The sequence below is a fragment of the Eretmochelys imbricata genome, chromosome 5 (assembly GCF_965152235.1).
Source record: "Eretmochelys imbricata isolate rEreImb1 chromosome 5, rEreImb1.hap1, whole genome shotgun sequence".
Taxonomy (NCBI): Eukaryota; Metazoa; Chordata; order Testudines; family Cheloniidae; genus Eretmochelys; species Eretmochelys imbricata.
In genome coordinates, this window is record NC_135576.1 from 20,672,431 (window position 1) to 20,733,378 (window position 60,948).

The following is a 60,948-nucleotide window of genomic DNA, read 5'->3' on the forward strand; positions in this document are numbered from 1 at the left end:
CAGCATGCTTCTTCCATCTCACGTCGGACATGGAGTAGAATGAGACAGCCCAACTGTTCCAGTTCCGATGGGATGGGATCAAACAGGATGAGATTAAGGATGAGTTGGCTAGAGTCGAGACCTGGATGGACCTGAGTGCCTTTATCTATCTCAGATAGCTAAGGCGGGTGAGGTAATATCTTTTATTGGCCCAGCTTCTGTTGGTGAGAGAGACAAGCTTTCGAGCTACACAGAGCTCTTCCTCAGGTCTGGGAAAGGTACTCAGAGTATTACAGCCAAATGCAAGGTCAAACAGATAGTTTAGCATAAGTAATTAACATGTTCTAAAGGGCCATTCAAGGTGAAGTGGCCCATTAACACTCCCATAGACATAGGACAAAAAGGCGGGTTAGCGGGTTACAGATTGTTGTAATAAGCCATAAATCCAGTGTCTTTATTAAGACCATGATATTTAGTGTCTAGCAAAATTATGAATTTAATTTATCTATCTTGTCATCCAGATCAACAATCAGCTGCTTTCATGGCAGGAACAAAGAAGATGGGGGTGTTGCAGCCATAAACTCCTTTACCAGGTCTCAGTCTACCAGTCGAGCCAATGCAGGTCAACGAGGCCCCCCAGCCACTCACCCCCAAGGAAAGAAAGCACTGGCGACACTGTGCTTCTACTGCAGCAAACTGGATCATGCTGTCTCTGGTTGCCCCACACGGAACCCAGCCCAAAGAGACATGAGACAATAAGCCGAATCGGGGCCAGTGAAGAGGACTGGCCTGAGCACCATCACAAGATGTTCCCCTGAGTCTCGAGCCATTGTCCTATCTGGAATGCATGCTGAAAGCCATTGACCAACACTGCATTTGCAAGCACTGGTTGAGCTATGTGGGAGCACTCTCTTCCAATCTGTCCACAGCAGGCTCGCACTGACTCGGGTGCAGTGATAACTTGATCAGCCTGGATGTGGTCTGGACCCTGCAGATTCCCCTAAGGTCTGAGCTCATTCTGGATCTAGTAGGAACCTCTTGGATGGTGGCCATGGAGACCGTGCCCTGGAGGTTACTACCCAAGGACACCAAGGTCTTGTCTGCACCACAGGGTAAATTCAATCTAAGCTACACAATTTGAGTTACGTGAATAGCATAGCTCAAATTGACGTAGCTTAGGTCTGTCCACACTACACGATGTTGATGGGAGACGCTCTCCCATTGACTCCCCCTACTCTTCTCGATCCGGTGGAGTACAGGAGTCGATGGGAGAGCAATCTGCAGTCAATTTAGCGTGTTTTCACTAGACCCGCTAAATCGCGTGTCGATGCATCACTCACCACTCATCGATCCCCCAGTAAGTATACACAAGCCCCAAGAGACACTACAATTCAGTGCCATTCACTCCCCACATTTTCTTCTGATCCTGTTTTTTCTTGGCTGACTGAAGTATCTCTAATGACTGGTGGTGGGACACTAGATAGGGAGGCCTCTGAGTTACTACAGAGAATTCTTTCCCCAGTGTCTGGCTGGAGGGCCTTACCCACATGCTCAGGATCTAACCGATCACCATATTTGGGGTTGGGAAAGAGTTTTGGCAGCGACCCTGGCTTTTTCTGCCTTCCTCTGCAGCATGGGGCAAGGGTCACTTGCTGGCTTGAACTAGAGTAAATGGTGGATTCTCTGTAACTTGCAATCTTTAAATCAAGATTTAAGGACTTCAGTAACTCAGCCAGGAGTGGGTGGGTGAGGTTCTATGGGCTGCAATGTGCAGGAGGTCAGACTAGATGATCATGATGGTTCCTTCTGACCTTAAATTCTGTTAGTCTAATCTGGAATCTGTATCCTGAGCTGCCGCCAGTATATGGTCATGTGAGCCATTTTTATCTGGATGGGTAGAATTGCTAGTATTGGGATTAAGGCACTGGAACAGGATTTAGGAGACTTAGTTTCAATTCTTAGCTTTGCCACTGACTTTCTGTTTGTCCTTGGGCAAACCGTGTTAATCTCTCTGTGCCTCGGTTCCTCAGCAGCAAAAGGGAGCTTATAATACTTCTCTACCTCACAGGGGTGTTGTGAGAATACATTCAGCAATGTAAAGGGTGCTCTATAATATAGCAATGGGGCCATCTGATTGCCTAGGAAGATACCTACTCCCCACTAATTACCAGGTAACCCTTTTCTGAAAAAAAACCCACAAACATTTGTCTTTTGGACCCAAAAATTGATCAAGCCTTCCTGTTATCTAAAAACAAAAGAAAGAGAAAGAGACAAAGAGAGAGAGAGAATTCTCCTGCTGACTTGTTGCTAAGCAACCATAGTCTTTGCTGTAGCCATCTTTCACTGGCTCCACGCACAGACGCATGCTTTCTGTTGCTGCTGATTGTCACTCCATCTATAATATGTACCAGGATATTTAGCCTCTTGTAAGTATCCACTGTTTAAAAGTGATAACATACTCTGGCTAACATTATCCAGATGCTAAATGCTTCCTTCATCACCCATGGCATGATTGACAATCCCAGTCTCTAAGACTCTTCTTATTACATCTTGTTCTGACATAGTGCTTTTGTGTTAAAAGAATCACAGAAGGAGCTTTTAAATACAGTATCCAGCTATTAGACCATAATTACAGTTGAGGCCTCTTCTGTTTACATTCACTTAGTTAATTTCTGGAGAAAGCTATATTGGGCTAGTATTTCTCATACTGTTGCTTTTGAAAGTTAATGCCTGGATATTTTATAGTTATCTGATATGAAGGTGGAAAGCATTTTATAGCTGTGAAGAAGGTACTGACAATCTGCCCAACAGGAATAATTCAACACCTTCCTGTTATATTTTCCTTGCCGTGAAGGGCAAGGGTCTTACTGGCAGGCTGCAGATCAAAGCTCCCCAGCACAATTAGAACCTCAGTGAATTAAATTGACTGAAACTCAACCTGAGAAGGCACTGCATTTTCCCCTACCAACATAGATCCACTGTCACCGACTAAGTAGTAAATTCTTCACAGTGAGCAGTAGTCAGTTCTTCTTCCAGGCAAAGGCAGTGCAGATTCATTAGGCTTTGTACCACCTGGAACAGTTCCACTGACTGGTACTTCACAGGCAATGCCCCCTCCAAAGCACACCATTCTAAGCGGGGCAAATTGCAGCTTCCCCCTGAATGCTCAGGTGAGGGGGGATGTCAGCAGGAATTTTCCTCCCGCTTTGTATCCTTCTGACAGGAGCTGGTCACATTTGCACTCTCTGTGCTCTTCTGAGAGCAAGTCCTGCTCACTGCAGTCTCCATGCCAAAGGGGACAGGGAGAGCTGAGGAGGCGATAGCCCCATTTCATCCGTTCTACACCAGCCAGCGGAGTTGGCCAGCCACACAGAGGCTACAAGATCTTTAAGGCATACAGCTGCAGACATGCTCCCCGTGCCACCGAGGAGGTCCAAGAAGAGGCACAAGGCCTCCCAAGTGCTGCTACTCAGGCTGTGCCATTCCCATCCACCCCTACTCGGGACTCTGGTCATAAGCCATAATAGAGCCCATTCTAATCAACCTTTTACATTTGTTTACAATATTGTCACTCCCATTTGATTCTCCACTCTTATAGTTTAAAGTCAAGAGTGAGCACAGCAATATTTCAGCCTCTTCTGTCCTTCATCAGTGATTCCTTAAAGAGCAGTAAGACTTTGGCTGTGTCATGCTGTTCAGACATGCTGTATGTGATTAATATTGCGAAACAGCCTTCTGAATCTTGAACTATGTATTTCTTCTTTTCAGCATCATATATTTTTACACACAGTTCATTATTTTCCATTTTTTTCTGCCTTTGGCAATAGTCCTCTTAATTAATTGGGCTAAGATCTGCTCTTATTTACACTCAGGCAGCTAAAATGAAGTTGATAGGGTTGCATGGTGTAAACAAAACAAGAATTTTATCCGCTCTGTGTAAAAATAAAATGTTCCACTGCCTTAATGATTAATGAATAAATTAAAACAAGATACAATATTAAACTATAAACTAAATGTCTCATTAACTGATTGGGAGATATTCATTTTAAGTAGCTTTTAGATGCACAGTTAAAATATGACTTGCTGGTATCAGTTTAATATCTGGTACAATACTACCTGGTAATGAATGTAATTCTGGAGGAAATAAGACCTTGGGTGAAATCCTGGTTCTATGGAATTCAATGGGAGTTTTGCCATTGACTTCAGTGAGTTCAGGATGTCACCTCTTGCTTTTTTTTGGTTACAGAAAGAAGAGGTGTAAATTACCTGCTTAAATCAAGTGCATCCTTTCCCCATGTTCTCACTCCCTTTTCAAAACTAATTTTCTCTTTTACTCCCCCCTGCCCCCCCAGCACAAATCAAGGTACTGTTGAGAATTAGGCCCAAATTCAGCAAGCAGATTAAGCACATACACTGCCAATGGGACTACTCAGATGTTTAATGTTTGTGCTTAAGTACCTTGTTGAATCAGGGCCCTAACGATGAGAGAATAGTTTTGCTTGCATGCTGGTGGGATGGGGCACCGACAACTGTACTGGCATGCTGAATCTGTGGCTACACGTAGGATTTCAATCTCACCTGAAACCTTTCCCCAGGCCTAATTTATTAAATGTTTCCAAAAACAGAAATGGGGATCTTTGAGAGGGGAGGCAGCAGTGCCAGAATGCATTACAGCTGGCATATCTCTATCTGTCCGTGTATCTATATTATGCCCATCACAGTGGAGTCTGAGTGCCCAACTATTCAAGATGCTTTGGATTCTCACCAAGTGCAGTGCTTCTTTCTCTCTCAAAAGTATCCTTGACAATAGGCTATGAGAAAAGAGCCATTTAGTTCAGTATTCTGCAATATCATATAGAAATGAAAAGGAGTACTTGTGGCACCTTAGAGACTAACAAATTGTTAGAGACTAACAAATTTATTTGAGCATTTCCACTGAATGCATCTGATGAAGTGAGCTGTAGCTCATGAAAGCTTATGCTCAAATAAATTTGTTAGTCTTTAAGGTGCCACAAGTCCTCCTTTTCTTTTTGTGGATACAGACTAACACGGCTGCTACTCTGAAACCTGTCATATAGAAATGAGTTTCCTTTACTTCTTTTTGGCAAGGCGATGTGTGGTTGCCTGGAGAATTTCTTTCTCTGCATTTTGATAACTGCTTAGCATATTTGTTTTCTTCGGCATCCCTGTTTTCCCTACTGCCACATTCTTGCTTTGGGATCATATTCTGAAAAGACCAGGGATGCAGCATTCTCAAACTTGTTTTTCTTTTCCCCTTCCAGAAGCTTCTCTGTCACACACAGCTGAAGCAATCAAATAAACTACATCAGCAGCACAAAGGAGTGAGGAGAGACAGAGATGAGCCTACTTCCTTAGTTTTGGAAGAGCTTGTTTACTAGCTATTTGAACCTCTCTGGCCAACAGCTTACTGCAGCTCTGCTTCCAAACTGATCTCATCCCCAGAGATTAATTTTTACACAATCATCATAGAGTCTGTGATAATCACTCCATAAAAAAATGAGATTTGTTTCTTGAATGCAAAGGATTAGGCTTAAATACAAGTAATCTGTGGGAAGTCCTGCTGCATACATGCTACTAATCTCTCCTTTACTGTTTCCTTCTTTAGCCCTTTCATCAATATTTGCCACAACAGAAATGTCTGTCCCCAGCAATGGGACAGTCTGAAACACGGAGATACATTTTCCAAGTGCTCAATTGGTGTGTTTGGATAAATGTGGCCTATTGAAAGATTTGCACTTGGAGGTCTAGGGAAGGTTGTCTGCTGTAGTGGCCTAGGTGAGTGGGAGCTTCTTCAATTAGTGCCCTAGGAGTTGGTATGTTAGGGCTCAACTGTGGCTTTTAGGCACAGGCCCATATCGAGGGTAGTGCTGCTCCACATGGCCCTGGGGGGATTCCCAGTATGCAGGGGAAATGTACATGCTGCACCATCCTAAAGGAGTGGGTAGAGTACACCCATCTCTGTACCTAGCGAGCTCTGCTGACCAGTGTACGGTGTGAGCACTCTTCCCCCTACTCTCACCCTTTGGGATGGTTTATATTCCCAGCCTCACTAGATGGGAGCAGTTCTGCTCTTGGACTTCTTGAATGCTCACTGTAAGTAGCCCCTGGGGTAAGGAACACACTCATTCTGGATATTCAGCTCATCCCATCATAAGTGGTCCTTTTACTTCCTTTTCAGATGTCTCTTCTTTATTAATCACTGGCAGTCCCACTGTTCCACACTTCTCCCTCCTTCTTTTAATGGGGTCACTTTGGCTTTATGGTATTAGAATCCATTTTTATCACATGATACAAGATGCTGTTTACCTTAGGGTTTTATACTGCTGCCGATCACCATAATATCTGAGAACCTTCCACATCAAATCCATAACAATAGGAAAGTCTCTAGTGGACTTTGTAGGGCCTCTGGCTCTTCTCCCTTTTCAGAGTCAAAACTCTGCTTGGAGTAAGGTTTATGTTTTGGATTTTTAGACATTATTAATTTACTGGGGGGTTGGCTGGAGTTTTTTGGCTTGTAGGGAAATGGTAATGGTATCTTCCAGTATTGAGCACTGAAAGTTTCTCATATAATGCCCCACGTGCTTTGGTGGGATCTTTATTTAAAAATAAATAAGTAACTCAATAAAATAATTGACTTAAATCCTGAAATCTTTACTTAGATTTTTTTTTAACTCGTCTTTACCCAGACTGAATAAAAATGTAGGACACAACTAGTTCTCCAGACTAATGAGCAGATGTTCTTGTGCCTCTAGTGGATCACATGAGGTCCTCAGAGCTCTCGGTGGATCCATGGAGTTGGATTCCTGAGTCCGCTGTGAGGACAAACTAACCCCCTGGCAGAAGAATTCAGAGGAAACTTTATGAGAGGAACCTCATGGAACTAACCCACCCAGAAGTTGTCCTATGAGTTTTTCCATTGTAGGCAGCAATCCCCTGCCCCAAACTGAGGGCTTCAGGATTTGTGTGATGAGAAGCAGTGGAAGTAAACTACGACATATCCAACCCTTTGACACAGTTAGTTAACTTAGATAACAATGGGGGGAAATAATGTGACCTGATACTTATATGCATGATCATTATTTTATTACAGTAATGTCTGCAAGTTCCATCTAAGATTAGGACCCCATTATGCTAGTCACTGTAAAAACAGAATAACACAGAGCTCTGCTGCTAGACTGTCCAAATACATGACCAAGACCTCCCACTTCGGTGGATTTAGCTCAGCATTCATTTTACCATGAATTATAGAGCAGTACTTGAGGAAACCCCTGTTTTTTTGTTGCTCAGGTTTCCCATTGCTACCTAGTATGGTGATTCAGTCCATACAAGGTAAGCAGGAAGGTTGGGCTCACTCAGAAATGAGTAGAAAGAGAGTGTTAAAAAAAATGGGGAAAAGAAATTGCAAATAAAGAGGGATGCCAAGGCTCAGTCCAGTGTCTGGCAGAGAAGTGTCCATGTCACAGAAAACAACACAGGTAAGTCTCAGCAGATGGGCTCAGGATTGAAAGGTCATGAAGGCCGAGCTCCTCTCTCATCCCTTGAAAGCAGGCTGTCCAGAAAGGGACTGCGGTGAATTGCTGAGGCAGGGTGGGCTGCCTACAATGCACCTAAATAATGAGGAGTCCGGTGGCACCTTAAAGACTAACAGGTTTATTTGGGCATAAGCTTTTGTGGGTAAAAAATTTGAAGCTTCTGCCCAAATAAATCTGTTAGTCTTTAAGGTGCCACCAGACTCCTTGTTGTTTTTGCAGATACAGACTAACATGGCTACCCCTCTGATACTTGGTACAATGCACCTGTCCATCAAGTGGGAAATGGATCTTCTTCTGATACCTCTTTAATAGCTGCAATAGAGAGAGCCCCAATGTTTCCTTTAACTAATGTCAGGCCTATATCAAAACCATAGATCCAAATATTCACGCACTGGTGAAGTTCCCATCTGGATTTAGATGTGGATGCAAACTGCCTGGCTGGATTCTATCTCTAGAATGGGTTAAACCAAAATGCCATATGCAAACACTCCTAACTGTTGAAAGTGCTGGGCTTTACTACCTGTCCAGGGCCTAGGAGAGGCTTGCGCAGCTTGTCCCAAGGCCCACAGTTCAGTTTCCCTGTCTGCGATTAAATGACTAGAAAACCAGTACCACTGGGGTTCATTAATCTACCGAACCCAGAGGCTGTGGCTAAAAAGAGGAAGAGGAAAGGAGTGGTAAGAGGGGAAAAAAGAATGGGAAAGCTGGTCCCAGTCTCCGGGGACAGTGGTCACACTGCCTGAGCTGTAGAAGGGGAAGAGTTTTGATTTGGAAAAGTTTGTGGTTTGTGTGTGTTTGTCTGTCTTTCTATCTGGCTGGCTGTCTCCACTCTCACTGCTGGGTCTATTCTGCCACGGACACACTAGGGTGTTAAAATATGTCCAGTGTGGACCCAGAGTAAATTACACAGGAAACTATCCTTAGTGCATTTGTTTGTGGGTTCTGAAATAGGCAGTGTACAAGGTAACAGCAGAACAGGATACACACACCTCGAATACAAGGCTGGAGCTATAAAATCTCTGCTGTCCTGTAGGAAAAGAAAGATCTTTTACGAGGAGCTCAGTTTTCAGAGTAGCAGCCGTGTTAGTCTGTATCCGCAAAAAGAAAAGGAGGACTTGTGGCACCTTAGAGACTAACAAATTTATTTGAGCATAAGCTTTCGTGAGCTACAGCTCACTTCATCAGATGCATTCAGTGGAAAATACAGTGGGGAGATTTATATACATAGAGAACATGAAACAATCGGTGTTACCATACACACTGTAACCAGAGTGATCTCAGTACAATTCACCCTGCAGGAGAGATGGAATATTAAGGAACCAGGTCCATATGCAGAGCAAGGTAAAAGCCATAATATGGGCTAGGAACACAACTGTCCTGGATATTCATCTACCATCTATGGCTGTGATTTTCATTTACTTGGAACAAAAGAGTCAGAGAAGCCTTCCTCTGCAGTAAGCTTCCCCATCCCAAGAGGACTCTGTCTGACAGCACTGCAGCTCCAGGGTTTTTGCTGCCCCAGGCAAACTAGGAAATGTCTGTCCTTCACACTATTCAGTCACTCACACAATAAACACCCACTAAACATTTTGCTTCCTTAGGCAGTTGTCTACAGAGTAAAGCCATCCTTGCTGCCTGGTACCTAGCTGATCAATCCCACAGTAGTTCAAAATAAACATGAGAAGTTGGGTGTTAAGATACTGAGGTGGAGAGCACCAGCTTGGTGTTAATTTGTCTAAAAGTGCTACTAGCAATTTGGTAATATCCCCTTGAGCATTTTTTTCTCTCCCTGTTACAATGATTTTACTTGTTTGTTTCAGAGTAGCAGCCGTGTTAGTCTGTATTTGCAAAAAGAAAAGGAGTACTTGTGGCATCTGATGAAGTGAGCTGTAGCTCACGAAAGCTTATGCTCAGATAAATTTGTTAGTCTCTAAGGTGCCACAAGTACTCCTTTTCTTTTTACTTCTCTGTATAATTCTCACCTACCAAATCTTCAAATCCTTTGTAAAGTCCTATTTAACTAACCTTTATCTTGCATTCATATAAAATGTGAATTGAACAGATAATTGCATACACAGTGCTCTTTGTTACTGGCACATCAGAATTGTTCTTTTTTTTTTTTCACGTCCTGCTAAGACGATAGGTTGCACCCACTCTGTCTGTGGTATGGCAACCATTAACAATTGGTGGGACTGCCCTTAACTGGGATGCTTGTGTGGAGCTTAATGATTATTGGACTATTATGAACTGTTAGAAGAGTAAAAATAAGAAGAGCAGTAGAAATTATTATACGTAATAAAGTCACAAAAAGGTAAGTGTCCTTCATTTCACTGAAATACATTTTGAAATTTACCTTTCCTAATAAATGTATTATTCTGTAGGATGTTCTGAGCCTGGTGCTAGGGATACAGGAGACAGCAAGGACGCACTTAAGAATAAATTCTGTATTCTGTTCTCTAGTCCCAAGCAACACCTGAAGTAAAGCACTTCCATTGTGCTGGGGCAGGCAGGTTGCCAGGATCCCACAAAGAAGGTGACCAGCTCAGTAGAGCCTCTTTCCACATTGCTGTAGAGATGGGGTTGAGGGAGGGACCAGGCTGGGCTAGGGAAAGAGAGAAAGTGGATCTGACGAGTCTGGGACAATGTGGATCATTCAATTATCCTCCCCCATGGAGAGTGGAGTGGAGATTTCTGCTGCCTTGAGGCGCCAGAGTGCTCCCACTTCTGCTTCATGATTTCCACCCAGGCCTTACGGAGTTTTTCAGTATCAAGACCCTTTGCTTGGGCTTCACAAGGCTGTCAGAGGTGTCCGTGCTATAGATAGGCTGGGCAGAATTTGATTTTTATTTGTTTGTAAGTCTGACAAATAACATAGATGTTTATTTTTAAGCTTTTTATTTTTATCTGTGTAAATTTTCACAGTTGCAGGAAAATAAGGAGGGTCAGACAATAGGGAGGGTCCGCAGACCATAGAGGGAAAGAGACAATAATTATTTAATTACAGTAGATGTTGAAATTCAAAAAATTAAAGCTTTATACAATATTTTACTATGGCCCAATTTTCCAGGGGAGACAAAAGCCCTATAGAGAACTTAACTTTTTCTCTACATGATATGGGGTAGAATTTTCCAAAGCATCTAAGAGAGTGAGGCACTGTAAATGCATACACCTGCTTTGCAATGCCTCCTACTGGTCCTGGGAAGCTCAGCAGCATCTGTTCTCTGTTTCCCTTCCCTTTAAAACGTGAATTGTCAGCATCACATATCGAAATATGCAAAGTAAATATCCTTACATCAAACTCTAAGTTCTCAAGCAGCATTCTTTTTACTTTGCCTATCTGCAAATTTCCATTATTATTGATGGAATTATTTTTATCAGTGTGTGTGTATGGTGAAATTTATCAGTAAATTTATCAGTAAAAATCTAATCCTTCCAAGCCTATTGACAGGCCTTCTTTTAGAAGCATTTCAGTGTCTAGACAGCAAAATGAGTGTCGCTTTTCTAGTCAAGTTATCTAGCTTCTCTCACAGCAGCTGGCTCATTTGGAGCACTGCACACCCAAGTTCCTTGAGATACCAGCCAAATTCCACATGGCAGAATAGTCACGTAGGGCCATAAGCTGGGTCTCTTTGAAATCTCTCAGTGATTTCAGTGGAGACAGGGTTTGGCCTTTCAGATAACATTTCATTATTCTTATTTTTTCATTTATATCAGGCTAGATCCAGGTTCTAACTCAGTTTTTACTCAGCTCTTATCCATGTAAGGCTCACATTGGCTTTCACAAGGCTGAAGGACTTCAAGATTTGGTCCATTATTAATAGAAGACAATTATTAGAGCAGCAGGTGCTTCTTTATTTACCTCTTCTCCAAGGGATGTGCTTTCAGTGAACATGGAGAAGTTGCAAACTGGTGGTCAAAGCAAAATAAGGCAGGAGAATGAATGCTTTTGATAATAAATTCATAGAGCTTCACATCCCAGTAGACACACAAGTGTTGGCTTTTAAAGAGATTTAAAAACTATTTTCAGTGCAGTCAATCAGATCAAGACCCGCCCCTTACAGTTTGGGGGTGCTAAGCATAAGCTTCAAAGGAGGGGGGGAAACAGGGAATCTAGCACTGAAAAGGTTCATTTTAGTAGGGCAGATCTTCAAAGCACAACTTTCCTGTAGGGTTAAAAAGACTATGTCCCATTTTTATGAATAGGTCAAAAAGTGGGGACCTTTCTTAAGTGCACACTCAACCCAGTGAGTGTTTCTTCTGTGTAACTTCAAAGTAAATCAATGATCCTGCTTTCTTTTATGTAGCACACCTTCATTTTCTTCTCTGTTGATACATTGTTGCTTCTCCTTCTATTGGATGGTTTGAAACCTTGCCCCGTCTCCAGTTATATTTGAAGCCCTTTTATTCAACTAGCTTTTCTAGCATCAGTAAAAGGGAACGTAAATAGTCTCTATCTATCTATCTAATTTTTCCTTCCGAAGTATACCTTGTATTTGTCTCTACTGAATTTCATCTTGTTGAATTCAGACCCATTCTCTAACTTGTCTAAATCATCCTGAATTCTAATCCTGCCTTCCAAAGTGCTTGCAGCCCTCCCCAGCTTGGTGTCAACCACAGATTTTATAAGCATACTATCCACTCCATTATCCAAGTCATTAATGAAAATATTGAATAGTGCCGGATCAGGACCAACCCCTGCAGGACCTCCCTAGATACACCCTCCCATTTTTACAGCAAACTATTGATAATTACTCTATGAGCAGTCTTTCAACCAGTTGTGCACGCACCTTATAGTAATTTCCTCTAGATAACATTTCCCTAGTTTGCTTATGAGAATGTCATGTGGGACTGTGTCAAAAGCCTTACTAAAATCAAGAATAATCACATCTACTGCTTTCTCCCTATCCATTAGGCCAGCAAGCCTGTCAAAGAAGGAAATTAAGTTGGTTTGGCATGATTTGTTCTTGACAAATCCATGCTGGCTATTCCTTATAACCCTATTATCCTCTAGGTGCTTACAAATTGATTGTTTAATCATTTGTTTCAGTATCTTTCCAGGTTTGAAATTAGGCTGACTGGTCTATAATTCTCTGGGTCCTCTTTTTTCCTCTTTTTAAGGACAGGTACTATGTTTGCCCTTCTCCAGTCCTCTGGGACCTCAACTGTCCTTCATGTGTTCTCACCTCTCGTCTTACAGGACCCCAGAGCCTACCCTGCAATTTTATAGCCCCACAGCCCAAGCCCTCTGAGCCCAAGTCAGCTGACATGGGCCAGCACTGGGTGTTTTATTGCAGTATAGACATATTTCTAGTTTCAGATACAAGAATGATACGTTTATACAAATAGAATGAACACACTCAGTAGATTATAAACTTTGTACTGATACCTTACAAGAGACCTTTTGCATGAAGCATTTTCCAGTTACATTATACATGTTTGTAGCAGGCTAGTATGTCTGGCTCAGCAAGTCAGGGTTCTGAAGTCCCAAGCTGCTGGGGAAAACAGGCTCCGAGGTAGTCTCAGCACATCAAATGGCAGTCCCAAGTGGGTTTCTGTGACCCAACCCATCACACCTAGATTCTGAGTCTATGGAGCATCTCCTCAGCTGGTGTATGCCAGCCTTATTCCAGTGACCTCCAAGGAATAAAGCTGGTTTACGTCAGATGAAAATCTGGCCTTTGTTTTAGACTCATAGACTTTAAGGTCAGAAGGGACCATCATGATCATCTAGTCTGACTGCCAGTACATTGCAGGCCACAGAACTCACCCACCCACTCCTGTAATAGACCCCTAACCTCTGGCTCAGTTACTGAAGTCCTCAAATCATGGTTTAAAGACTTCAAGTTACAGAGAATTCACCATTTACATTAGTTTAAACCTGCAAGTGACCTGTGTACCATCCTGCAGATAAAAGCAAAAAATCCCGAGGGTCTCTGCCAATCTGACCCCTGGGGGAAATTCCTTCCCGACCCTACATATGGCGATCAGTTAGACCCTGAGCACATAGGCAAGACCCACCAGGCAGATACCTGGGAAAGAATTCTCTGTAGTAACTCAGAACCCTCCCCATCTAGTGTCCCATCTCCAGCCATTGGGGATTTTTGCTAACGATGGGACACATCATTGTAGGCAGTCCCATCATATGATCCCCTCCATGAACTTATCAAGTTCAGTCTTGAAGCCAGTTAAGTTTTTTGCCCCCACTTTCCTCTTGGAAGGCTGTTCCAGAACTTCACTCCTCTGCTGGTTAGAAACCTTCACCTAATTTTGAGCCTAAACTTGTTGATAGCCAGTTTATATCCATTTGTTCTTGTGTCCACACTGGCACTTAAATAACTCCTCTTCCTCCCTGGTATTTATCCCTCTGATGTATTTAAAGAAAGCAATCATATCTCCCCTCCGCCTTCTTTTGGTTAGGCTGAACAAGACAAGCACTTTGAGTCTCCTCTCAGAAGGTAGGTTTTTCATTTCACGGATCATGCTAGTAGCCCTTCCCTGCACCTGTTCCAGTTTGAATTCATATTTCTTGAACATGGGAGACAGGAATTGCACACAGTATTCCAGATGAGGTCTCACCAATGCCTTTTATAATGGTATTAATACTTCCCTAGCTTGACTGGAAATACCCCACCTGATGCATTAGCTTTTCTCGTGGCTACATCATATTGACGGCCCACAGTTATCCTGTGATTAATCAATCCACCCAGGTCTTTCTCCTCCTCTGTCACTTCCAACTGATAAGTCCCTAGATTATAGCAGAAATTCTTATTATTAGTCCCTAAATGCATGACCTTGCACTTTGCACTATTAAATTTCATCCCATTTCTATTACTCCAGTTTACAAGGTCACCCAGATCTTCTTGTATGATATTCCAGTCCTCCCAACTTTGTGTCATCCAAAAATTTTATTAGCACACTCTGACTTTTTGTGCCAAAGTCAGTAATAAAAATGTTAAATAAGTTTGGTCCCAAGACCGATATCTGAGGAACTCCTCTAGTAACCTTCTTCCAGCCTGACAATTAACCTTTCAGCATGACCCGTTGTAGTAGCCCCTTTAACCAGTTCCTTATCCACCTTTCAATTCTCATATTAATCCCCATTTTCTCCAATTTAACTAACAATTTCTCATGTGGAACTGTATCAAATGCCTTATTGAAATTCATGTAGATTAGATTTACTGCATTTCCTTTGTCTAAAAACTCAGTTATCTTCACGAAGAAGGAAATCAGGTTGGTCTGGCATGACTTACCTTTTGTAAGCCCATGTTGAATTTAGCCCAATTATCATTCACCTCTATGTCCTTAACTACATTCTCTTTCAAAATTTGTTCCAGGACTTTGCATACAATTGAGGTCAAACTAACCGGCCTATAATTTCCTGGATCACTTTTTTCCCTTTCTTAAAAATAGGAACTATTTTAGCAATTCTCCAGTCATAGGTTACAATCCCCGAGTTTACAGATTCATTAAAAGTGTTTGCTGTTGGGCTTGCAGTTTCATATGCCAGTTCCTTTAATATTCTTGGATGGAGATTATCCAGGCCCCCTGATTTGGTCCCATTAAGCTGTTTGAGTTTGACTTCCACCTTGGATGTGGTCATTTCTACTTCCATATCCTCATTGCCATTAGCTACCCTGACACTATCCCTAAGATGTTCATTAGCCTCATTAAAAATTGAGGTAAAGTATTTGTTTAGGTGTTGGTCCATGCCTCGATAATCTTTAATCTTCACCCCATCTTCAGTGCTTAGCGGTCCCACTTCTTCTTTCCTTCTTTAGATAGCTTTACAAAATCAAAGTACAAAGAGTTGCAACGGGGTCATTTCTGACAGCTGGATTTGGAAGTTGGTGTTATTTTCAGGATGACTTCTTTGCTCCGGCCGTTCTACCCACTTTCCAATAACTCTGTGGAATTTACATCTAAAATTTGTCTCATTTTAAAAAACTGCCCTGTATGTAGTGTGACAAAGTTCCTGCTCTACCTTGGTGGGTCTTGTGCTTATTGGCAGATTTGCTTGCCTTGGAGCTTCACGGCAGCCCTCAGCTTGGCCGTTTTTCTGAATTCACAGTCCAGGTCGACTCCTCCTGCATCTGACCAGGAGCTGGGAGTATTTGGGGGGAACCTGGGCCCACCCTCTACTCCGGGTTCCCGCCCAGGGCCCTGTGGAATGCAGCTGTCTAGAGTGCTTCCTGGAACAGCTGTGTGACAGCTACAACTCCCTGGTCTACTTCCCCATGGCATCCTCCCAACACCTTCTTTATCCTCACCATAGGTCCTTCCTCCTGGTGTCTGATAATGCTTGTACTCCTCAGTCCTCCAACAGTCCACATTCTCACTCTCAGCTCCTAGTGCCTCTTGCTCCAAGCTCCTCACATGCGCACCACAAACTGAAGTGAGCTTCTTTTTAAAACCGGTGTCCTGATTAGCCTGCCTTCATTGATTCTAGCAGCTTCTCGATTGGCTAAAGGTGTTCTAATCAGCCTGTCTTAATTGTCTCCAGAAGGTTCCTGATTGTTCTGGAACCTTCCCTGTTGGGAAACGGAACGTCCTTTGCTTGCTCCTCAGCTATCTGCTTTCTATTCTTTTCTAAAGCCCCCTGGCCTGGATTTTTATTACTTTTTGAACCTGCCTTAGTCCCCACCCCACCCCACCCCCGACCGGGCCAGACGCTTTTTTTGCTTTGTTTTGATTTTTTGTTATTTTTTTCTTTTTGCTGTTTACGTGCTGGTCGGCCTTCAGCTTGCCGCCAGCACCCGCCCCCTGCCCACGCCTGCTTTCGAGCGCAGCTATTTGCCTCAGCTGAGCTCCCCGGAGGAGGGGGAGGAAGATTGCCGATTTTGCTGTCCGGAGGGGGGAGTGGAAACCCCCAGACCCAGCCGTTTTGCTGGCAGCTCGAATTTTACTTCTTATCTTTACAACATTCTCAGCATGCCGGAAGCCTTGGAACACAGCCAACACAGCTGGAGAAGAAGATTTCAGAAGACAGGAGAAATAACCCAGGGAAGCTACAAATCATCGTGAAGGGGGCCGAAAGACTGAGTAATTTTCTGAATTATACTCTCGTGGGGGGGAGTTTGACTGTGGTTTACTTGCGTTTGTGGTGGCACAGGGGGTGTGTCAAGGGGCTGCCCCCCAATCCATCGGTGCCCCTAACCCCGCCCACCATTACTACAACTGTCACAGCCCCCCCGCCGTCCGTCCCTGCTGGCAACCTGCCATCTACCTTCGGATCCAGCTGTTCACTTTGAACTTTGCCTTTTGGACCGGACATAACAGCCGACCAACCGAGACTCTTTGGACGAACGTGCGTGGGTCTGCACCCCCCCCCCGATTGCTTATCCCACAGCTTGCCCCTATTACTGGACCCTGATTTTGTTTTCCCCCCCCCAGTCCAACCCCTTCGGCATTCCCCCCTCCGCTGCAGCCCAGCAGGGAGGAGCAGTTACTTTGCTTCCCCCTCCCTCCTCCTCCTTCCGGTGTCTCCCCGTCTCTCCCTGCTCACAATGGCGGGGAATGAGAGGGGCGAGGCCCCTCTAACAAAATCAGCTGTCCCTCCCCCACCTTCCCCCCTGCCCGACCCCCAAGACCCCCACCCCACCACTATTGTCAAAATACTTGCCATCCCCCCCGCTGGGGCACCGGCAGCAGGAGGCACCGGGGTGATTACTGCTGCTGCTGCGCCCACCGCCCCCCCAGATTCTAGGACCCCCCCCCAGCTGGCCGGAAAGGCCAGGGCGGGAAGAAAGGAAAGGGCCCCACTAAAACCACTAGGCCCTCCATGGCAGGGGCTGCCCCCACCGCTGTGGCCTCGTCATCGACCGTGGCGCCCCTCCCTGCATTTCCCTCCACCAGCTCTGCGATTGTCCCTCCCCCGGCCCCCAGGACATATGCCCGGGCGGTGACGGGCTCCCCCCTGCCTGCCACCTCGTCATCTCGCCCCCCCCCCCCCGCCTCCGCTAACATCACCAGTGGCCGGGGCCCTTTCCCCGCCTTGACCAGGAGGCACGGTGTCCGTTGCCTCCTGGTGCCCACCTTGCCCCACGTGGAGACATACGTGCAGGCGTTGGCGAAGGTGGTAGGACCCACGGCTATTGTGGCGGCCTCCAAGATGTATGGGAAGGTTGTTTTTTTCTTAGCTTCGGAGGCTGCCGCCCAGGAGGCGGTGGAGAGGGGCCTGGCAGTGGGGGGGGGTGTTTGTCCCTCTAGAGTCGCTAGAAGACCTGGGCGTTCGCCTCGTCCTCACCTCCGTTCCTCCCTTCTTACCCAATGCTCCCCTGTTACCCGCTCTCTCCACCCTGGGGAAACTTGTTTCTGTCATCAGCCCTCTCCCGTTGGGCTGCAAGGACCCCACCCTCTGTCACGTCCTTTCGTTCCGCCGGCAAGTTCAGCTTCTACCGCCGGCAGGGGCGTGTGACGGAGAGGCGCTCGAGGGGTCTTTCCTAGTCCCCTACCAGGGAGCCCGCTATCGGGTCTTTTACTCCACCGGAGAGGCCCGGTGCTACCTCTGCCGCTCAGCGGGGCATGTCCGCAGAGACTGCCCTTTGGCCCAGGGGGGAGGGGCACCCGAGACCCCCAAGACCCGGCAGGACATCGGCCCCGTCGCTGCCAACGCCCCTGGCTGCCCAGCACCTGAAACCAACCCTCCTCCTACTCGACCCATCGCTGCTCCCGTCCGGGCCCAAGAGATACCTTCCCTACAACGCCCAGGCGAGCAAGGGAGTCCCACCCTTGCTATTACCAATCCAGCAGAGCCTATGGAGGAGGGTGTGGCAAGGATATTACCGGGTACAGGAGAACCCCCCGCCCCTCATGCTGCCTCACCGCTACCCCCCCGAACCCCTGAACCATCGCCTCCGCCCCCCGACACGACCCCTGCTAACCAACCCCCAGACGACACTATGGAGGGCTGGACCCTAGTCCAGGGGAAGCGAGGCAAGCGGAAGGCTCGAGCTCCGCTGCATCCATCCAACGCGGAAGCCCCCCGGAAGACCAGGAAAGGAGGCACTGATATTGAGCCTCCCGCTATGGCCATGAGTGAGATCCATCCGCTGGTGTCGGGAGGGGAAGGCGGACTGGCATTGGAGGGCAGAATCCCCCCTCCATGGGAGACCCTCCCCTCCGAGACTCCTGAGGACGCCCCTTCTGCCTGGATACCACCCGAACCCCCCACGGACCCCGAGGCGACCGTTGAGGCGGGCCCTAGAGGAGAGGCCCCCGGGGTAGCAGGAGCTGGCCTCTCCTCCGTGTATGCGGAGATTGAGGCCCTAGATTTGACCCCGGTCACCCAGGAAGAGGATGATCTACTGCCAGCTGGCCTCGAGCTGGGCAACCTTACCCCAGCCCCCCTTTCCCCGTGCTCCCTCCCCCTAATTGTCTTCCCAGGCGAGCACCCTGCAGAAGGTGGTCCACCACCTGATGCCATGGCCACCAAGACCACCACGGAGCCAGCGCCTAGCATTATTGGGAGCCCCCTCCCTTACCCCTTAACCCTTGACTCTGCTCAGGAGGCACTTTCCTTTAGCTGATTGCCTCCTGAACCCCAGAGCCTTACCCCTGCCCCTGCCCCCACCCCTGTCCCTACCCAAGTCCCCTCCTCCTGCAATGCTAATGCCGCCCCTGGGGTTATTTCCTTTCCGCCTTTCACAGATTCCCCCCAGGGAGCAGTCTTTGCACTTTCTAGTCGCGACCCATTAGGAGTTGCAATTTTTTCCCTGCCATCCCCCTCCACCCCACAGCGTGAAATGAATTTAATAACCCCAGCCTGTCAGACGCCCCGTCGGTGGTCCGCACCCTGTCTACCCGCCTTAGCAGACCACGAGGCTGTATTAAGAGTCCCACCAGGGAACACCCTGGAAATTGTAACCCCACCCCCCCATGAGCTGCGGCATGTACTACGGAAGTTCCTAGAACCCACCCGTGGCACCTGCAATAGGGTATAGCTGGCTCTTCAGCTATGGGGGGACTTTAACCAAATCCTCCAGGCCACAAGGGCCCTTATACAGGAGGGCAGGGGGCAAGAAAGGCGCGGTGCTGCGGCCTACGAGCGAGCCCGCGGCTTCCGACACGATCTACTCATCCACGGGATGAGTCATGGGTTGCTGCACAACCCTCCGGGGCCCATGAACACCCCCACCAACAAGAAACCCCCACCCCCCAAGCCCTCCTCATGACGCCTCTTATTATTGCAACCCTGAATACCAGGGGCTGTAGGATGGCTCTCCGCAGGTCCCAGGTGCTCTCTTACTTCGGGAAGGGGGGTACTCTGTAGTTTTCCTGCAGGAGACCCATACGGACCCGACCGCCGAGGACAGGTGGCGGCTGGAGTGGGGGGACGGGGTATACTTTAGCCACTTCACGACTTGGCAAGCTGGAGTGGTGATCCTGTTCTCCCCCAACCTACGGCCCGAGGTGCTAGGGGTCACTGAGGCCGTGCTGGGCCACCTGCTGCACCTTCGAGTCCGTATGGAGGGGCTCGTGGTCAATCTTGTTAACATCTATGCCCCACAAATGAGCTCAAGGCGGCCACAATTCTATCAGCGGGTGTCCGACTTTCTCGGCACCCTAGATTCGCACGAGTGCCTGGTCCTGGGAGGGGACTTTAACACCACCCTCGAGGAATGGGACAGCTCAGGGGCCGAGCCGAGCCCGGCCGCCGCGAACTTTCTCCGAGGAATAGTTGAATATCACTCCCTAGTGGACGTCTGGCGTGACCATCACCCAGATGACACTTCCATGTTCACTTTTGTTCGGGTGGAGGCCCATCGGTCACACCACTCTCGTTTGGACCATATTTACTTGTCCCGTTTCCATCTTTCACAGGCCCACTCCTCCACCATTCAGCCGGCCCCATTCTCCGACCATCATTTAGTCACCATAACGGTCTCCCTCCGTGCAGAGAGACCGGGGCCAGCCTATTGGCACTTTAACAACAGCCTGCTGGAGGACGAGAGCTTCGTGATGTCCTTCCAGGAGTTTGGGCGGTTCTGGCGAGAACAGTGGCGTGCCTTTCCCTCGGTGCGGCGATGGTGGGATCTCAGGAAGGTGTGCACCAAGCTCTTCTGCCGTGATTACACTCGGGGCACCAGCCAACAGAGAAATGCAGCGATAGAGCAGTTGGAACGAGAGGTCTTAGAGATGGAGAGGCGCCTGGCCACCAACCCCGAGGACCCGTCCCTCTGCGGAGCGTGCCGGGAGAAGTGGGAGGAGTTCCGAGCCCTCGAGGACCACCGGGCCCGAGGTGCCTTCGTTCGGTCCCGCATCTGTCTCCTTCGGGAGATGGACTTCGGCTCCCGCTTCTTCTATGCCCTGGAGAAAACGAGGGGGGCCAAGAAATACATTACCTGCCTTCTTGCGGAAGATGGCACCCCCGTCACGGATCCGGAGGAGATGTGTGGGAGGGCCCGTGACTTCTACACAAGCCTTTTCTCCCCGGATCCGACCGATCCTGGAGCTTGTGGGGTGCTCTGGGAGGAACTCCGCACGGTCAGCGTGGGCGACCGAGACCGACTAGAGCTGCCTCTCACCCTGGCCGAGTTCTCGGAAGCCCTCCGTCACATGCCCACCAATAAATCTCCGGGCATGGACGGGCTGACCGTGGAGTTTTACCGCGCTTTCTGGGACATCCTCAGCCCAGACCTAGTCACCGTCTGGGCTGAGTCCTTTCAGAACGGGGTCCTCCCTCTGTCGTGCAGGCGAGCGGTGCTCGCCTTGCTGCCGAAGAAGGGGGACCTCCGCGATTTACGAAACTGGTGTCCCGTCTCACTCCTTAGCACGGATTACAAAATCGTAGCGAAAGCAATCTTGCTGCGGCTAGGGTCCGTGATGGCGGACGTGATCCACCCAGACCAGACCTATACAGTCCCGGGTTGCAGCATTTTTGACAACCTATTTCTAGTCCAAGACCTTTTGGAACTCGGGCAGAGAGATGGTCTGTCGTTCGCCCTCCTGTCTCTTGATCAGGAGAAGGCGTTTGTTAGATTAGACCATGGGTACCTCCTGAGCACTCTGCAGGCGTTTGGATTCGGACCTCAGTTTGTGAGTTTTCTCCAGGTGCTGTATGCCTCCGCGGAGTGTTTGGTTAGGCTCAACTGGACCCTGACTGAACCGGTCAGCTTCGGGCGAGGAGTGCGGCAGGGGTGCCCCCTCTTGGGCTAGTTGTACGCTCTGGCGATCGAGCCTTTCCTCTGTCTCCTCCGCAGGAGGATGACAGGATTGGTGCTGCGGGAGCCGGAGCTGCGGCTGGTCCTGTCGGCGTCCAGGACCCGGGAGACTTGGCGCGAGTGGAGGCATGCCAGGCCATCTATTTGGCAGCCTCCTCTGCCCGAGTCAGCTGCGTCAAGAGCTCTGGCTTGGCGGTGGGGGACTGGTGGCAGGTAAGCTCCCTCCCACCCGCCCCTATTACCGGACCCCAACTCCTGTTTTCCTCCCCCATACAGTCCGACCCATTTGGCACCCCCCGCCCCCCGCCTGCAGCCCAGCAGGGAGAAGCGGTTAATCTGCTTCCCCCTCCCCCCTCCCCCTTCTGGTGTCTCCCCGTCTCTCCCTGCTCACAATGGCGGGGAATGAGAGGGGTGAGGCCCCTCTAACAACCTCAGTTGCCTCTCCCCCACCTACCCCCCTGCTCAACCCCCCAGCCCTTTCCCCCACCACTGCTGTCAAAACATCTGCCACCGCCCCCGCTGGGGCATCGGCAACAGGAGGCACCTAGGCGATTACTGCCGCTGCAACGTCCACCGCCCCCCCCAGATTCTAGGAACCCCCCCCCAGTTGGCCGGAAAGGCCAGGGTGTGAAGAAAGGAAAGGGCCCCACTAAAACCACCAGGCCCTCCATGGCAGGGGCTGCCCCCACCGCTGTGGCCTCGTCATCGACCATGGCGTCCCTCCCCGCTGTTCCCTCCACCAGCTCTGCGAGCATCCCTTCCCCAGCCCCCAGGGCGTATGCCCAGGTGGTGGCACCCCCCCCCCCCCCGCCTGCCGCCTCGTCATCTCGCCCACCCACTGCCTCCGTTACCATCAATAGCGGCCGGGGCCCCTTCCCCACCTTGACCAGGAAGCACAGCGTCCGTTGCCTCCTGGTCCCCGCCTCGCCCCACATGGAGACATACGTGCAGGCGTTGGCGAGGGTGGTAGGACCCACGGCTATCGTGGCGGCCTCCAAAATGTACAGGAAGGTCGTCTATTTCTTAGCATCGGAGGCTGCCGCCCAGGAGGCGGTGGAGAAGGGTCTGGCGGTGCGGGGGGCGGTGTTTGTCCCCCTGGAGCCGCTAGAGGACCTGGGCGTTCTCCTAGTCCTCACCTCTGCCCTCCCTTTCTACCCAATGCTGCCCTGTTACCCGCTCTCTCCACCTGGGGAAACTTGTTTCTGTCATCAGCCCTCTCCCGTTGGGCTGCAAGGACCCCACCCTCCGTCACGTCCTCTCGTTCCGCCAGCAAGTGCAGCTTCTACCGCCGGCAGGGGCGTGTGACGGAGAGGCGCTCGAGGGGTCCTTCCTAGTCCCCTATCAGGGAGCCCGCTATCGGGTCTTTTACTCCACGGGAGAAGCCCGGTGCTACCTCTGCCGCTCAGCGGGGCATGTCCGCAGAGACTGCCCTTTGACCCAGCGGGGAGGGGCACCCGAGACCCCCGAGACCTGGCAGGACGTCGGCTCCGTCGTTGCCGACGCCCCTGGCCGCCCAGCACCTGAAACCACCTCTCCTCCTGCCCGATCCACTGCTGCTTCCGTCCGGGCCCAAGAGACACCTCCCCTACAACGCCCAGACGAGCAAGGGAGTCCCACCCTTGCTATCAACAATCCAGCAGAGCCTATGGAGGAGGGTGCAGCAAAGATATTAACGAGTATAGGAGAGGGCCCGCCCCAAGGAGAACCCCCCGCCCCCCATGCTGCCTCACCGTTACCCCCCCGAACCCCTGAACCATCTCCTCTGCCCCCCGACACGACCCCTGCTAACCAACCCCCAGACGACGCTATGGAGGGCTGGACCCTAGTCCAGGGGAAGCGAGGCAAGCGGAAGGCTCGAGCTTCGCTGCACCCATCCGATGCGGAGGCCCCCCGGAAGACCAGGAAGGGAGGCACTGATACTGAGCCTTCCGCTATGCCCACGAGTCAGATCCATCCGCCGGTGTCGGGAGGGGAAGATAGAATGGCATTGGAAGGTAGAATCTCCCCTCCACAGGAGACCCTCCCCCTCCGATACCCCTGAGGAAGCCCCTTCTACCCAGATACCACCCGAAACCTCCCCGCGAACCCCAAAGCGACCGTCGAGGCGGGCCCCAGAGGAGAGGCCCCCGGGGTAGCAGAAGACGACCTCTCCTCCATGTATGAGGAGATTGAGGCCCTAGGTTTGACCCCGGTCACCCAGGGAGAGGATGATCTACTGCCGGCTGGCCTCGATCTGGGCAACCTCACCCCAGTCCCCCTTTCCCCATGCTCCCTCCCCCTAACTGCCTTCCTGGGTGGGCACCCTACAGAAGGTGGTCCACCACCTGATGCCATGGCCGCCAAATCCACCACAGAGCCTGCGCCTAGCATCACTGGGAGCCCCCTCCCCCACACCTCAACCCTCGAATCTGCTCAGGAGGCGCCGCCTTTCAGCTGCTTACCTCCCGAAGCACAGAGCCTTGCCTCTGCCCCAGCCCCCACCCTTGGTCCTGCCCAATCCACCTCTTCCTGCAATGCAATAGCCCTGGGGTTATTTCTTTTCCGTTTTTTGCGGATTCCTCCCAGGGAGCAGCCTTTGCATTTTCCTGCCACGACCCATTAGGAGCTGTAATTTTCCCTCCACCATCCCCTTCTACCCCAAGGCGTGAGATGGACCTAATAACTTTAGCCTGTCAGACGCCCTGTCGGTGATCTGCACCCTGTCTGCCCGCCTTAGTGGACCACGAGGCTGCATCAAGAGCCCCACCAGAGAACAACCCCGGAAATCGCAACCCCACCCCCCCATGAGCTGCGAAATGCATTGCGGAAGTTTTTAGAAAACATCCGAGGCGCCCGCAACAGGGTACAGCTGGCTCTCCAGCTATGGGGGGACTTTGATCAAATCCTCCAGGCCACAAGGGCCCTTATAAAGGAGGGTAGAGGGCAAGGAAGGCGCGGTGCTGCGGCCTATGGGTGGGCCCGTGGTATATTTAGAGTGTGCCAGATTGCAGCCCCTTTTCCAGCTCCTCACAAATATTTTACTATGCTTTTGGCTACACTTTTCCCCTCACCTTTTTATCTACACACTACCCATCCGTGGCCGCACAAAATCGCGAGATCTCCTGGTTAACCTCCTCCTAGCCCTAGCTAAAACAGCCATTTATAAAACCAGAGAGGGGAGGTTGGCTAATGAAGCATCCTGCGATTTTAGGGCCGTTTTCCGATCCTCAGTACATTCACGTATCCGGGCAGAGTTCCTCTGGGCGGCGTCCACCGACTCCCTTGACACCTTCGAGGAGCGGTGGGCGCTGTCCAAGGTTCTCTGCTCGGTGACCCCTTCCGGTTTCCTCCGTCTGACCCTTTGATTGAGGGGAAGAGCGAGAGACGCCAGCCCCAGCCGTTGCCGCTGTAGATACCATCATCATTGTCACCTAGGAGGGGTCCTATAACACATGGGTGTAACCCCCCCATCCCAAACTGCCCACCCCCCAGCAGTGCCCATCTTGTCGGGCACTCTCAGGAGAGGAATAATCGGTGACACTGGGCTTGGCGCTAGGCACTCGAGGGGGTGGAAGACCACGAGTGTCGAGGAAGCCCCCCCGCTCTAGGCCACCAGGTAACTCAGGAGGGTGGAAGACCACGAGTGTCGAGGAAGCCCCCCAGCTCTGGGCCCAGGCTAGCCTGAACACTTCTCCCTCCTGAAGGCTGTTGTGTTATACCTTCTGTTTGCTCTTGTTTTGTTGCATAGTTTTGCTTTATCCTCTTTGGTGATTCTTTGTAAGTGTTACACAAATAAAAATTTTTTCTGCTTCAAAAAAAAAAAAAATTACTCTCCTGTAGCCATCCGGCCCGACCCTGTCACACATCTGCATTTCGCATACACGGGTGAAAAGAACCAGCATGGAACTTCCTCCATCAGACTCCATGTCTCCATACTCTCAGCTGGAATAAACTTTATCTAGGGGTCATTCTCAGGAAATTGCATTTCACAGGGTGACAATGGGGCAAAAACACTTCATGTTCTCTCTCCCTTTTCTCTCTCCCTCTTTCACCTAAGAGGACCAAAACCAAAAAAACACAATGAAACAAAACAAAAAACCTCAACAGCTGTTGGACCTTGGGAGCAGATCCTGGCCTGAGAATCTGATCAACATTATTACTGGAATATGTGGTAGGGGACTTCACCTTGAATCAAGTCTAGTTTGTTAGGTTTAGGAAGCATTTTATCTTTGTTTTTCTTGTAACCATTTCTGACTTTGATGCCTCATTACTTGTACTCACTTAAAACCTCTCTCTTTGCAATTAAATAAATGTCTTTTATTCTTTAAAAAAAAAAATGCTCTCCTAAAGCCCCCTGGCCTGGGATTTTCTTACTTTTTGACCCTGCTTCAGTTCCCCCCACCCCCGACTGGGCCAGACGCTTTTTCTTCATTTTGTTTTTTTTTGCTGTTTTTCTTTGCTGCCGTTCGAGTGCTGGTCGGCTGCCAGCTTGCTGCCAAGCCCCCCACGCCTGCTTTCGGACACAGCTATTGCTCCAGCTGAAACCCCCGGAGGAGGGGGGGACTGCTGACCTGCTCCCCGGAGGAAGGGAGTGGAAGCCCCCAGACCCAGCTGTTTGCTGTTCGTTTGTGGACCTGTAATTAACTGACAAGTTCTTTTTTTTCTTCTTATCTACTTGGCATTTTTGGAATGCTCCACAAACCCCGGGAGAGAAGACAGCCGACAAAGACATCGCCCAGGGAAGCTACAAATCATCGTGGAGGGGGCCGTCAGACTGAGTAACTTTTGAACTGTACTCTCGTGTGGGGGGAGTTTGACTGTGTCTTAACTGCGTTTGTAGGGGCACCGGGGGTGTGGCACGGAGCTGCCCCCCGATCCATCGGTGCCCCCCCACACTACTACAACCATCACGGCCCCCCGCCATCCGTCCCTGCTGGCAACTTGCCATCTGCCTCTGGATTCAGCTGCTTGCTCTGAATTTTGTCATCTGGACCAGACACAACAGCCAACCAAACGAGACCCTTTGGACAAACGTGCATGGATCCACGTTTCCTCCCCACCCCCCGTCCCCGGACTGCCAACCCCACAGTTTGACCCTACTACCTAACCCCAACTCCTGTTTCCTCCCCTGTCCAGTCCGACCCACTTGGCCCCCCACCCCCCGCCTGCAGCCAAACAGGGAGAAGCGGTTAATCTGCTTCCCCCTCCCCCCCTCTTCTGGTGCCTCCCTGTCTCTCCCTGCTCACAATGGCGGGGAATGAGAGGGGTGAGGCCCCTCTAATAACCTCAGCTGTCTCTCCCCCACCTACCCCCCTGCCCAACCCCCCAGCCCTTTCCCCCACCACTGCTGCCAAAACACCGGCCACCGCCCCCGCTGGGGCATCAGCAGCAGGAGGCACTGGGGCAACTACTGCCGCTGCTACGCCCACCGACCCCCCAGATTCTAGGAGAGCCCCCCAGTTGGCCGGAAAGACCAGGGTGTGAAGAAGGGAAAGGGCCCCGCTACAACCACCAGGCCCTCCATGGCAGGGGCTGCCCCCACTGCTGTGGCCTCGTCATCTACCATGGCGCCTCTCCCCGCTCTTGCCTCCACCAGCTCTGCGAGCATCCCTCCCCCAGCCCCCAGGGCGTATGCCCGGGCGGTAGCAGCCCCCCGGGAGGTTGGCTAATAAAGCATCCTGCGATTGTAGGGCCGTTTTTTGATCCTCAGTACATTCACGTATCCGGGCGGAGTTCCTCTGGGCGGCGTTCACCGACTCACTTGACGCCTTCAAGGAGCGGTGGGCGCTGTCTGAGGTTCTCTGCTCTGTGACCCCGTCCGGTTCTCTCCATGTGACCCTTTGATTGAGGGGAGGAGCGAGAGACCCCAGCCCCAGCCATTGCCGCTGTGGATACCATCATCACTGTCACTTAGAAGGGGTCCTATCACACGTTGTGTATTTCCCTCCCACCCCCAAACCACCCACCCTGCAGCCGTGCCCATCTTGTTGGGCACTCTCAGGAGAGGAATAATCGGTGACACTGGGTGTGGCACTAGGTCACTCGAGGGGGTGGAAGACCATGAGTGTCGAGGAAGCCCCCCCGCTCTAGGCCACCAGGTAACTCAGGAGGGTGGAAGACCATGAGTGTCAAGGAAGCCCCCCTGCTCTGGGCCCAGGCTAGCCTGAACACTTCTCCCTCCTGAAGGCTGCTGTGTTACACCTTGTGTTTGCTTTTGTTTTGTTGCATAGTTTTGCTTTATCCTTTTTGGTGATTCTTTGTAAGTGTTACACAAATAAAATTCTTTTCTGCTTCAAAAAATTACTCTCCTATAGCCATCTGGCCCGATCCTGTCACAGTAGGTTCCAATGTCCTGTTATGAAACCTTGGGTTTCTTCCAAGACGTCAGAGCATCATTGAGAGTTTGTAGTTTATTAAAGCTTGTTCATATCCTTCCCACCCAAACTCTGATAAATGTTAGGGCTATCAATTAATCGCAGTTAACTCAAGCGATTATCTCAAAGCAAATTAACTTGATTAAAATAATCATAGTTTTAATCACATGGTTAATAATAGAATACCAATTTAAATTTATTATAAATATTTTGGATGTTTTTCTACATTTTCAAATATGTGGATTTCAATTACAATGCAGAATACAAAGTGTACAGTGCTCACTTCATATTATTATTTTTATTATAAATATTTGCACTGTAAAAAAGATTTTAAAAAGTACTTTTTCAATTCACCTCATACAAGTACTGTAGTGCAATCTCTTTATCATGAAAGTGCAATTTACAAACATAGATTATTTTTGTTCCATAATGCACTCAAACAAAACAACGTAAAACAAATCCACTAAGTCCTACTTCTTGTTCCACCAATTGCTAAGACAAACAAGTTTGTTTACATTTACTGGAGAAAATGCTACCCGCTTCTTATTTACAATGTCACCTGAAAGTGAGAACAGGTGTTTGCATGGCACTTTTTTAGCCAGCATTGCAAGATATTTACATGCCAGATATGCTAAACATTCATACACCTCTTCATGCTTCGCCCACCACTCCAGAGGGCATGCTGCCATACTGATGATGCTTCTTTAAAAAAATAATGCTTTAATTTAATTTGGGACTGAACTCCTGGGGAGAATTGTATGGCTCTGTGGTTTCTGTGGTTCTCCTGCTCTGTGGTTTCACTCACATTCTGCCATATATTTTGTGTTATGGCAGTCTCGCACGTGTTGTTCGATTTAAGAACACTTTCACTTCAGATTTTACAAAGCGCAAAGAAGGTACCAATATGAGATTTTTAAAGATAGTTACAGCACTCAACCGAAGTTTAAGAATCTGAAATGCCTTCCAAAATCTGAGAGGGATGAGGTGTGGAGCATACTTTCAGAAGTCTTCAGAGAGTAGCGTGCTGATGCAGAAACTGCAGAACCCAGATCACCAAAAAAGAAAATCAGCTCTCTGTTGGTGTTGACACAGACAATGAAAATGAACATGTGTCAGTCCCTACTGCTTTGGATCGTTATTGAGCAGAACCTGTCATCAGCATGGCAGAATATGGGTAAAACCACAGAGCAGGAGACATTCAATTCTCCCCCAAGGAGTTCAGTCACAAATTTTAAAATACTGGTTTTTTGTTTATCTTTTTTACAGTGTAAATATTTACAACAAAAAGTAATAATATAAAGTGAGCACTGTACCCTTTGTATTCTATGTTGAAATTGAAATAAATATATTTGAAAATGTAGAAAAACATCCAAAAATATTTATAATAAATTGAAATTGGTATTCTATTATTGTTTAACAGTGTGATTAAAACTGTGATTAATAGTGATTTTTTAATCTCGTGACTAATTGTGATTAATTTTTTTAATTGTTTGACAGCCCTAATAAATATGCAGGTTGTACCACTTCCAAATTTATTATTTCAAGGCCAGATTAAGGAAATCCAGGGTTTTAGGTATACCACAACACAGAGATATGTATCATGCTCTCTGCAGACTCTGATCACTGCATCAGCTACACTCAAGTGACATTTTCAAGCTTTTCTTCACAACAATGAGGACTCAAGACTTAAATGAAAATTGCAATTCTGATGTAGTCAGCTGACTCCAGGATTTGGGAGCCCTAGGCGAAGACCTAAAGTGCTTATGCCTTAAACCCAGCCTGTATTCTGTCGTTATTCTAATGTCCTTGCTTTATTCAAACTGGATTCAATAAGGAGCAGCATTCCCTCTTTTCATATCTACATTTCCCAAAGAAATTATGTATTCCGAGGGTCTGTCCAGGAGCTTTGACTAACAAGAGCTAGGAATGCACTCAGAAATATTCCCTTAAATGATGGCTGTAGAATTATGGATGGAATAGATTTCATAGGGAAGACAGGCTCCTCCTGGCAGAGTTTCAAATGTAGTCAAGACAATAGTTCCTACTAAATTCCTATAGGGTATTACTACCATATTTCTACATAGCATAGGCAAATTAGATCAGACGTTTATCAATGCATATCATCAACAGCAAAGAATTTTTAGGCATCATAGACACCAAGGTTTTCCTGGCTACTATAAAGGGTGAAGGGATTCCCTGTAATGTTAAATCACGAATATCTTTTTTTTTTAATGCACTTTGCAGAACACTCAGCGAATTATGAAATTTCCAAGTTTATCACCCCAGTACCTTATTTGAAGCTGCATGGAATAAAAAGACAAATAATTTAGGAGAAATTTTCACAGATTTTAGCAAAGGAAGCTTCTTGTACCTGGGCCTCCCCACTTCTTCCATTTAGAAGCCCTAAGGCAAACCAAGATTCTCTGTCAATTACAGAAAAATCAATGAAGATACTGTTCAGGACTCCCTTTCACCATTCAGTGCAGATGACATCCTTCACTTTCTAGCACTGATTCATTTACTTTCAACCTCTCTGGGGGCTACTGACATATTGCTATCTTTGAAGAATCTGAAGGAAAAACTGCCTTTGTTTCCTACTGCAACTTGTTCGAATGCACAATGCAGTATCCTGAAACTAGTCTGTGACTTTGTAAAGGCTGGGGGTGTATAATACAAGTGAAATAAAAATTAACGTGGTATTTGGTATAAATCAATATCCAACCTTTTAAATATTTTTAGCCAAGAACCTTTAAACTGTCATCTCCTTAAATCTCACATGCTAAACAGGATTGAACCTGTTTAGGATTTCAATGGGAGACTTCCAGTGATAATCAAAGTGGTTCCAAGAACTTTTACTGGTGCTTCAGAAATTGATTCTTTTCCCTGCATCTCAATGGGACCCTCACTCTCTCAATACACAAAGTTCAAGGGTAAGGGTAGTGATGCTGAAGTTGCTGCTTTTAGGATGAAACAAAACCAAGCTTCTTCTGGAGATGGTCAAAGTTCATATAGCTCTTTTTGCAAAACTATTTGTGTTAGCCCCATTGTCCTGATCAAATCCCAGTTAAAGTGATTGAATTCTGCCTATGTACAATTCCCCCCATAGGTGCAATTGGATTCAGTCCCATGGTTCATATAGTAAAGCCTTATACTATACAGAAATATTGTGTTGATAGTTGTAGACTGCATTATCTTCCTTACCTTAGTCCTTGAAAAGTATGGTCTTCGGTGTTTCAACAGTCCTTCAATCTCCAGATATTTTGGCATCAGTGTGATGTCAGTCTGGATGTACTGACTATACAGTTTGGCATTCAGATAACATCACAAGTCACTTACAGTAAATCCTACTCTGTATCTTGGTTTACCAATTGTTACGAAATCTTCTTTGCCTATGTATCACAGACCAAGCAGAATGCACTGACATTGATTTCACTGCTGCTGCTAACACCTTGAATTAATACATGCTTTCTTCCTGAACTATTGTTTGTACATAAATTGGAAATGTCCAACATATTTGCTTTATTTCATCATTTGTAGTGACATCATGTTGTTCACATACATAGAAGATGATGATTAAAACAACTGATGAAAAAACTAGGCTTTCCATGAGCCAACATGAGGCAGTGTATGCAGAAGGAATTATAGATACAGCAGCATACATGTGCATAATTCAATAAAAGCCTCTTTGGTTGAACCACAAATACTGTGTAAAGACTTTTCATGTTTTCTGTTTGACTTGTGATAAACCACATCTGATTCACTCATACTTTTCACTGGAACTCCAAGAATTAAATATTTAAAATGCATTGTAATATTATGTTAAAACTCTTTTCAGGGGTCATTTGTGGAAGGGATAGGCGCTACTTGGGCACATCTACACAAACACTTTGTGACAAGCTGGGGTGTCAGTCTATCACACACTAGCCTGCCATGCTCCGAGTGTCCTTGTGGACCCTGCTACCACACATCAAATGTTCCCTAGTTTGCTTTGAGCTACCCTGCTTTTAAACGTGGGATAGATTTACACTATCCGCAAATTAAATGTTTGAGTAGACAAGACTATGAGCAATATTCTATTCTCGCTCTTTAACTTCTATTAATGAGAGTGGGAGTTCTGTATAAAAATCAAGAGATGGTCCTATATTTCCTGTATGAGGCCCAAAAGTAGTGGTAGAGATGTGCTAAGACAGATACATACTGTTACTTTTATGGAGTCCTAAGGCCCAGGAGATACTTGGCCTTGTGGGGGCGCAAAAGTCCCAGAAGACTTCATCTGTTTGTCAAGATATTTATATGGCCCTCATTACTGTAATATCTGAAGGTGTAAGCTTGCTTTGTACTGGGATCGCCTAGTCTTGGAAGACTGATTAGGCATGCAAATGGTGCAGGACATTACCTTTTCCATGGCAAGGAATAGGAGAGTTGACCAGAGAACAAAGAAATCATATAAATAAGTCTATCCCTTACTTCCTAAGCAACCCTACTTCCTAATTTCATTAGCCTTTCTGGACTCCACTAAAGCCACATAGGTAGTCAGGAGTTACTATATCCTACAGGGCTCAGGTCTTTACACTGAGGATCAGCCTGAAGGATCAGTCTCTTTTTGCGCCATAGGGCCAGCCCCAGCCACTTGCTGGGCTCTGGCAGGAGCCAAACTGTCTCTAGCTTGTGGGAGAGGATGCAGCGTGGGTGGGGCCAGGGCTTGGCTAAGGGGAGGCTTAACCTCCCTTGGCCTACTTAATTTAATTGGATGAGAATAACTTTATAAACGTGACATTGGATGATCCACTGGAAGGGTTGCCTTAGAGATCTTGGAGCGCAGCAGAGCCACGCTGAGCATAAGATCAGCAGAGCATAAGATCAGCCTGCTCTTCTGGTATTGTGCAAGCACCTGGCACATACAAAAATCTGTGTTGAAATCACACTGAGCCAACCCCAGTCAACAGATTTTCCCTTGGATCAGGTGGGATGTTCCTCTTTATCTCATTCTCCTGGTAGGTGATTTTTCATATTGCAGCACTGAGACACAAAGAGGTGGTTTAGGAGGGCATTTCCATAAGAACATAAGAATGGCCCTACTGGGTCAGACAAAGGGTCCATCTAACCCAGTATTCTGTCTTCCAACGATGGCCAATGCCAGGTGCGCCAGAGGGAATGAACAGAACAGGTAATCATCAAATGATCCATCCCCGGTCGCTCATTCCCAGTTTCTGGCAAACAGAGGCTAGGGACACCATTCTTGCCCATTCTGGCTAATAGCCATTGATGGACCTATCCTCCATGAATTTATCTAGTTCTTTTTTGAACCCTGTTATGGGCTTGGCCTTCACAACATCCTCTGGCAAGGAGTTCCACAGGCTGACTGTGATTGTGTGAAGAAATACTTCCTTTTATTTTTTTTAAACCTGGTGCCTATTAATTTCATTGGGTGACCCCTAGTTCTTGTGTTATGAGAAGTAGTAAACAACACTTCCTTATCTACTTTCTCTACACCAGTCATGATTTTATAGACCTCAATCATAACTCCCCTTAGTCATCTCTTTTCCAAGCTGAAAAATCCTAGTCTTATTAATCTCTCCTCATACGGAAGCTGTTCCATACCCCTAATTATTTTTGTTGCCCCTTTCTGAACCTTTTCGAATTCCAGTATATCTTTTTTGAGATGGGGCAACCACATCTGCACACAATATTCAAGATGTGGGTGTACCATGGATTTATATACAGGCATCATATCATCTGTCCTACTATCTATCCCTTTCTTAATTATTCCAAGCATTCTGTTCACTTTTTTTGACGGCTGCTGCACATTGAGTGGATGTTTTCAGAGAACTATCCACAACGACTCCAAGATCTCTTTGTTGAGCAGTAACAGCTAATTTAGACCCCATCATTTTATATGTATAGTTGGGATTATGCTTTCCAATGTGCATTACTTTGCGTTTATCAACATTAAATTTCATCTGCCATTTTGTTGCCCAGTCACCCAGTTTTGTGAGATCCTTTTGTAGCTCTTCACAGTCTGCCTGAGTCTTAACTATCTTTAGTAATTTTGTATCATCTGCAAATTTTGCCACCTGTATGTTGAATAGGTCTGGTCCCAGAACAGACGCTTGGGGAACACCACTACTTACCTTTCTCCACTCTGAAAACTAACCATTTATATCTACCTTTTGTTTCCTATCTTTTAACCAGTTACCAATCCATGAGAGAACCTTCCCTCTTATCCTGTGGCAGCTTACTTTGCGTAAGAGCCTTTGGTGAGGGACCTTGTCAAAGGCTTTCTGAAAATCTAAGTACGCTATATCCACTGGATCCCCTTGGTCCACATGCTTGTTGACCCTCTCAGAGAATTCTAGTAGATTGGTGAGGCGTGATTTCCCTTTACTAAAACCATGTTGATTCTTCCTCAACAAAGTATGTTCATCGGTATCTGACAATATTGTTCTTTATTCCTCACTTCTTGCTCCCTCCCCCTTTTTTTAAGCAGTTAAACGGGGCTAGCAACCACCTCCAGCAAAAGAGCTCTTTAAAGGATCTCCCTAATACTGCATTTGTATAATCTGTGTAAGTGTCTGTAGACTCATTGTTTAAAGGCCAGCCTCTAATAAGGCACATTAATTCTGCTGGTATTTTGGGGCTCTATTCTGCCCCACCCCCAATATTCATGGAAGTTCTAGTGGTCTTAATTCACACACATAGGCCTTTGACTTCAATGTGACTACCTGTTAAAGGATCTGCAGAATTGGACCCTTGCATGATTGCTTAAAACAGTTTTAATGCACTTTTGTGTGCGCAAACCTTTTTCTTTAAAGGTTACTCCTGAAAAATGTATACCTTGTGTGTTTATGAGACTTTACTTGCTCTTTGGATGACTGAGTCTGTAATGTATGTAGAACAGGATTTAGACACACTGTTTGTAGATGGGCAAGCAGTTTACAGAGACCCTTTAGAGGTACTGGGCAATTTAAAAACAGATGTTGACTTCAAAGTCTATTTCAAAATGTAGCATTTGGCTACTTTTTCTTTAAAACTTACCACAAGTCCTAATTCTTTAAACAAATAAATAAATGTAATTAAACTGTTTCATCGACAAATCACTGAGCAAATTTCACCTGAAACATAAGCACATCTGAGTTTTGTAAGTGGAGGAATATTTGATGTTGATTCCTGCGCTTCCTTTTGCTCCACCAGCCTTCCTTATACCGCTCGCCCGGCGGTGCCGCCCTGGCGGAGCTCCTAGCACCACATTCTACTTTTTAAAAACTAGTCGTGGGAGCACCAGCATCATCCAGAGCTGAACCCCGCAAACCCTTCTTGGGGGGGGGGGGACTCTCAGTGGAAGTTCTGAACGCGGGAGGCCGGTGGGCGGCCCGGGGCGTCTCCGGCGGGGGCGGAGGGAGGCCTCAGGCGTGGGGGGGGGGTTCGGACGGTGGGGGGGGCGCGGGCGTGGGGAGCTGTGAGGGGGGTTCAGGCGGTGGGAGGAGCTCGGGTGTGGGGAATGGTGGGGGGGCGGCGGCGGGAGGGGGTCCATGGGGAGCAGTGGGGGGGGGTTCCGGAGGTGGGGGCGCTCGGGCGTGGGGAGCAGTGGGGGGGCTTCGGGCGGTGGGAGGGGACGCTCGGGCATGGGGAGGGGGGCCGCGGGCGTGGGGAGCGGTGTGGGGGGGTTCGGCGGTGGGAGTGGGGTCGCGGGCGTGGGGAGCGGGGGGGGGGTTGGGCGGTGGGGGGGGACGCTCGGGCATGGGGAGAGGTGGGGGGGTTCGGCGCTTGGGAGGGGATGCTCGGGCGTGGGAGCTGTGCAGGAGGTTCGGGCGGTGGGAGGGGGGTCGCGGGGGTGGGGAGCAGTGGGGGGGTTTGGGCAGAGGGAGGGGATGCTCGGGCGTGGGGAGCTGTGGGGGGGTCGCGGGCGTGGGGAGCGGTGGTGGGGGGTTGGGCAGTGGAAGGGGGGTCGCGGGCGTGGGGGGCGGTGAAGGGGGCGTCGGGCGGTGGGAGGGGGTCGCGGGCGTGGGGGGCACTGAGGGGGGTCGGGCGCTGAGAGGGAGGTCGCGGGCGTGGGGGGCGGTGGGAGCGGGGTCGCGGGCGTCGGAGGCAGTGAAGGGGGGGGTCGGGCGGTGGGAGGGGGGTCGCGGGCGTGGGGGTCACTGAGGGGGGGTCGGGCGGTGGGAGGGGGGCCTTTGCCTCTGGCGATCTGCATCCCTCCCCACCCATCTGAATGCAGCCCCGCCAGGCAGCGTGTGGCCACCGTGGCTCCTGCGTTCATTCGCGCCGCTCCCCCCCCGGGCTGTTTGGGAGGCGAAGGGCACGCTCCTCCCCCGCCCCTGCCCCCGCCGGCGGGAACGGGCCTGGCCTGAGGGGCAGCCGCCTCGCCTCGCCTCGCCTCGCCCGCGCGCTCCCCGCGCAGCCGGCTGCCATCTCAGCGCCGCCCGCCGCGCCGGCCCCTCCATTTTATCCGTAATTCCGCCTCGTGCCCGCCAGCAGCTGCCGTGGCTCCGGATTGTCTCTCGGAGTTGCCTCCCCCGCCCTCGCCCCCCCCCCAGCGCACACACAGCGCCATCGCTGCTCGCTCGCTGTAACGCCAATGGGCCGGTTTCTCTAGCTTCCCCCCCCCCCCTACACACACACCCCACCCCTTGCAACTCCATTGCTTTCCCAGGCATGAGAAACTGCAAAATGGTCCGGGTGGCGAGTGTGTTGGGGCTGGTGATGCTCAGCGTGGCTCTGCTGATCTTATCCCTCATCAGCTACGTGTCCCTGAAAAAGGACAATATCTTCACCACTCCCAGATATGCCAGCTCGGGGGTGCCCCGAATGTACATGTTCCATGCTGGATTCAGGTAAGTGCCTGCTGGTTCTCGCTCCGTTTTAAGGCGGACGGGTGCACACGGGGGGGAGGGGGAGGGGGCGGAGGGGGGTCTTGCATCTGGGCTCTCCCCGTTCGCCCGGGCATCCTTTGAGCGTTGCTTTTAAACTAAAACAACACCCTCCGAGTCAATCGATGTGCCCGCTCTGCTCTGGGCTTTCACATCAGTGGCCACAACCACAGGGCCCCTTGGTCTGCCTGTGTGGTGGGGAGGATGCTGCTGACTGACCTGGGGAAAGGCTTATATTAGTTGATGATCATGGTGGCTCCACGCCCGGTTCATATATATTCCAGGGGGCGAGCTAATGGCGCAGGCGCCCTGGTCCCCTGGACTGAGGTGGGGAAAGGCTGGGAGTTTCCCCCAGACGTCTTCCCTTGCAACCCCCTCCACCCTTTGCAATTCCCTCCACCAGGGAGATTCCAGCCCATGGCCCAGCGCAAAGCCACTCCCGGCAGAGGGATCCAGGCTCGGGGCACAAGGTGCGCCCTGGACCCCAGCACCCAAAGCGGTTCCCAGCTCTCCTTCCTCCCCAGCCTGCTGTTCTTCCTGCTGGAGGGAGAGAGAGAGAAAAGTGGCTCAGATCCCCATCTTGCGTGGCGCTTTGGATTCTGCTTTGCACTTCATGGGGAGCCGAGGGGACAGCACTGCAGCATCCCCCGGAAATCCGAGAGGCGAACGGGTCTGGGTCACAGCGGTGGGGCTGGAACTCCTTGCAAAAGCGCTCTGTGCTGGCTGATGCCGTCCGTGTGCAAAGCCCGTTGCATCTCTAGGGGACACATGGAGAGAGATTCCCTTCCCTTCCCCGCCCTACAGTGCTGAGCTTTCTGAACAAGGGCAGACTACAAGCCAGATCCCTCCGAGAAATGCGGGACACTCTGGTGGAGGGGAAGGAGAGTTGTTAAACTGCTGGAGTGTCTGAGGCTGGAGGAGTGGGGGGTTGGGGGGAGAGAGAAAGGAAAGCAGGATGAAATGAACAGGCAGAACCCTCTTATCATAATAACCCAGGCCCAGGGAGCGGGGCTAGCTGCTGGAGACTGCCTGCTGGTCGATCGCTGTCCGTGGTGCTGATTTGCTCTCTGAACCTGCCCATCTATTTGACTTCAATTCCAGCACGGTAATATTTTTGACGGCCATTTTATGAATTCTGCAGTGCACAGAAATGTGTAAAGTCTCTCTTTCCCTTCGTTCAGATTGATTTAAAGAGGGAGACCAGACTATGACGGGGGAAATGGAGGTTTTGTTCAGTTAGTTCCTTGCCCATTAAGTCATCCGCACTGAAACAGACAGAATCTTTAAACGCAGCCCTGAGCAATTTGTTAATTCTGTGTGTGTACGTGCGTGCGTCCTCATTTTTCAGGTCCCAGTTTGCACTGAAGTTTCTGGACCCTTCATTTGTACCAATTACAAATTCTTTGACACACGAGCTGCAGGAAAAGCCTTCCAAATGGACGTTTAATAGAACAGCATTCTTACATCAAAGGTGAGAGAGAATCAAACACAGGGACTGTTTTGTTAGGCCTGGGGCTCTAGTCTAGCCCCATGTAGTGCAGTTATCACTCTCCCTATGTACCTGTGGTTGGTGTATATTTAGAAAATAAAATCAGACAATTATAAATACGGAACTCTGAGTAACTTGTCAGCAACTCTTGAGACAAAGAGTGAGTCTGAACATTTCCCAACAAGGTGAAGTGTTTAAAAAAATATACAAAATAAAATACATCACTGTCTTAGGGTAATTTATTATTTCATTAAAGAACAGAAGTTGTTTTACAGCAATGGAATACTAATGGGATGTGACCAGCTTTATCAAAATGATAATTAATTTGCTATTATTTCAAGATAATTTTTTTAAAAACCTTTAAGAGTCAATATATAAAAATATCAAATATTATATTCATTAAAATACAAAAAATTGTTTTAGTGAAACTTCTCAGCCAATTTGCAACCAGTAATTCTGTAAAAATGCAGACTAGCTATGTCTTTATAACCATAGTTGTTTCTGGTTGTCTAAAACATGGGGAACATGATGGAAACATTTCTGATCCAATTAAAATTAATTCTTTCCATAACGATTTTCATCTCAACTTCACCAAATTCCATTTAACAAGATGACAACATGGCAATTGAAATTATTCCTCAGTTCCCTTCATTTCCTCAAAACTCAACATTTGCAAGAATTTAATATTAGCTGAAATGCTTTTTAGTTGATCATTGTTGCCCTTCTTCAACTTGTGATACTAATGCTGGTAAATGCTGGGCCAGTCTTCTTGCTTTCTTTATTTATATATGTGTTTAGCCATTGATCATCAGTCAGTGGAGATTTCTGCCTAGAGATTGATGTCACAATCTAGGCCAATAACATTATCAGAATACAAATTTTGCCTGAAAATTGCCCACTGTTTTTAAAGGCTAGATTGTGTCTTGGATTACACAACCAGGTAAAGGAGTAAGAACTTTCTTAACACCCCTATGCAGCCCACCCAGTCTTGGGTTTTGGAACAAAGGAGAGAGCTGAGCAATGTGCCTACTAACTGTTTCCTTGGAATGGGTAGGAGAGGTGGTGAACTTTAGCTCTGCTCCCTCTACTCTTTGGTCACTAGTCAACACAGCAGATGAGGCAGTGTGAGGCTGTGGGAAATAATTTCTGGCTGGTATAGCCCAACACTAAATTACAACCCTTCAGGGGCCAGAAAGGAGCAGAGAGGAAATTGTGGTTCTTCCCTGGGGTGTTCCTGGAATGACATCACAATGTGCCACCACTATGGCCTGTGTTCTTGCGGTACAGTCTACCCTAAAAGAAATAGCTTAGCTGCACCTCTGTGTTGATGTTAGTTAATGCCTCAAGATCTGCCTTGCATTTGTCTGTTAGCAATAGACCATAATTAGGGTACCCACTGGGATTCCATCAATGCTTAGACATTTGAGGATGAGGAGCTGGAAGAGAGGTTGTTTGTTTTTCATAAACATGAGCAAATAAAGCAGTAATGGTTCATTTTCTAGTTTTATCCACTGCAGATGAAATTCCAGAGTGTTTTTAGGATTCATAATAGCCCTTTTCAAAATTCCAGTGTGCTTGTCCAAATGAGATATTATGGTATTATGTTTATGTAAGGGAAGACAGTTGAATATCATTTGTTTTGTGACTCAAAGCTTCTTAATGAGGTACAAGAAGCACTTGTATTAAAAATTTAGCTACATTACTGTTAATACAATTGAATATTCTTGACTGCTTCATTTTGTTTTAAGTACATCTTGGCATATGAGAACTATCCAGTCTCACCAAAGCACATCAGTTCACTACCACGGGTGAAATTTACCCCTATCCAGAGGATCAGCACAAGGCCAATGCATTGCCCTCAACTTACGGTTTAAATAGGATTTAGTCTTTTTGCTGAGGCTCTGCACAGCAGTGAATTTCATCCTGTGTAAACAGTATGCAGTTACAATCATATACCTCAAACTCAAATCAGCATCCTCCATTAAAGACAGTGAAGTTATGAAGGTTTGAGGGTCTGGTCTCACAGCTCTTGTCACTTCATATCCATTTGAAAGCTGTTGCATTGCAACCCTCAGCTGGAATAACTTTACTCCAGTTGTTTTTTAAATAAAACCAATCATGACATAAGAAATAAAACCTCTATTTTGTATAAAGGAGAGAAATATAATGAAATGTTTTATTTTGTTCTTTTGTATTTTATTTTAGGCAAGGAATTCTCCAGCATGTTGATGTAATAAAAAATTTTTCTTTGACCAAGAATAGTGTTCGGATTGGACAGCTGATGCATTATGATTATTCCAGCCATAAGTATGTTTTCTCTATTAGCAATAACTTCAGATCACTGCTTCCAGATGTCTCACCTGTCTTGAATAAGCATTATAACATTTGTGCTGTTGTTGGAAATAGTGGAATCCTTACAGGGAGTCAGTGTGGACAAGAAATAGATAAGTCTGATTTTGTTTTTCGTTGCAACTTTGCTCCAACTGAGGCTTTCCAAAAAGATGTTGGAAGGAAAACCAACCTTACAACCTTCAATCCCAGCATCCTGGAAAAGTATTACAACAATCTTTTGACCATTCAGGATCGCAATAACTTTTTTCTAAGTTTAAAAAAGCTTGATGGGGCCATTCTTTGGATCCCAGCTTTTTTCTTCCACACTTCAGCAACTGTTACAAGAACATTGGTTGACTTCTTTGTTGAGCATAGAGGGCAATTAAAGGTCCAGCTGGCTTGGCCAGGAAATATAATGCAGCATGTTAACAGGTTTGTATTTTCCACGTATTTCACTCATTGAAACATATATCACTAGTCAACTACTTTATTGATTTTTTCATTCACAATTTGCCTTGATGTGCAATGTCTAAAGGTTAGGACCTAATCCTGCTCCCATTGAAGGCAATTGAAGTTTTGCCATTGACTTCAATGAGAAGCACAATTGGTCCCTTAAGGTGAAGTTCCCCCCGCCACCGTGCAAAAGAGTAGCACAGGGTCGATATGGCATGTAATTCAGCATAAGTGGGATGTAAGTGGTTGCATGGGTTTTGTGCTGTCCCACTGCACACGGGTGAATCACACAATGAATATAGCACTAGAGCACCATCAGCCTTGGCTGTAAGTATTATAAGCCAGCCTGTAGGCAAAGTGATCATATAAACAAGGTGGCTTGACATAAGCAGGGTTGCAGTTCAGACTAGTTTAAATTCTAGGCACTCTTATTCAGGTTGAAGACTGTAAATGCAATGCAATAATATTGGCATAAGTAGTGCATAGCCTTGTAATGGCTGTCTGCACAAGGGTTAATTTAACCGTACAACTATGATCCTGCAGTTGCCTCGACATAGGCATACAGAAGCCCATGTGTAGCCCAGATGGTGTCAGTGGGGTTCTGCAAAAGTGAAGGAATCTCTCTGGAGACAGGGAATATTTTGCAGGATTGGGGGACTAACAAACAGATGTCCTAATGGGCACCATTGCAGAGAGGCACAAAAAAAGTCTGTGATAAACTTGTGCAAGGATAGTGTTTTCAGTAACAGTATGTTATATTCATGCTATTTTAATAAGGCCTAACCTGAATAGTAACCCTAATATTATTCATATGATCACTTATGAATATTGACATTCTCCACCCGCTGTCCTGTTTTCTTATAAATCGTTATATACAGAATTGGTACCTGAATCAGCCTCTGCTTATTATTTCACAGGTACTGGAAAAATAAACACTTGTCACCCAAGCGACTGAGCACAGGTATTCTTATGTATACCCTGGCTTCTGCAATATGTGAAGAGATCCACCTGTATGGGTTTTGGCCATTTGGATTTGATCCTAACACCAGGGAAGACCTCCCATACCATTACTACGATAAAAAAGGAACAAAGTTCACTACCAAGTGGCAGGAGTCCCACCAGCTGCCTGCAGAATTCCAGCTGCTCTACAAAATGCATGGTGAAGGACTAACTAAACTGACTTTGTCACATTGTGCCTAAGAACTTAAAACTTGAAGTGCCAAATGATTGTTTAAAAAGTGCCCAAAACTGAATTAAACATTCTTTAAAATATAATCCTAAAAAAAGAAAAAAACCTAAAATATTTTCCATAATATAAAGATGCTTTTTAATCGCCCTTTTCACAGCTCATCAAAAGGTTTCAGCATATTTAGCAATGCAGAAGTGTTTATCAAAATATACTGACACTATTCATGGACCAGGAAAGTTTAAACTCTTTAAGATAGATATTTTGCATTTATAGATATGCTACTAAATACATGTTTTAAAATATTTTCATATATATATTTTAACATTACACTAAATGCCTCTAACCTCCAAATTTTAATGTTCCATGCAGATTAGAATTAGAACCGTTAGTTTAAAATATTTTGCTTATCTTACAGCTATTCCTATTAGTAGTGAAACATACACATGTTGCCATGGCTAATTGGAGAAAGCTAATTAAGCTTTCCATTTACTATCAAGTTCTAGTTCTTTAGAACAGACTCTGATTTTCACAGCTTGCATATGATCTGTGGTATTGTATTTTACATATTCCTAGGAATAGTATTAAAGTGATGGGCCTTGTCATAGCTAGATACATAAATTGTTCTTAGGTTACTTCAGTGTTTTAATTCAGTTTGAGACAAATCCTAGAGACGGACCCATTTAAATCAGTGGGAATGTTGTCATTAACATCAGTGTAACAGAATTTGTCTGTTTGATTTTAAAATTAATGTATCAAGATTAATAATATAATTTTTTTAAAAAAAAATTCTTTTCTGTGATGAGGAGACCCCTGGAGACATCCAAGGAAGGACCCTTTCTAATCCATCCCCAAAGGGGGCTGGCAGTGATTTTAGGAATATAGATCCTTTGGAAGAGGAGCACAGTTTATAATAGTCTCTTTGACCTAGGCTCTTCTATTCCTAAACTCCCCTTCATCAGTGTTCTTGCTGCACTCCCAGTCTTCACAAGCCTAACCCACATATTCTAAAGCCATTGCAAGAAATGGGTTTTCCACTTCATAGCCCATTCCATGACCAGCCAAAGCCCTGGTCCTGCAATGCATTCTGCGCGGCCTCTGGAGTCCACCCATGCAGGTCTCATTATAGGATCAGGGCTCAAGATAGAAATTAGATTTTCACATACATTGTTTCTTTTTCCTTTTAGTGCTACTGTACCTCAAGCACAGTTATTCTATGTGTTTGGGTGATACATTGTGTTATGTTCTAAAAGTCGCATCCATATTGGAAATACTATACCCCATCCTGTTGCTCCCTCTCCGTGTCCTCCTAAAAAAGGTGTGCAGAAACTAGGGTAACCATTACATTGCTCCTGAACCAGTGCATATAGTTATGTCTAAAAAAAAAGTGTAATGATGAAACATAATTCAACAAAAATCTTCGATTGTTTTATTTTTATTTGGGAGCAATGAGGATAAGCTCAGTGCCAACAATGGGAACAGATTAAAATTACTGGCTAAAATTTTCAAACTTAGGTGCCAAAAGTTATTCACCTAATTCCATATTTAGGTAAATAAAAATTCACTGAAGTCCATGGGAGATACAGGTTTCTAAACCACTTTGAAATTCAGGCAACTTATCTATTGACCTAACTTTTGGGGACTAAGTTTGAAAATGTTGGCCATTGTGTCTCAGGCCAATTGATTCTAATATTTTTAAATTAAAATCATTATACTTTAAAATATTCTAACAATTTTATATTATTTTATATGGCTTTAAGTGAAGAATAACTAATAATGATGTAAAACATCACACATGCTGCTATCTTAATTTTTCCAAGATTCTTTATCTACAAAGTAGAAATAGAATTTAAGAAAGGAAAACTCCAGGGTAATATAAAGAATGTTCTAATCAGTGAGGAATGGTCTCCCTCTTCCGTGGAATCCACTGAAACCTCTGCACCTTGGCTTGAGATGGCCATGCCAGGACTGGTGAAGGATGGAAATGGGGACCACTGCTTTATTTAGCATACTCCCCTAAGCATCCATGGTGAAATGCTGACCCTAAAGAACTCAGTGGGAGTTTTGCCTTTGATTTCAATAGGAATTTCTCTCTCAGTTCTTTTCTGAGTGAAAATCTGCCTGAGAGTTAGGGTGAAATTCTGGCCCTGATCAGGTTAATGGGAGTATTAGCTCCCTTTCTAAGCGTTCACCTCCCTCAGGATTCCCATGTGAGGGGAGCACAGAGCCACCTTGCAACAACTTTAAAAAACTCTGAATCCCAATGCCTTTTGGTGGAAAAGCAAATTCTATCCAGCTGACTTTGCATCATCAGACTCAGCCTGTGCTATGTAGTGTTCTTAAAGTGGCATTTCCACCAGTGAAGGACACCAGGCCCATTCACTGAATGGAAATCCTGAAACAGCAAGAGTTTTAAAACCATTTTCAAAATTCTTCTTTGATTGATGGAGAAGACATAAATCACCAAAAATTTGCTGGTTTTGTTTTGTAAATAGAAACTTAAAACTGAAAGTGTTCAGGAGGAGGTTAGCCTGTATCCAAACTCACAGAGTATAGAATATGCCATCATAGTGTTAATGGATGACTTCAGACTCTTCTGAAGTCTGAACATAGTATTGCTAAAGTTTCTTGCCCAGTTGTGTAAGCCTGCATCTGCTTTCCTGGTATCTTTTTCTGTCCTGCACGGTATTCTTAAGAATTCATACACTAGAATATTACTTATTACAGGTATTATTATTAAGTGGCCTCATAATGGTGCGGTACCAATGTATCATGGCTCCATATGATTAATTATTGCTATTTTACTTATTATTTGCATTGCAGTAACATGTGGGATCCCCAATTGGGATTAGTTCTCCATTGTGCTAGCCACTGTTCCAACACAAGACAAAAAGACAGTCCCTGCCCCCAAAGAGCTTACAAACTAAGATATACTCAGGTTAAGGAGCTAGGGCCCAGCCCTGAAAACCTCTACCTTCTGACTAGTCCTATTGAAGTCAGATGAGTAAAGGTCTACAGGATTGGACCCATCCGTTGTAACTCCTAATCTGCCATGTTACACTGTGAGTGTGATTGCTATGGTACTCCTGAAGTCCAGTGGGATTCACAGACCACTTTCTTCTAGCCATGGAGTGGCATTGCTGTGTCCTTTGGGAGAAACTGCCTTTGATGCCTTGCAAAGTGAGATGTTATTGTGACTGAGGAAAGAGTGTGGGGAGTGTTCTATTAATTTAGATGGAATAGATGGGCTAAATGTGTTAGCATAACCCAGGCACTGTCCAATATTAAACAGTGTTAAACAAGGTCTGGGGTTTGGTATGCAGAAACCTCAGCCTACTTAGTACCATGGCAACCACACTGTTAACTATCCCTTTTAACCTTTTATTAAAGATACAGCAAGGAGAGAAAAACAGTTAAAGGATGCAAAATACAAAGTATTGTGTAAGGCTTTCATGTTAACAACATCCCTTGTTCCCTTTCCCTTTAGCTGAAGAGAATTTTAGATGGAAGAAGAATCTTTGTTTGACAGTCATTAGATGGTACCAAATATGATGATAACTGTCCTTTTGGGAAAAATTGATGAAGATAGTTGAGATGGGCTGGAGCTGTTGTTCCTGATACTATTGTTAAAGTTTGATCCTATTTCATCCCAGATGGTGTTTGGGATTCAGCTGGAGCCAAGTAGAGGTTGTGATGTCTTCTGGGTCTATCTCTCTCTCTCTCTCTGTCCTGGTCTGGTCAGGACATCTCTCAAGATCAGGATGATGAAGGCCCAGGGGTCCCAGGAGATGGTGGGGTGGCAGCCATGATGGTGAAGCTTGCTCCGATAGCAATTTTTCTCCCCAAAGTCTTTTTCTTTTAAGGACCCCAAAAGGGAATAGTGGGTGGAATAGCACATCCCCTCATTATTTTGTCCACCAATTAGGCCTACTTCTGGCACACCAATTTGGGTTCACTAATTTCTGGTTCAACATTTTTCTTGCTTACAAGCAGGATCAAAACACAGTCCTTGAGTTATATCAGTAGGCTTTTTGTATGGACTAATTCTGTCTTTCTCCCTTTCGTACCTTTTCCCATCAGCATTTGTTGCTATTATGACATCTTATGAACTTACACTGACTTTTTACAATGGAACTCACAATTCAGGTAAATTTGTAGGCCCAGTTATCGCAGCTGGGGGTGCAGAGTGGGTAAGAGAGGAGCAACAGCCCCAGAATTAAGTTCTGAGCAATTGTGTTTTTCTGGGTGCCTGTGTCTAAGGAAGGTGAAAACATTATTTACATATTTTTCAAAAGGGAAGAATGAGAGTTAGGTAGGGTAGGGTTCTGCACTAATTATTAACTAGGTACGTCAATTAATCTTTTCCAGTGTACTTTACTATTGGATTGTACAGTATGTGTGTGTTCACTATGGAATCTAAATCCATTCTTGATTCACTGCTATGTATAATAGAATATTCTTAGTCTAATTTAATATACACACACAGTCACCAATACACACCTAATTCTGTAAACATTGTATCATATTTTGTACTGTGTGGAACTCAATCACTGGAGAACAGAAAATATTATAGGAGGGTTCATAGTTGGTAGCTGGCATTTTAATTAAGTGATGGATTATTAATTTCAACAGTGAGAAACTATAATTTTAATCTCGTTAAGTAAATATGAACAATTAGCATCATATTTGTTTTAATGCTGAGGCCAAAATGTTGTATATATTTTTCAGTTGCTGGCTCTCAACAATAAGAAATTATATTGGCCAACAATGTCAATGTTTGGCTACTGTACATTGTTTACATTACATAGTTATGTGCAAGTTAGGTACATAGTTATGTACAAGTTTAGATTACTAATGAATTTAATTAGATGTAATCACAAGCAAATATGTACTCGTCTAAATGAATGTTCTTTCCATCCAGTCCCATAGAGCATCTTCAAGAGACATTTTCACAAAGGGGAACAATCTACTTAGGGCCAGATTCCAACACCTTTATTCTAGTTTAATATCACCTTACTGCATGGGTTATTCCACTGTCTTCTTTCCATTGACTTCAATGGGAATTCTCATGGAGTAAGGTATTAATGAATCTGAATAAGAGTATCAGAAACTTTTAAAATGCAGTGGACCTTCTTATGATGAAGTCATCATTTTTTCACAGTGCAGCATCACTCCAAGCAGAAATTCTCTAGATCCAAAACTTCGTCTGGTACATTTCAGTGAATTGAAACCATTTTGGATCTAAAGCCACTTCACTATGGAGTCCCATGCTATCTGAGTTCACGGTAAATGTCACTGTTTAGCATAGTGGCAACATTTGGATCTGAATCTGTATTTTGGGTTGGTGTCCTGATCTGGAGTTTTGTTCTGCACTGCTCTACCATTCCTTGTTCAGAAAGTGGATTTATTTCTCCAGTAGAGCTAGTCAGAAGAACTTCAATGGAACTATTTTCCATTGGAAAAAGAGGTTCCACTGAAATCAAAATGCTTCATGAAATTGTGTTTGAAAAAAAAAGGAAAAAAGTTTCAAAAATGTTAAAATATCCCATTTTGATATTTTCAGAACAAAACGTTTCAGTTTTTCCTTTTGAAATGGTGTTTGTTTCAATTTTACATTTTGTATTCTATATTACATATATATTATAATATAATATCAAGTAAAAAGCCAAAATTGAAACGAAACATTTCATTCAGCCCCAATTCTTTGTTTTCTGAAATTTTCTTTTGCAAAGAATTCTGAATTGTTCAGGTTTCTTTCTTTATCAGAACAAAAACAAATTTTGAAAACTCAAAATCCTATTCAAAATGGAAATTCCAATCTCCACACAGATGTAATCTCCCGCTTTCTTTTCTCATAATTTTGCTTGCTATTATTTTCATCTGCGGGCTGGATTCTGTTTCTGTGCCTGCTCTTTTGCACCCACAAAATGAATTGCAAGTGAAAAATTATGGGGACAAACGGCTCTGTAAAAGGAAGGTCACTCTTCTAAAACTATAGCCCTAATTGTTGAAGGAAGTAGACTATGGAGTTTTGCCACTTATACCAGGGCTGAATGTGTTTAGTTTAAACAAATGTTGCCTCCTTTATAGCCTGTTTCTCTCACCCCCCTTGGCCCCCCCGCTATCCCTTGCAGTGAAGTTATGGTACTGTAGGGCAAAAGTCTCCTCTCAAAGGCACACAGTAGAACTAGACTCCAAGTTCTGCTCTCTCCACAGGAACAGAACTCCCAAGAGAAGAATATCAGGGGTGGGATCCACTCTGGGCACTTGAGAGGAGAATTTTGCCCTTGAAAACAGACTATGGTTTGATAAGCACTAAAGTGATGCTATAGCAGGGAGAAAGAGGCAGTAGGTGCTAAGTGAGAAACATAAATATCTTTAAATATCAGAAACGGGAATTCAGAAAATTATTGACAAAGGGCCATATCATACCATTGATTTTTATGCATAACTCCCCATTGTTTTTTCAGAACCCCATTGAATGTTTCAGAGCCATCGATTTCAGCTGGGAGTTCTGCTTCAAAATCAATGACACAATAAGACCCAAAGAAAATTGCTTTTTGGTATCAATATTCTTTGTTCAAGTTTGCTGCAATGTGGAAACCATGCTTTAAAACAATGTATTACTTGTATCCTTCTGTTTTTCTAGATGGTCTTTCAAATCTGCTTTTGTTTAGAGACAAAAGTGATAGGATTCATTATGCAAATTAAAGGAACCCTATTTTGGGGGCCAATACTCTTCTCATTGGAGTGAATGGAAAGACTCCCACATGATTCATTCAGAGCAGGATCAAGCCCCTCTTCTTGTCCTAAATCTCCATTTTCAAATCAGTTTGTTTGGAGAAACTCACATTAAGAGCCTGATCCAGAAGTATCTGTGCTGGTAAACTCCCTTTGACGTCAGCAGGTGTTTTGCCTGTCAGAACTGCAGGATTGAGATCAGTGTCTTTTTCCTGTTGTGTCTCGCTCATGGCCCATGTAACCCTTTTCAGGGGGGTGAACCTGAAAAGAGTGAAAGGTCCTGTTTGACACCTCAGTGTTCACAAACCAAAGTCATTGAAGGTCCAGATTCTGCCACTTTTACAGTGAGTAGTTAGCACCTAACTCCATGACTAATCCCTGTGGCAGACTCTGGTTGTGTTTTATGGAGAGATCAAAGCAAAGTGGTGCAGACAAGCAAATGAATGGGGTTGAACGGGGAAGGTGCAGGGCCAGGAGCACCCAATAGGTGTCCTGACTCAGCACATCTCCCAAGCAGACTGACAGGGAGACCCCACATAAATTAAAGCAACTCGTCCAGCTGCTTTCCTCCAGCCGATCAGATTCTTTGAGTGTCAAGTGGCAAAAATTGCACCCCACCCCAGGTATTGAGGAGGGTAAATCGTGCCTACATTTGTTATCTTGTTGGCTACACTCTTCCTGCCTTTCTCTTGCAATCTGAATTCCTTCTTGTCTATATCAATCTAAATGGATTCCTAATGGTGAAGGGTAAATATGCACTAATACAAGTGAATGTTTCAATAGATAGGCATAGATGTATGACACTGTATGCACATATGTGTCATTTCAAAACATTTTTGTTTAAAATATTGAATCATGGTTACTGGTTCCAAGGAGAAGGGCATGAACTGTTCAAAACCAATGCAGCCCTGTCTCGTGAGGGTAGAATGCCTACCATGGGACAGGTAGCAAATGGAGACGAGGTAGGATAGGGTTATAAGGTTCCTGGGTGAGCACAATGTTGGGTTGGATGCTGTTCTGCAGCAGTTGACTGTGGTGCCATGGAGGGCTTTCAATGCACGATATCCATTAGGGTAAATTTTATCTATAAATAGTGGCCCTAAGCTCTTTCAAGCTAAAGTTTTAAGAACTTAGCTCTGATCACCTCAGGACTTGTTGATGTTCATGATACTGTTGCACAGTCCATAAAGGCCTAGCCTACTTCCAGTAAACTCAGTGACTGAATTTATGTGAGCAACTGCATGCCTATTTCCTTTCTCAGTGGGTATAAGCCACCTATAAAGAAGACCTGTGACGGAATGAGGGTATGCATGTGTAAACTCACAAAGAAATGTGAGAGTGTAACACAGGAGTTGTGCTGATCTAGATGTTAGCTTGTATATTGGGGATTGGGCAGGAGAGCAGTAAAACAAAAAAACAAAAAGTGTACATAAAAATTGGAGATGTATGTATACTACTTCTGTTACTTTATATATCTTTATTTAACATTTTAGTATTTAGCATTTTTTCAGTGAATATTACATGTATGTAGGGCACACACAAAAAGTCATTCTGGCTATCACTTTGTTTATTTAACAGTTGAGTATACCAAAAAGTGAGGATTGTGAAATATAACTAACTGTGAATAGAGGCTGCAAAAAGAAATGATTTAGAAAGCAGGTTTTCTGTAAATGAATGTGTCTTTATTCTAATGACCATGCAGTTCAATGCTTGATGGAGTTGTTTTAACTAAAAAACATAAAAATAATAAAAAAATTAAAAACAGATCTGCCATAATTGTAATAAAGCATTTATTAGTTAATGGCCATATTAGAAGTATTATTTATTTTTAAAATAGTATTAATGTCCATTATGGGCCAGGATATAATCTCAGGTGAATGGCGTGCAAAGCTGCACATGTTGCAAAATGTGTTGCATGCAAAAGCTGGTATTTGATCTTGCTCCCACTGAAGTCACTATTGGCTTCAGTGGGATCAGGATCAGGCCCCAGGGCATTACTTAATATGTACTTGATGTGGCCACACATCTGAGATTTGAATGTGGCCTGCACAGTGTAATGTACATGTAAATATGTTGTCATATTTGTGAACAAGGAACCTGTTTCCTTTTGTAGAGAAATCCTGCATATTTATTGTGACTGTAGTTTGTGTGGGGGGAAACACAATGATTCATTTTGAATCTTTTCACAATGTTATTGTTCGGTGTGAATGTGCCTGCAACATTGACTCATGTGCCAAAACACAATATTGAATGCATTGTTTTTAAATAAAATATTTTATTGTGCATTGGAAATCTGTGAAACTCAGCAGTGTTTATTTCTTCCTTCCTATATCTTTTAACTGTTTGTAGTTTGTATCCTGCGCTTGACTGCTTGAGCTGTGTCAGATGCCAACACTGTATTGAATTCCTTAACATCATTTTAATCAAAAATTATTTTATATTTTGCAGGATACAAAATAGGCACAGAAGTATCTGAGAACATATTATACAATAGTATGTCTTCTTGGGGTCTGATTTTAACATCTGAAAGCTACACACACCAAAATTAATTTCATTCTTACTGGGCGAATCAAGAGACTGATAATGGCATACGTAGCCTTTCATTTCAAGGTCATTAATATGGATTTCTCTCAAGAGAAAAGTGACCGAACACCTATACATGTTCAGTGGCCTAAGCACAATAGGGCTGATTTCCTCAGTCAAGGACATAGTAGACAGGTGTCCACAAGACTGTATTAAATGGTATCTTTTTAAACAGTTTTATCTGCGAGACCAAGGCCTGAGCTGCTAAGCACCCCTAAGTACCATTGGTTTCAACAGGACTTGACGATGCTCAGCAGTTTTCAGGGTGGTTGTTGTCATTTGTATTCCAGTAGCACCTACAGGCTCAACTGAGATCAGACCCACATTGTGCTCGGGCTCATCAAACACACTGGAGAGGACAGGTGCCATCCCAAAGAGTTTATAGTCTAACTGAACACATATTATGGCTTGTCCGAGGGCACAATGGGAAATCTGCGGCAAGAGAGACAAGAATTGAACTCTGCTTTCATGAATCCCAGTTCGCCTTAACTCCAAGACCATCCTTCTTTTGAGGGCTTGAGCTCCTATGACAATAGCAGATGAACTAATCTCTCAGCCCTGGAGGTTGCCTCTCCCAAGTCAGAAGTTGAGGTACATTGTTGGGCTACTTGCTGCAGCTACTCTGTTTGATAAACAGTCTTCAGGCTTGTCAGGTCTATTCTTCTATGTTATTCTAGCTGGAGCTTTATGCCATGCCCAAGACTGTTATATCCGAGTGCATCATCACACCAATATACTTCCCAAGAACTAAATTCACGCAGAAATAATGATTTAAAAAATTACCACCAGTAGTTCTGATCACTGCAAACTACTGTAAAATGACACAGTGATCTTTTTCACACACTTACTGCCTCAAGTTGATTAGCACAAATTAAATTTCATGATAATGACCCTGATCAGCTAATACACTATCACAATATCAATTATTATTTTCTAATTGAAATAAAAATATGTTCAGATTATTTGCATGAATAAAGCTAAACTATTTTTCCCAGTGTACAATATTCGGATAGAAATATTTCTCTAAATTACAGAGCACAACAGAGATGACAAAAACCAACATTTTCAAAAGTGCCTGCTAATTTTGGAAGTCTCCATTTGTGGGCACCCAACTTGAAATGTGTTTATTTGCAAAGATGCTGAATGCTCCCATTGACTTCCCATTGACTTCACCTGGAGTTGCAGGTTTTGAATCTCAGATTGTCTCAAATTGGGCACCTATAATTAGTCAAGACTTTAGTAATTTGAGGCAAATTTTTTTTCAAATGTCAGGAGATGGAATTTTATTTATTTTTTTCCATTTATGCAGTGTAGCTATCAATCCACCGCAAAGTCTACGTACAACAGCATTTTAAACACTTTACATCAGCTAAATCAATGTTAACCAACACCAAAAACTCCCCCACTGCACTCAGAACTAATTAACTCTCTAAAATATTTGGTTGGATTAATGCCTGTGTGAACTAAATAATTCAGAATTTATAAAGTGGCTGTGATCAGATTGGCTCAGAAAGATCCCAGCCCAAACAATTGACTTCTAATGAATGCACATGTTCTAACTGTATTGTTTTTCTGTATACGAAGAGCAAAATATACTATTTCAATCTAAGGAAAGTCTCTGGGAAACAGCGGAGTGTGTGTCTTCTCTGCAGCTTAAAACAAAATGGCTTCTCAGCTCATAGGGTCTGACCCACAAGTAGCCTGTGACAGCAATCCACTGGTTCACAACCCACAGGTTGAGTGGAAAAACAGCATTCAGAGACCCTTGAACACTGAGACCTGGTGGCAGCGAGTAAATTAAGAGGAGGGAAGTAATACCTCTTCTCCTTATTGCTGTGTTCCTGCCTTGTTCTCAGTCCACCTCCAATCCACTCCCACTGGAGCTCCACAGCTTTATGTGGTGCTGCCCCCAGAACTGAGTGCTGTGTTGGCAGCACAGTGAGAAGGGGAGAAGTGACCCCTCTCTCCAACACCAGCACCCCTCCGCAACAGCCCCACCTGCCCCTACCATACACAACCCCAATCTCTACACTCAGCACAGACACCCAGCACCATTCCCATAACCAGCAGCCCTGAACTCACCCATAATTCCAATGGCCTCCTCATTGTCCACTCCAAACATAGAATAGAATCATAGACTATCAGGTTCCAACCCCCTGCTCAAAGCAGGACCAACACCAACTCAATCATCCCAGCCAGGGCTTTGTCAAGCCTGAAGTTAAAAACCTCTAGGGAAGGAGATTCCACCACCTCCCTAGGTAAACCATTCCAGTGCTTCACCACCCTCCTAGTGAAAAAGATTTTCCTAATATCCAACCTAAACCTCCCCCACTGCAACTTGAGTCCATTACTCCTTGTTCTGTCATCTGCTACCACTGAGAACAGCCTAGAGCCATCCTCTTTGGAACCCCCTTTCAGGTAGTTGAAAGCAGCTCTCAAATCCCCCCTCATTCTTCTCTTCTGCAGACTAAATAATCCCAGTTCCTTCAGCCTCTCCTCATGTGCTCCAGCCCCCTAATTATTTTTGTTGCCCTCCACTGGACTCTTTCCAATTTTTCCACCTCCTTCTTGTAGTGTGGGGCCCAAAACTGGACACACTACTCCAGATGTGGCCTCACCAATGCCAAATAGAGGGGAATGATCACGTCCCTCGATCTGCTGGCAATGCACCTACTTATACAGCCCAAAATGCCATTAGTCTTCTTGGCAACAAGGGCACACTGTTGACTCATATCCAGCTTCTCGTCCACTTCTCGTCCCTAGGTCCTTTTCTGCAGAACTGCTGCTGAGCCGTTTGGTCCCTAGTCTGTAGCGGTGCATTGGATTCTTCCGTCCTAAGTGCAGGACCCTGAACTTGTCCTTGTTGAACCTCACCAGATTTCTTTTGGCCCAATCCTCTAATTTGTCTAGGTCCCTCTGTATCCTATCCCTACCCTCCAGCGTATCTACCACTCCTCCGAAACATCGCCAGAATCTCCACCCAAAGCCATTGTCATTACCATACTCAGTGCTTAAAGTGATCTGAAAAAGGTCAGTCATGCAGACAAAGAGTTTAGGCAGAGCAGTTTTGTTGAGAGAGTGCTTAAAGTGTTCAATTACCATGATGACTTTAATTTTTAACTAGGGCTGTACCCCTTTATGGACCTCCTCCTGCCTCCCCCCCCCGCACACACACAGTTTAAGCACTGACACAGTCCCATGATCTTTTGTACCTGCAAAGGATTGTGGGATTTGTATGTATTTCTGCAAGCAAGTGTGGGAGGATTTTAGATCCCAAATGAAAAAAGCTTGGGACTGGAAATAAGAAGCTTCTGATTTTTAGTTTGACATCAGATTCTCATATGGCCATGGGCAAATCACTTCAACAAACAGTTAGAAAAGAAATCTCAACAACAGTCATCACTATTGCTCTCAGTATAATACTTTATACATTTCATTATATATTGCAATAGACTTAAATATGATGGGCTAAATTCTGCTCTACTGTGGAATGACAGGAATTATATGGGTGTAAATCAGCACAGAAATTGACTTAGCGGATTTGTTCGTAAAAGTGAATTATGTTCTTAAGAGCATGTCATCATCCACTTCCATTACCTACAATATACTGGTGATAAATATTGATTGGCTTCCACTAGTATGTGAGTTTTATCTCTCTTTGTTTATTTGTATTATAGAGTAATACACCTTAAAATCAAACTAGGGACACTTTGTGTCTAGTTTGAATAACTCTTTCACTTAGGCTGTCCTGTAGAGAATCAGAATTCCAGACCTCTATTCCCAGCTCAACCATTGACTTCTTGTGTGATCTTGGGCAGCTCGCATTCTGCAGTCACATAGAAACTACAATGGTAGGCCAGGTCAGGGGTCCATCTAGTCCAACATCACATCTCTGACAGAAACCAGTACCAGTTGCTTCAGAGGACTAGCCCCTTCATGGACAATTATTGAATAAATTTCCATGGGGAAGTCTGCTAAGCCTGGCAGTCAGCGGTTGTTTGAATCATGAGGGTTTTTTCATATCCCTTATTTTTTTATTCTACCTGATGTAACTGTGGATATTCTCATTATCTAAATAAATGTTTCATCCATTTCTGAAGCCTATTAAGCTCTTAGCCTAACTGATACCCAGTGCCAGTGAGTCCACAGGCTAATTATGCAATTTTTTAAAAATAATTTCCTTTTTTAGCCTTTTTCTAATTATTGTCTTGCATTCCATTGGCTGTCCACTTGTTCTTGTGTTCTGAAAAATAGGACTGTCCAATTTACCTTCTCTATCTCATTTATTATTTTACATATTTCTCTCATCTACCTTCTAATTAATTTCTTTAATAAACTAAGCAGTCCCTCACTTATCAGTCTCTCCTTATATGAATCCTTAATCTAATCATTTTTGTTGCCCCTCTCTGAACTCCTTCTGTTTCTCTAGCTCTGTTTTGAGGTGAGGTGACCAGAAATGAACGTAGTGCTCCAGGTGATGGCCTACCATCTTTTTATCTAATGACATTCTTGTATTCTCTGTACAATATCTTGTCCCAGAGGTGGGCAACCTGCTGCCCGTGGGCCGAATGCAGCCCATCAGGGTAATCTGATTGCAGGCCGTGAAACATTTTGCTGACATTGACCATCCGCAGGCATGGCCCCCCGCAGCTCCCAGTGGCCATGGTTCGCTGTTCCCAACGAATAGGAGCTGCGGAAAGTGGAAGCCAGCATGTCCCTCACCCACCTTGTCTCTCTTGCATTTGTCAGAACTGAATTGAATGTGTCATTGTGTTAGTCATTCATAAAGCTTTGTCCCTCGCCCACATTGTCTCTGGTACCTTACATTTGTCAGAACTGAATTGAATGTGTCATTGTGTTAGTCATTCATACAGCCTTTGAAGTTCCCCATTCTTCTGTAACCTTGACTATCCTAAATAATTAATGTTATCTGCAGATTTTACCACATTATTGTGCCTTCTTCCAGATCATTGCTGAATATTAAAACACAGCCAGTCCTAGAAGTGAAACTTGGGCACTGAACTGTTATAGTTTTGCCAGGTCAAAATTGATAATTTATTCTTACTCTTAAGTTTTCTGCCTCAAAGCCAGTTTCTAATCTGAGAAAAAACATACTTCTTTACTCATAACTGCTTAGTTTCCTTACTAGCCTTTTGAGAGGGACTTTAACAAAGGTTTTGAAACTCCAAATAAATTAATAGTTTTATAGTTTTTAAGGCCAGAAGAAACATTTATGTTCATCTAGCCAGATCTCCTGTATAACACAGGCCAAAGAATCTCATTCACTAATTCTTGCATTAACCCCATATCTTGTAGCTGAGCTATAACCTATCTTGTAGAAAGACATCTAGTCTGGATTTAAAATCAACTACATCCCTTGATAAGTTGTCCCCATGGTTAATTACACTTACAGTTAAAAAATCCGTACCTTATCTCTAGCCTGAATTTATCTATCTTCAGCTTTCAGTCATTGGATCTTGTTATGCCATTGGTTGCTAGATTAAAGAGCTATCTACTATCAGAAATCTTTGCCTTGTATCTACCAGGTCTTCTTTACCCACCATTTTTATACCAGGTATAAGAATACTTAATTCCCTCACATGGATGTTATAAAATATAAGGGGGCTCTTGGCCCCTCACTGAAACTTAATGCGGGGTTTTGGTTGGCTTTCTCCAAAAATCAAAAGAAAGGGGAAGAGAAATAATCAGGATCCTGAGACTGACAGTCCCTGGGGCCAATGGGGAGAGACTAATTCTCCAGGTCAACCTGACTGACAGGGCAGGCAGACCAATGAGGGATTCAGGAGCCCGGGGACCCAACCTCTGTGTGAACTGAAGCTGCCTGAACCAGAATGGGGCAGAGCTAAGGAGAGAGCAGCAGCAACCAGAACCAGAGGGGCCAGAGAAGCAGCCCAGAAGGCAGAGCTGGGCTGGATCCAGAGCAGCAGTACTGAGGCAGAGGAGCCAGAACTGGGGAGCTGGAACAGCACCGGTATTGGGTTTACAATGGTGCCAGTGGTGCTGGGCCCACACTTAGAAGGGACCCTGGGGCCTGCAACGTGGCCCCACCCCCGCATCCACCCAAGGCCATGCCCCCCACTCGACCTCTTTCCCTCGAGGCCCCACCCGCCAATCACTCCTCTCCACCCCTCCTCCCTACCCATCCGCAGCTTGCTCCTCTCCACCTCCTGCCCTCCATGTGAGCAAGGCCTTAGGAGGAAAAGGCCGAGCGGGGACGGGGCCTTAAGGCTAAGCATGGGTGGAGCGGGGAAAGGCTGACAGTCATAGAATCATAGAATATCAGGGTTGGAAGGGACCTCAGGAGGTCATCTAGTCCAACCCCCTTGTCAAAGCAGGACCAATCCCCAATTTTTGCCCCAGATCCCTAAATGGCCCCCTCAAGGATTGAACTCACAACCCTGGGTTTAGCAGCCCAATGCTGAAACCACTGAGCTATCTCTCCCCGCACCACTGAGCTATCCCTCCCCCCAGGGGACAGGAGCCACAAAAGGTTAATCAAGCCCTGGGCTGCACAGACTACCCGCGCCGACGGTGAGCCAGGGCTACACAACAGCAAGGAGCTGCAGGGCCAGAGCCAGGATAGTGGACACTTGCTGACCCACAGCTAACACTGCAGCCGAGCACAGTGAGCAGCGGGGGAGAATGAGGAGGGACCCTGGCAGAGGGGGCGCAGTGCAGAGAGATGTCACCAGACAAGAAGACCTTGAAGGCTGGATTTGGAGGGGGCACATGAACCCAGCTGGAGGACCAATACAGTGCATCCAGGGCCTGAGAGGAAGGCCTGGGATGTGTGAGGAATAGATTGTGAACTTTTCTTATGTCGCAGACACTGCTGTTTGTGGTGTTCCTTATGCCCAGAGAGTGGGGTCCCTTGTTCCTTTAACCTTTTCCATTTTTTCTTTATTTTTTTCACTGTTGTTGTTTAATAAATTGTATTTTGTTTGAACTATAGCTATAGGTAATGGCCAGTGGGTCAGGGAAGCCTCCAGTGTGGCAAGCGTACCCCAGAGTGGGGACCCCTAGCCCCTATCCTAAGTGACCATGACCATGGGGGTTAAGCCTCCCATAAATCTTAGGCCCAGCCTAGTAGGGGTTGCAAGGACTCTGCCGGACAGGAGAGTGGAAGGGGAGTCCTTGTGATCAGGCAGGCCACCAGGTAAAGGGAGCTGGAGCAAGGACTCAGGTCCCTTCGCTATCAGATTCCATCAGGTAGTGCAGAAGCCAGGAAAGTTCGCCACAATAGCAGGACCATTCCCCAACTTACAAAAGATTAATATAATATCCTCTGAATTTAGATTCTGTGAATGAAATCCTGTCCCTGTTGAGGTCCATGGAAAAACGCACATTGCCTTCAGTGGGACCAGGATTTCATCCCTCAGTTGTTGGCTCCCCAGAGTAAGAAGCCAAAAAAGAGGATTTCCAGACTGGTAGGTACCTTTGAAAATGTAGGCCTAAATAGTTGTAAAGCATATTTAGATACTCATATGAAAACTTCCATATGAGTACAAACATTATAATTTATTACTAACTATTTATTGTTTTATTTTATTTATTTATTGAGCCACTAGCCGTCACTGAAGCCTAATCTACTGGCAAAGCAATTTACATGTTTAGGGTTCTTTTACGTGTATATATTTGCACAGAAAAATAACAAAAGTAAAAATGACATGAAGTAGTAGTTTGGGGACCCATCAGTATCTGTGGTTTTAGTAAGAAGCTGTCTGGACTAGATGGTTTATTAGAGAAATGGGCTGTTAGATAATCTAGTTCATCCCCTTCCAGTTCCAGGTTTGTTGTACTATATATTTTCTACCATTTTATTCAGTCTGGTTAATAAAAATATGTTTTATTACATCAGAAAAATGAACCTTGAAAATGAATTTATGCATAATGAAAATTAATGTCAGCTTATAAGGTTCTAACATACCATGATACACATGCATATTTCTATTTTGTTATATATATGGTGTAAAACCAAAATATAGAGGACCATATTTTCAAGACACTGGAATCCATTTTTGCAGGAGCAAATGTTGGACCAAATTTTGACCTGACACATATTTGCCCATGTAATTTAAGTCAAGTAGATACCTAAGCCCCTGAATTGTCTGTGCAGCCGTGTGGCTTGCCTAGCAGGTAAAAATAATTGCATCTGTAGCTTTGCTTTCTCAGAAGTGGAGGCATAGGCCAGATTGAGAACAAAACATTCATTGCTCATAAAAAATCTGAGACATGCTGTGATGTTCTAAGTCTCTACCACTGTATATATCAACATCTGAAATAGCCAGTTTGGTTTGGTGCACAAATAATGATATGTACTACTCACTTCTTAGCGTATGACCAGATAAATACATTATTATGGTTGGAATGCTTTAGTGCATTCACCTTTATTCTACAGAGAGTTGAGTTTAAATCCTGGTTCTGGTCACAGCTAGTTGTAGTCTTCTGAATGCTACTCTGACTTTTTTTTTTAAAGACAGCGAGTAGATACTCAGTTTCCTGTGCTTGCGTGCATGTTTTTCATTTTACTTGCATAATCTTCTTACCCAGAACTTGCTGGGTAAGGCTAAAAAGAACATTTCTTGGCCCTGAGGACATTTTGAAATATACAGAGCATCCTCAGTTGCTGAAAATTGTCAAAGCTCCATTGAAGCCAATGGAGAATCTGCCCACAGGGTCCCTTGCACTCGTACACACGTTTGTTTACTGCTACATGCTCCCTAATTATCCTGGGCTCCTTGTCTCCCATTCCCACCCGAGCATCCTTGATCCACAGACAAAATTTTCATTGCTGTTTGGTTAAGAACAGTGTTATTTGGCAAGAGGCTGAAGTCAATGGAGTGTCAAACAGGTGTAAGTGAGGACAGACTCAGGCCCTCTGACCTTGTTTGCTGAAGTTCTATTCCATTGAAGATTACTGTTCTCTGAATACCTGCCAGAATTCAAACCCATCTGAAAGACATACTTGTCTGAGCTGGCTTTTTCTTGATTTGTTCTGATGTGTAAATTGCCTTTGAGATGCTTGCATGAAATACACTGTATAAATGCAAGTGAGTTACTGAATGATTAGACATGTATTTTATGTCTGTGTGCATTAGGGACTCTGCTATCAATATTTTTTTAACCACACATGTCCCAGTAAAACTAACAGCATGTGGTCCCAACAGATGTCCATGTTGATATCCAGAATACAGCCGATAGCTTGTGTAATCAGTTTGAAAAGTGGTTTAGGA

General features: G+C 45.5%; 1 protein-coding gene across 1 annotated transcript; it reads left to right on the plus strand.

Moving 5' to 3' along the window:
• The first annotated feature begins 36,696 nt into the window (after positions 1-36,696).
• ST8SIA3 (ST8 alpha-N-acetyl-neuraminide alpha-2,8-sialyltransferase 3) lies at positions 36,697-42,384 on the plus strand. Its single transcript, XM_077816221.1, has 4 exons — positions 36,697-36,875; positions 38,260-38,382; positions 40,606-41,163; positions 42,102-42,384. The coding sequence occupies exons 1-4, from the start codon at positions 36,697-36,699 to the stop codon at positions 42,382-42,384; spliced, it is 1,143 nt and encodes a 380-aa protein (XP_077672347.1).
• The last annotated feature ends 18,564 nt before the right edge of the window (positions 42,385-60,948 follow it).

Bases quoted from the DNA above. Each gene is read 5' to 3' on its own strand.
- ST8SIA3 (XM_077816221.1), top strand. From the start codon at position 36,697: ATGAGAAACTGCAAAATGGTCCGGGTGGCGAGTGTGTTGGGGCTGGTG. The intron at 36,876-38,259 runs GTAAGTGCCTGC...CTCATTTTTCAG, and splicing joins ATGTTCCATGCTGGATTCAG to GTCCCAGTTTGCACTGAAGT. The intron at 41,164-42,101 runs GTTTGTATTTTC...ATTATTTCACAG, and splicing joins ATAATGCAGCATGTTAACAG to GTACTGGAAAAATAAACACT.